This window comes from Oryctolagus cuniculus, chromosome 20 (assembly GCF_051225735.1).
Source record: "Oryctolagus cuniculus isolate XC-2025 breed Fujian yellow rabbit chromosome 20, ASM5122573v1, whole genome shotgun sequence".
In the NCBI taxonomy this organism is placed as follows: Eukaryota; Metazoa; Chordata; class Mammalia; order Lagomorpha; family Leporidae; genus Oryctolagus; species Oryctolagus cuniculus.
This window is the reverse complement of record NC_142886.1, coordinates 54,264,677-54,336,765: the sequence shown is the minus strand read 5'-3', so window position 1 is coordinate 54,336,765 and position 72,089 is coordinate 54,264,677. Positions and strand designations below refer to the sequence as shown.

Genomic DNA, 72,089 nt, shown 5'->3' with positions numbered 1-72,089 from the left:
TGAATGCTAGTGGTGGAGATGCAAGCTACGCTGTGTTACTCGCGGAAGCCGCCGCGTGCAGAGAGAGCACGGGGCGTGAATAGATAGGGAACGCTGGCGTAGGCCGTGGTTCAGACGCGAAAGGGTTAAGCGTGGAGCCCGCGGAGCGCGCGAAACCGAGCCGCGCAAAGCCGGGAAGCTGCGCAGATGAGAGAGGCGCGCGGGCTGAAGCGGCGAGGTGCCGGGAAGCTGCGGGGATAAGAGAAACAGAAGTTTGGAAGTGAAGTAAAAGAGAAATGGGAATGCTGGAAGATAGAAGTGAAATGGGAGAGGTAGGAATGCCCGGAGATAGAGAAATAGAGAAAAATAAGGCCTCCCCTCAACATGCCAATTAGAAGGCTTGGATTCGGTCTGCCCGATTAGTGAGGCGATGAGCACCTGGGCGGCTAGCCGCAGGTCACCGAAGACAGGCACGAATTAACATCAGTAAAGCTTCCCCACAATGCAACAATTAGGAGGCTTGGATTCGGTCTGCCTGATTTAAGGCGGTAAGCGCCAGCAAAGCTCGACCAGAGTATGAGCTGCAGGTCACCGAAGATAGGCACAAACCAACACTAATAAGTCTCCCCCACAATACGGCAATGAGAAGGCTTGGATTCAGTTTGCCTGATAGGTTTTGTAAACACCTGCAGGCAGTTCTAGCAGAGCAGAGCATGCGCTGCAGGGCACCGAACACAGGCACGCATCAGCGCCTAAAAACCTCCTCACAATGGCGAAGAGAGGACCCGGATTCGGTTTGCCTGATAGGACTTGTAAGAGCCTGTGGCAACTCTAGCAAGTAGAGCAGAGTGTGTGCCGCGGGACACCGAAGACAGGCGCGTATCAACGCCAAAAAATAAAAAGAAAGGGGGATCTGTGGGGAGCAAACCGGACTAGACTGTTACTGGAATTAAGACTTATTCTATGCATCTGCTCTCCCACAATATGGCGCTGGGAGAGAAGTAAACAGCTTCCGCACAGCTGCCTCCAGTTCAACCAATTAACTGTAGGACTTGCTCCTGATTGGAGAGCAGCGTACTCGGCGTGTGGGCAGCCGAGTTGGGATTGGCGGAGGAGGACTATAAAGGAGGAGAGAGACGGCATGCACCGGGAACATCTATGGGGAACATCTAAGGGAACCCGTGCAGCCCCCGAGAGAACCGGCCGGCGGTGTGCCGCTCCCCTGCGGAAGTGGGGAATGCGGCCAGGGGGAACTGCCCTTCCACGGAGGTGGAAGGGATAGTAGCCAACCCGGGAAGAACCAGCAGCAAACCCGGGGAGGGCCGAGCAGACGAAAGAACAGCGCAGGGTCCTGTGTCGTTCCTCCACGAAGAGGGGGAGCGACATCTTGGACTAGGGAGATGGCATTGGTACATGCCACCTTGATGGGATTGAATTGGAGTCTCCTGGTATGTTTCTAACTCTACCATTTGGGGCAAGTCAGCTTGAGCATGTCCCAAATTATACATCTCTTCCCTCTCTTATTCCCACTCTTATGTTTAACAGGGATCACATTTCAGTTAAATTTCAACACTTAAGAATAACTGTGTATTAATTACAGAATTAAACCAGTCATGTTAAGTAGAACAGACAAAAAAACTACTAAGAGGGGTAATGTATTAAGTTGTTCATTAACAGTCAGGGCTATGCTGATCAAGTCACCGTTTCTCATAGTGTCCATTTCACTTCAGGAGGTTTCCTTTTTGGTGTTCAGTCAGTTGTCACCGATCAGGGAGAACATATGGTATTTGTCCCTTTGGGACTGGCTTACTTCACTCAGCATGATGTGTTCCAGTTTCCTCCATTTTGTGGCAAATGACTGGATTTCATTGTTTCTTACTGCGGTATAGTATTCTAAAGAGTACATATCCCTTAATTTCTTTATCCAGTCTACCGTTGATGGGCATTTAGGTTGGTTCCAGGTCTTGGCTATTGTGAATTGTGCTGCAATAAACATTAGGATGCAGACCACTTTTTTTGTTTGCCAATTTAAACTCCTTTGGGTAAATTCCAAGGAGTGGGATGGGTGGGTCGAACGGTAGGGTTATATTCAGGTTTCTGAGGAATCTCCAGACTGACTTCCATAGTGGCTTGACCAGTTTGCATTCCCACCAACAGTGGATTAATGTCACTTTTTCCCCACATCCTGGCCAGCATCTGTTGTTGGTGATTTCTGTATGTGAGCCATTCTATCCGGGGTGAGGTGAAACCTCATTGTGGTTTTGATTTTTTCATGTGTCTGTTGGCCATTTGGATTTCCTCTTTTGAAAAATGTCTATTGAGGTCCTTGGCCCATCTTCTACGTGGTTTCTTTGTTTTGTTTTTGTGGAGTTTCTTGATCTCTTTAGATTCTGGTTATTAACCCTTTATCTGTTGCATAGTTTGCAAATATTTTTTTCCTTTCTGTCGGTTGTCTCTTCACTCTCCTGACTTTTGCAGTACAGAAACTTCTCAATTTGATGCAATCCCAATAGTTGATTTTGGCTTTGACTGCCTGTGCCTCCCGGGTCTTTTCCAGAAACTCTTTGCCTGTGCCAATATCTTAAAGGGTTTCTCCAATGTTCTCTAATAACTTGATGGTGTCAGGTCACAGATTTAGGTCTTTCATCCATGTTGAGTGGATTTTTGTGTACGGTGTAAGGTAGGGGTCTTGCTTCATGCTTCTGCATGTGGAAATCCAGTTTTCCCAGCACCATTTATTGAATAGACTGTCCTTGCTCCAGGAATTGGTTTTAGATCCTTGATCAAATATAAGTTGGCTGTAGAGGTTTGGGTTGGTTTCTGGTGTTTCAATTCTGTTCCATTGGTCTATTCATCTGTTTCTGTACCAGTACCATGCTGTTTTGATTACAACTGCCCTGTAGTATGTCCTGAGATCTGGCATTGTGATGCCTCCGGCTTTGTTTTTGTTGTACAAGATTGCTTTAGCTATTCGAGGTCTCTTGTGCCTCCATATGAATTTCAGCATCATTTTTTCTAGATCTGAGAAGAATGTCTTTGGTATCCTGATTGGAATTGCATTGAATCTATAAATTGCTCTTGGGAGAATGGACATTTTGATGATGTTGATTCTTCCAATCCATGAGCATGGAAGATTTTTCCATTTTTTGGTATCCTCTTCTATTTCTTTCTTTAAGAGATTTTAATTCTCATTGTAGAGATCTTTAATATCCTTGGTTAAGTTTATTCCAAGGTATTTGATTGTTTTTGTAGCTATTGTGAATGGGATTGATCTTAGCAGTTCTTTCTCAGCCGTGGCATTGCTTGTGTATACAAAGGCTGTTGATTTTTGTGCATTGATTTTATATCCTGCCACTTTGCCAAACTCCTCTATGAGTTCCAATAGTCTCTTAGTAGAGTTCTTTGGATCCTCTAAGTAACGAATCATATCATCTGAAAAGAGGGATAGTTTACTTCTTCCTTCTCAATTTGGATTCCTTTAATTTCTTTTTCTTGTCTGATGGCTCTGGCTAAAACTTCCAGAACTATGTTAAATAGCAGTGGTGAGAGTGGGCATCCGTGTCTGGTGCCAGATCTCAGTGGAAATGCTTCCAACTTTTCCCCATTCAATAGGATGCTGGCCATGGGTTTTTCATAAATTGCTTTGATTATATTGAGGAATGTTCCTTCTATACCCAATTTGCTTAGAGTTTTCATCATGAAAGGGTGTTGAATTTTATCAAATGCTTTCTCTGCATCTATTGAGATAATCATATGGTTTTTCTTCTGCAGTCTGTTAATGTGGTGAATCACATTAATTGATTTGGGAATGTTGAACCATCCCTGCATACCAGGGATAAATCCCACTTGGTCTGGGTGGATGGTTTTTCTGATGTGTTGTTCTATTCTATTGGCCAGAATTTTATTGAGGATTTTTGCGTCTATGTTCATCAGGGATATTGGTCTTTAATTTTCTTTCAGTGCTGCATCTTTCTCTGGCTTAGGGATTAAGGTGATGCTGGCTTCATAGAAAGAATTTGGGAGGATTCCCTCTTTTTCGATTGTTCTGAATAGTTTGAGAAGAAATGGGATTAGTTCTTCTTTAAATGTCTGGTAGAATTCAGCAGTGAATCCATCCGGTCCTGGGCTTTTCTTTGTTTGGAGGGCCTTTATTACTGTTTCAATTTCTGTCTCAGTTATGGATCTATTTAGGTTTTCTATGTCTTCATGGTTCAATTTTGGTAGATTGCCTGTGTCCAGGAATCTATCCATTTCTGATAGATTTTCCTGTTTGCTGGCATACAAGTCCTTGTAGTAATTTCTGATGATTCTTTTTATTTCTGTGGTGTCTGTTGTTACATTTCCTTTTTCATCTCTGATTTTATTGATTTTGTCTTTTCTCTTCTTTTTTTACTTAGATGGGCCAATGGGGTGTCAATTATGTTTATTTTTTAAAAAAACCAGCTTCTCGCTTGGCTGATTTTTTGTAATGTTATTTTGGATCCAATCCTGTTAATTTCTTCTCTGATTTTAATTATTTCTCTTCTCCTACTAGATTTGGGTTTGGTTTGCTGCAGTTTTTCTAGGTCCTTGAGATGCACTGAAAGCTCATTTATTTGGTACCTTTCCAATTTCTTGATATAGGCACCTATTGCTATAAACTTGCCTCTCAGTACTGCTTTTGCTGTATCCCATAAGTTTTGATATGTTGTGTTGTTATCCTCATTTACTTCCAGAAAGTTTCTGATTTCTCTTTTGATTTCTTGAATGACCCAGTGTTCATTTAGGAGCATGTTGTTCAGTCTCCATGTGTTTGCATACTTTCTGGGGTTTCCTGAGTTGCTTCATTCCGCTGTGGTCTGAGAAGCTGCATGGTATGATTCTAATTCTTTTAAATTTGCTGAGACTTGCTTTATGGTCTAGTATGTGATCAATCCTAGAGAAGGTTCCATGCACTGATGAGAAGAATGTGAAGTCTTTAGATGTAGGATTGAAAGTTCTGTAGATATCTGTTAGATCCATTTGGGCAATAGTGTCGATTAAATCTGCTGTTTCCTTGTTGACCTTCTGTCCGGATGATCTGTCTATTTCTGAGAGTGGAGTATTGAAGTCCCCCAGTACTATTGTATTGGGGTCTAAGTCTCCCTTTAAGTCCCTTAACATATCTTTTAAATAGACCGGTGCCCTGTAATTAGGTGCATATACATTTATAATAGTTACATCTTCCTGTTGAATTGAACCCTTAATCATTATATAGTGTCCCTCTTTGTCTCTCTTAAGAGTTTTTGTATTAAAGTTTATTTTGTCTGATATTAATATGGCTACACCTGCTTTTTTTTGTTTCTGTTGGCATGGAATATCTTTTTCCAACCTTTCACTTTCAGTCTGCATGCATCTTTGTTAGAGAGATGTGTTTCTTGTAGGCAACAAATAGTTGGGTTGTATTCCTTGAGCCAATCAGCCAATCGGTGTCTTTTAACTGAAGAGTTAAGACCATTAATGCTTAATGTGACTATTGATATGTAGTGACTTTGCCCTGCCATTTTCCCAGAGATATTTTCTAGTATATGCTTTGAGCTTCCCATGCTCTTTTACTGGTGGTTTTTCTTCCTTTACCTTCTTTCATATTGATGGCCGTGTTTCTGTGTTTCTGAGTGTAGCACATCTTTAAGTATCTTTTGCAGGGCCAGGCGAGTGGCCACAAAGTCTTTCAATTTCTGTTTGCTATGAAAGGTCTTTATTTCACCTTCATTCACACATGAGAACTTAGCAGGATATAATATTCTGGGCTGGCAATTTTTCTCTCTTAGCACCTGTGCTATGTCTCACCATTCCCTCCTAGCCTGTAGTGTTTCTGATGAGAAGTCTGCTGTGAGTCTAATTGGAGAGCCTCTGAGAGTAATCTGACGTTTCTCTCTTGCACATTTTAGGATCTTTTCTTTATGTTTCACTGTGGTGGGTTTAATTACCACATATCGTGGTGAGGATCTCTTTTGGTCACGTTTATTGGGGGTTCTATGAGCTTCCTGTACTAGGATGTCTCTGTCCTTCTCCAAACCTGGAAAGTTCTCTGCTAGTATCTCACTAAATAGGCCTTCTAATCCTTTTTCTCTCTCCATGCCTTCAGGAACTCCTAGAACTCGAATGTTTTTTTTTTTTTTAATAGTATCCTGTAGATTCCCAACAATATTTTTTAGATTTCTAATTTCCTCTTCTTTTCTTTGGTTTGACTGTATGTTTTCCTGTGCTCTGTCTTCTATGTCCGATATTCTCTCTTCTGCTTCATCCATTCTGTTTTTAAGGCTTTCTAGTGTGTTTGTCATTTGATCTATTGAGTTCTTCATTTCATTTTGATTTCTCTTCATTATCACACTTTCCTGTTCTACTAGTTTCTGCGTTTCATTTTGATTCTTCCTTAAAGTTTCATTTTCATGAGAGAGATTTTCAATCCTGTCCAATAAGGATTTCTGTAGTTCAAAGATTTGCTTTTGAAAACTTCTAAATGTTCTTATCATAAATTTTTTGAAATCCGTATCTTGCATTTCTTCTATCTCATCATCTTCATAATCTTGGCTTGGGGTGTTTTGTTTATTTGGAGGCATCATAGTGTCATCGTTGATCTTGTTCCCTCGATTTCTGTGTTTGTTGCTTGGCATAGTTAATTCTTCTTTTGTCACTCTGCGTTTTTTTTTAAATTTTATTTTATACTATGTCTGTGTTAAGTGGACTGCCTGCTGTTGGAGGAGCCTTGGAGGCTTGAGATGGGTGTGGCCTGAGAGCTCTGCTTGGTTCTTCCGGGTTACGGGTGTGCAAAGGTGACACCCTCAGTTTATGTGTGGTAAATCTCTCTCTTTTTATTTATTTATTTATTTATTTATTTTATTTATTCAGGAGGTAAGTAATACCGCACCACAAGGCTGTGCAGAATTGATGGTATTTAGCTTCCGATCTCTGGCTTCTACCCAAAGAGTCTTTGCAGCCTCTGTTTCTCCTCTGGACTCCCACTGGGTTGCCTAGGCTACTGAATTGTAGTGACTCAGTTCCTTAGCTCTCCCCTGTTGTTATGTAAATCCAGAGAGGGGGCCTGCTCTTTGTCTCTTGCAAACCTTGCAAACTCTTGCAAACTCTTGCAAACCTTGCAACCTTGCAACCTTTTCAAGGTTGGTGGAGAGAGAACCCCCCCACCTTTTTTCCTTCTCTCCTGTAGTCAGTCTGGTGAACTTTCCCACTCCCTTCTAGATTCTGACCGCCGTTTCCCCGTCAATGTCATGGGTTATTGAGCTCACCTCCCCTTCCAGCGCCGATGTGTGGACTCGGAGCCCTGGGCGTCCCAACTCTCCCTGCTGGTGTCTATGTGACATCCACTCCCCTTCCTGCACTGGCCCACAGACCCTGCGGCTCCTGTGGCTCGGCTTCTGGGCGGTGGGCGACCTTGTTCTCCCAGTAGGTCCTCCGAGTCACAGCCACTAGATCCAGAAAAGTTTCCTCTGCAAATTTTTCCTGATCCGTTTTCTGAGGCTACCGTAACTCCACTTTTATTAAACTAAATTTTCCTGGACTATCGGTGCGCGAACTCACTATTCCGCCATCCTCTCTGCTTTACTTTCAGTTTCACTCATATAAGATTTTCAGATATTTTGGTTAAAAACTAATAAAAACTCATTCACCTGGGTCACACAGAACCTACAAACTCAAGACCTTCGACTTCTGCCACAAAACTTGCATGATGCACAGGGCTGAACTGGATGAATCTGTTGTGAAGGAGTCCAAAGGGTTTCAGGCCTTAATGTGACTGGAGGAGGTGGACCCGGGGCTGGGTGACACAGAGGAAGTTGGCAGCACCGTGGGATGTGATATTTGCTCTTGGCATAGTTGTAAAGATGAGTGAGGCACAGCTGAGTCGCACTCACCACACACTTTCAACATGTGCAGCTGCCTCTGTATCTATCACAGCTCAACAGCATTGCCCATGGAAGCAAAATTGCCCGGCAAAGAAATTGTGAAGAGCAGACAGACAGACAGACACTGGCACGTGGAACACCACACTCAGATGCACTTGCGTGGAACCTGGTCCCCTGTGCATCTCTCTGCCAAAAACAGAATCCAGCAAAAGTGCTCCTTGTTCTGCTGCTGGCAGGGAGTTCTGCAGACCTCACCAGGAAGCCACCGTGAGTGCTGAGTGTGGACTGGGGCAGAGCTGAATCCTGTGGTGAGGGGGCAGATCAGGTGCTGGACTCCTGTTAGCACATGGAGTTGGGGACACATCCAGAGTCTGATGATTTCTCCTGTAATGTTGACCTGGGCCAAGAGCTCAGGGAACCCATGAAAACATGTTGTAGGTCCATTCACATAAAAGGACTCAGACAGGGTTCTTTGTGCAATGAGAGCACACAATTTATCACTTGTCCCATATATGAATAATATCGGACTGCCATGGGACACTCTCATCAGTCTGGGCCCTGTCCTGTCTGAATTGTCTACTCCAGGGCTTCTATATAGGGGCAGCACATGCAAATTGGGCCTCCCTCTGCTCATGAAAACCAGCCCAGCCCTCACCCTGCAGCTCTGGCACAGGAGCTCCAGCCCCAGGACTCCCAGGTGTCCACTCAGTGATCACACTCAACACAGACGCTCACCATGGAGACTGGGCTGCGCTGGCTTCTCCTGGTCACTGTGCTCAAAGGTAATGATGGAGAACGCGGGGCACTGAGTCTGGGAGAGGACGTGAGTGAGAGACACAGAGAGAGTGAGTGACAGCTTCCTGACCAGGATGTCTGTGTTTGCAGGTGTCCAGTGTCAGGAGCAGCTGGTGGAGTCCGCAGGGGTTCTGGTCCAGCCTGGGGGATCCCTGAAACTCTCCTTCAAAGCCTCTGGAATCGACTTCAGTAGCTACTATATGAGCTGGTTCCGCCAGGCTCCAGGGAAGGGCTGGAGTGGATCGGATGGATTAGTAGTGGTGGTAGCACATGGTACGCGAGCTGGGTGAATGGCCGATTCACCATCTCCAGAGACAACGCCCAGAACACGGTGTCTCTGCAAATGAACAGTCTAACCGCCCCGGACACGCCCACGTATTTCCCTGCAGTAGACACAGGAGGGACCCTCAGGTTGAGCCCAGGCTCAAACCTCCCTGCAGGGGAGTGTGATTCCACCAGGGGGCGCAAAAGACGTACTGAGCCCAATTCTGGTCCGCTCAGAATCAGAGGGACATGAAGCCCTGATTTACTGTCATGGAATTGGGGTTTGTTCCCCTGTAGTTTTGCGGCAAGAATCTACTTCCTGATTCTGTCCTTTCCACTGACGTCACTGACGTAGAGAAGCTTGATGTGAACAGGAAGAAGTCCTAAACGGACACATTCAGGTTCTTGAACGATGACAGTGGTCACCAGGGTCAGAGATGCAGGACTATCTGGGGACCTCGTGAGTGTTTTCCTGTCTGACTCAGGACAGGGTTCTCAGGGCACTGCCGACTTTAGCACAATTTTAGTTTTCCTTCAAACCCAGACAGACCCGAGCCAAAGTCTTGATTTGTTACCTCAGTTTTATAAGTCGTCCCACTCCTCCTGTCAGAGCAGCATGTGTGCTGACCTGAAGCAACTGTCTTATTTTAACTGTGGGTGTTCTGACCTCACGTTCCAAGATTTTATACCCAATCTCCATTTTCCTTTAATCCTGGAACAGTCTGAGGTCCCTGTGTGAACATCACAGCACTCAGGAATGTACTTGCAGCTCAGCTGTGTCTCAGGCTGAGCTTCTGCAGGCACCTGGGAAGCCTACAGGGGTACTTCCTCATCCTCTAGGTCCTGGGACACTCCTGTGGGGCTCCCTGCATGAACTCAGGAGGGAAATGCACTGGACATCAGCAGTCAAGGTCATAACTGAATGGAAAATGTTGGGTGTGCACTTCCAGCTGATCTGGTTCTGCTCCAGTGTCATGGGAACCCCTGCACCTGCTGTGGTTCAGGGAGAGCAGAAAGTGGGACACACAGTGGCTGTGCACTCTGGGGCTGGAGTCCACATCACGGGGAGCTGTGTCTGTGGCTCCAGCATGATGACCAGTGTCCTGAGGCTGGATCACAGCTGCAGGAAGAGCCAGTCCCAGAGACCATGTGTCCAGTGTCCCTGCTCTTCACTCCATGTCTGTACTGACTGGCGTCATCAATCCATTTGCAGTCTTAGATCAGTTTTAGAGAAGGAGACACCCAGGCTGCATATCACAGTGCTGGGTGGAGCCCATTTACACATTTCCCACACTTGTAACTGACAATGCACCCTGGAAGACAGTAGATGATGGATCTCTTAGGAGGCCCCATCACCAAGGTGGGAACACTGATGCAGTTCCATGCTCCTGGGTTCCAGCTGCCAAGCCTTGAGTGCACTGCCTTCATTAATCATCTCCATAAAACATTGGCAAACACAACACCAGTATGCAGAGATCTGAATCTTCATGATTGACCATTGTTCATCCTTTTATCCCACGCAGGTAGCATCACATATTATGTGTCTTCCTGGCCTGGATGGTTAGCAGAGTGTACTTTTGCTGACATATTATCCTAGGCACATTATTCTCCAGGATCATGCATGTTGTCCAAAATTACAGAATTTCTTACTCTGTACTGCTTATAAACTTCCTTTTTTTTTACAGTCATAGTGGACAGGGAGACAGAGAGACAGAGAGGAAGGTCTTCTTTTGCCGTTGGATCACCCTCCAATGGCCGCCGCGGCTGGCATGCTGTGGCCGGTGCACCACACTGAGCGAAAGGCAGGAGCCAGATGCTTCTCCTGGTCTCCCATGGGTTGCAGGGCCCAAGCACTTGGGCCAAACTCCACTGCACTCCCGGGCCAAAACAGAGAGCTGGTCTGGAAGAGCGGCAACCGGGACCGAATTCAGCACCCGTCAGGGAGTAGCACCCAGTGTGCCAGCACCACAAGGTGGAGGATTAGCCTATTGAGCCGCGGTGCCAGCTTAAACTTCCTTTTAAAATGTAACGTTGTCCATTTCTTTCATTTTCCATTCTTGCTTTCATGAGATGTCACTAGATCATATGTGTGAACTCTTTTGAATGACGGTGCTTTAAATGAACAAGGAACTGCAGAAGCGTTTGCTACAGTGACTGCAGATCCCGTGGACACCTCCCTGGGATTTCATATTCATTGTACCATGCAATGGTGCTTGAAGATCATGTAATAACTCTGTTTCTAGTTTTTGATGCTTTTCCGTAACGGTTTTACTAATTAACCTGACACAGACTTGTACCAGGGTTATCATCTCTCTCTACCTCCATAAAACATGTCAGCTCTGGTATATCTGCTAATAGCCATTCTAACAGGAGCGATGGGATGTCTCATTGTGCTTCTAACATGGACATACATGATGGTCCCAAATTGATAGCATCTTATATGTCTGTTTATATATCTTCTTTTAATAATTTATAGAAATGATATAAATTTTAAAATTTATCATTTTATTTGAGAACTTGTCTTTATGTATTTGTCCAAAACCACAGAGAGACTGAGACTGACAGTGATCTTCTAATTCCTGTGTCACTACCCCGATGGCTACAAAAGCTTCAGCTGGATGAGGCAACAGCCTGGTGCTTGGAATTCTGTCCATGTGTCGCATGGGAGTACTTGGAACCTCACCTACGGCCTCCCAGGGTGTGCTTAGCAGGAATCTGAAACTGGAACCAAACTATGACACAGCACTAAGTATCCTGACACGGGAGGCAGGAATCCCACAGGCTCACTCCAGTGCTGCTCCTGTCACCACCTTATCATCACTGCATGTACACAATTGATTTCTTCCCTTGGGATTCAGTTGTCTGTGTTCATTCAACATTAGCAAACAGGCTCCTAATCATATGTATAATTAATCTTCAATGTATTTTAAGTATCTATTTATTTTATTTTAAAGACAGTGTTATAGCAAGAGAGGAAGAGACCAACAGATGGAGGGAGAATTCCTTCCATTTGTTCACTTCCTGAATGGCTGCCAAAGGCTGGGGATGGCTGAGCCTAAAGTCAGGAGCCTGGAATTTCCTCCAGATTCCCACAGGGCTGGAAGGTGGCAAACCCTTGGGTCATGGTTGACAGTGATCACCATTGCACTTCCTACCTCTGTGAGTTCAACTTGTGGACTGCATATATAACTAATGTCACTTACTATGTGTCCACATGTACTTGCATTATTTCTTTTAGTTTGTATGCTCCAGGGAGACCCACATTTTCTAATGACAGAACAACCTCCTTCTTAATGCTGAATAGTATTCCATGTCCAAATGGGAAAGAATGCATTCACTGTTTTATGCACACTTGCTTTGTTTGAGACTGAAGTATTGTGAACAAAGCTGCAACCTGACAAAGGACTGTGGGTAAATTGTGACACAGTGACTTCTACCCAGTGCTTGACCTCAACTCAGAGTCATGATTACTAGACACAGGGAAGAGGGGGGAACAGGGGATGGCTGATACCAGGACACAAAGCACCACTCACAGGAAGGAATAATTCTGCCCACACCACAGTGGGCTGACTCAGTTCACCACAACACACGACAGGTTCCACAAATAACTAGAACTAATGCGTCCAGGCTGCCCAACTAAGAGTGATTGAAAGGAGGTGGAAATGTGCATGACAGTGAGTTGATCTGTGCCCATTTCTACTATGCACATTCCAATAGCACTCTATACCCCACTACCATGTACAGTGTTCTGTGTTCAGGAACAGTTTTAAACAGTTTAAACAGTTTTTAAACTTTAAGGCAATGGATGAATAAGGAAAAAACATAGTTAACCTTAAAAAATCCACTTGAGTATTTCATCTATTTAAAAGTGGGTAACAGGCATTAGGACAAAATTGGCTAAGTCCCCACTAGGGTCACCCGTGTTCCCATCAGAGAACTGACTGAGTCCAGCCTCACGGCTTCCCACACTTTTTCCTGATAATGCATCATGGGAAACTGTAGATGACACTACAAGCAAATGAGTCCCTACCACCGACATTGGAATTACAGACACAGTTTCTTGCTTCAGGGTTCAGAAAGACTGACTCCTAGGGGTCATAGGCATTTGGGATGTCTGGGGCTGTCAACTGAAAAGCAGAAATCTCCCATTGTCACCTTTGCTGTCCATCTCTACATTTCTGTATCTCTCACCCTTTCTCTCTCTATCACTGTCCAAATGTCTTTCATATAGATGATAAGGAACTAGTGGTTACTTAAATAAATGAGGGACATGATATTGCTAACACTGGATATGAGGGTAAACACATATTAAAATGAAACAAGGTCATTGCCTTCAACTTTTTGAAATTATGATACCATAAAAATTCATATGATCTGAATCATATCATTGCCATCACCGTACACCCTCAGGTCACCTAATTCTGCCCCAGGCCCTGTCCTGTCTGAGACGTCTGACCCCATGCCTGCTATATAGGGGCAGCACATGCAGATAGCCCTCCCTCTGCCCATGAAAACCAGCCCAGCCCTCACCCTGCAGCTCTGGCACAGGAGCTCCAGCCCCAGGACTCCCAGGTGTCCACTCAGTGATCGCACTCAACACAGACGCTCACCATGGAGACTGGGCTGCGCTGGCTTCTCCTGGTCACTGTGCTCAAAGGTAATGATGGAGAACGTGGGGCACTGAGTCTGGGAGAGGACGTGAGTGAGAGACACAGAGAGTGTGACAGCTTCCTGACCAGGACGTCTGTGTTTGCAGGTGTCCAGTGTCAGGAGCAGCTGAAGGAGTCCGGGGGTCGCCTGGTCACGCCTGGAGGAATCCTGACATTCACCTGCACAGCCTCTGGATGCGACATCAGTAGCTATGGAGTGAGCTGGGTCCGCCAGGCTCCAGGGAAGGGGCTCGAATGGATAAGATACATTAGTTATGGTGGTAGCGCATACTACGCGAGGTGGGCGAAAAGCCGATTCACCATCTCCAAAACCTCGAGCACGGTGGATCTGAAAATGACCCGTCTGACAGCCTCGGACACGGCCACCTATTTCTATGCCAGAGACACAGTGAGGGGCCCTCAGGCTGAGCCCAGACACAAACCTCCGTTCAGGGGCGCGCAACTCCACCAGGGGGCGCACGAGACGCACTGAGCCCAGATTCTGGTCCTGCACAGGCGCAGAGGGAGATGAAGCCCTGGTTTCCTGTCAGGGAACTGGGATTTCCTCTCCTGTAAAAGTTTTGAGGGAAGAATTCTACTTATATGATTCTGTCCCTCCCAACTTCAATGACGGGGAGAAAGTCTGATGTAAAAGGAAGAAGTCTTAAATGAACAATTTGGTTCATGGACAGCGACTGTTGCTTACCAGGGTCAGAGATGTGGGAATATTGAGGACACTATTGAGTCTCTTCCAACCTGACTCCTGACAGCACCCTCAGGGCACTGAAAGCTTTGGACAGTTTCAGTTTTCCCTCATAACCAGGGACAGCTGAGACAGGGCCGTTGATCTGTTAAACAGCAACTATTCCACTCAGCCCTCTCCTGCCACAACCAGCAAGTGTGCACTGAACCAACCTTTGACTTTACGTGTGGGTGATCCACACTCACTTTCTGCAGACTTTAACCCGACCTGCATTTCCCTTTTAATCCTGAAACAGTCTGTGGTCCCTGTGTGAACGTCACAGCACTCAGGGATGTACTGCAGCTCAGCTGTGTCTCAGGCTGGGCTTCTGCAGGCACCTGGGAAGCCTACAGGGACTTCCTCATCCTCTAGGTCCTGGGACCCTCCTGGGGGGCTCACTGCCAGAACTCCGAGGGGAAATGCCCTGGACATCAGCAGTGAAGGTCATTACTGAATGGAAAGTGTTGGGTGTGCACTTCCAACTGATCTGGTTCTGCTCCAGTGTTGTGGGACCTCCTGCACCTGCTGTGGTTCAGGGAGAGCAGAAAGTGGGACACACAGTGGTTGTGCACTCTGGGGCTGGAGTCCACATCACGGGGAGCTGTGTCTGTGGCTCCAGCATAATGCCCAGTGTCCTGAGGCTGGATCACAGCTGCAGGAATAGCCAGTCTTAGACCTTGTGTCCACAGTCCCTGCTCTTCACTCCATGCCATGCTGACTGGAGTTATCGCTCCACTTTAGTCTTTCATCTATTTAGAGAGGGAGACATCCATGCTGCATATCAGAGTGCTGGATGGAGTCCATTTACACGCTTTCCCATACTTGTACTGACAATGCACCCTGGAAGACAGTAGATGATGGATCTGTTAGGAGGCCCCATCACCAAGGTGGGAACACATGCATTTCCATGCTCCTGGGTTCCAGCTGCCAAGCCTTGAGTGCACTGCCTTCATTTATCATCTCCATAAAACATTGGCAAACACAACACCAGTATTCAGAGATCTGAATCTTCATGATTTCCCATTTTGGCCATTTCATTATCATAAATGTTTAATAAATAATATTTAATATAAAATATGAAGTACAACGATATGTGTTGAATAAATGAATGTATACTGAATGGAATAATGAATTCAGACTTATTGATATGTTTATCACAAAACCCACGTTTTTGCTGGTAGAATATCTTTTGTCTAATGTCTTGGAATTCTGCAGACACTGTATTCCCTTCACTGTTGTCACCATGCTGTACAGTAGATCCCTCAATGTGTGGATCCTGTGGGACTGAAACTCTGACCTTGCTCCATCGTCTCCTCTTTTCCCCCCAAGCACAGACGTTGGTCTTCACCATTGAATTTCTGGCTTGTTAGTTCATCCTTTTTATCCCATGTACGAAGCATCACATATTATTTGGCTTCTTGGCCTGGATATTTTAGCAGAGTGTACTTACCCTGACATATTATCCTTGGATATTATTCTCCAGGATCATCCATGTTATCCAAGATACCAGAATTTCTTCCTCTTTACTGCCTTATAAACTTCCTGTTAAAATATAACTCTGTCCATTTGTCCCATTATCCATCCTTCTTCAACGCTAATTTCACTGGATTATATGTGTGACCTCTTGAGAATGACGCTGCTTTAATTGAACATGGGACTGCAGAGCTGTTTGCCACAGTGACTGCACATCCTGTGGTCTCCTCCCTGGGATTTCATATTCCTTCTACCAGGAATGGTGTTGGAGGATCCTGTGATAATTCTATTTCTCAGCTTCTGATGTTTTCCGTGAAAGCTTTCCTAATTTACCTGACTCCAGCCTTTACCAGGTTATCTTCTCTCTCTTCCTGCACAACATGTGTCAGCTCTGGTATGTCTGGTGATACTCAGTCTAACAAAGGGATGGGATATCTCATTGTTTCTCCAACATGTACGTGCATGATGATCCCAGATTTAAAGCATTCTTGTACGTTTGCCTTTACATATTTTCTTTAAAAAATTACAGATATACTTTTACCTCTTTTAAAACTTGCATTTGTCCAAAAAGAAAAAGAGACAGAGACTGACAACAGTGATCTACTGAATCCTAGAGCACTTCCCAGATGCCCATAAAAGCTGGCATTTGGTAAGACCATAGCCAGGTGCATGGAATTCAGTCCAGGTCTCACACATGGGATTAACTCAGACTTCTCGTACTACCTCCCAGAGTGCACATTGGAGGAATCTGAAATTGCGACCTAAACTGGTACATAAACCTAAGCATCCGGATGTGGGAGGCAGGAATCCCACAGGTTAACTTCAATGCTGCTCCTGTCACCCACGTTGTCAGTCACTGCATTTGAAAAAATTGATTGCTTCCCCTGTGATTCAGTTCCATGAGTTCATTCAACATTTGGATCTAGGCTCCTAACCATATATATAGTTATCTTTCATTTATTTTAAAAATCTATCTATTTGATTTGAAAGGCAGTGTTATGGCAAGAGAGGAAGAGACCAACAGAGGGAGAGAGAAGCTTCCATCCACTGGTTTCCTTCCTGAATGGCTGCAAAGGCTGGGGAAGGGCAAGACTGTAGCCAGGAGCCTGGAACTTCCTCCAGTTTCCCACGAGGCTTGAAGGGGACACACACTTGAGTCATCGTTGACAGAGTTCCCTGGTCCATGAGCAGGGAGCTGGATTTGAAGTGCAGCAAGCAGGGTCTGAACCCATGCTGCTGAGTGATGCTGCATAGGGATGGCAGCTTAACCTGTGGGGCCAAATGTTGGACAACCCATGTGTGACCTGAAAATGCTTTCTCCCCATCTGTGGTTGTCTTTGGTTCTTCGATCACTCCCTTTGTTACACAGGAGCTCTGTAGTTGGGTCCATTATCTTTTGCCTATTTTTGCTTGGTTTCCTGTACATTGGAGATTATCAAAATACCATTGCCCAAACCAATGTCAGCTTGCTTTTGTCCAATGTTTTCCTCTAGAACCGTACTGTCTCAGGTCTTGCCTGTAAGGCATTCCTCAAGTTCACTCTGTTCTACATCTGGTGTGAGATGACCACATAACTGAATTATTTTCAGGTGCATTCAAGTGTCCCCAAGCCCAGGTAACAACAGGAAACCCATCCCCATCCTGTGCTTTTGTCACCGTGCATTCTAAGAACTCACATTCTCAGAACGTGTTCCTTTATTTCTAGGTTCTGTTCTGTCCCAGGGCTCTGGGTGTCTATGTTATCCCAGCGCCAGGCTTGATTTCAGCTCAGATGTGATGACCCCTCCTGCTTTGCTATTTTTCCTCAAGACCATTCAGCCATCATGAACCCTGTTTTTTCATGATAATTCTTGAAGTTGCTTCCTGGTCCTGTGAAGAATGTCAGGCTGTTTCACAGGAAATGCATTGAATCTGCAAATCACATTGTAGCTTGGCTATTTTAACAAGGTCATTCCCTCAAATCCATGACTACGTCATTTCAATTTACAGGTAATCTTCAGATTCCTTTTCACTTTTTAAATTATTATATATTATGGAAGTAGGAAGTAAGACCCCTATCTTACACCTTACATGAAAATCCACGCAAGATGGATTAAAGATTTAATCTATGACCCTACACCATCCAGTTATTAGAGAACATTTAGGAAACCCTGCAAGACACTGGCACAGGAATAGAATTTTTGGAAAAGACCTGAGACATAGGCAGTCAAAGACAAAATTAATAAATGGGATTATATCAAATTGAGAAGTCTCTGTATGGCAAAAGAAACACCCAGGTAATTGAGAGGTATCTGAGAGAATGTGCAAAATATTTGAAGCTATGCCACTGATAGGGATTAATAACCAGAATCTACAAAGAGATTAAGAAATCCCAAACAACAAAAACAACTGAGTTAAGAGATGGGCCAATAACTCAGACATTTTTCAAAAGAGGAAGTCCAAATGGCCAACAGACACCTGAAAAAATGTTCCGGATCACTAGCCATCAGGGCAAAGCCATCCAGCATGCAGTACCCCATAGGGAGGTGTATGGAGCAAAAAGGTTTCTTGAGCTCACAGCTGTAGAGGCTGGAAGTCCAGGATCAGACAGTGAGAATGTTGTGCCATCAGGCATCCTAATATTGTGAACACGGATGGGAGGGACCCCATCCCCACACAGGAAGTCAGACGAGACCAGGGCTGACTCTAGCAGCACTGTGCTCTGTGCAGAAGCTGGGGACCCAGGAGATCTACTGTGATCTCCTCCATAGCAGATTCCCCAGAAGTGAACAATCTATTTCTGTAAACATCCAGACCGTGCATCCCCTGCCAGTGCTATCACGTTGGGGCCATGCTCAGCACTGATGCTGTGAGGACAAACCACAACCACCCCCACAGGCTGCTCCCAGCATCCCGTGTGGCCCTGATAGGTGCACTGGAGACCTCAGCTTCCTCCATGAGGCCCTGACGTTGAATCCACTCATGTCATGGAGTCATCACTGGATGCACTCCCCAGAGACGATGTCATTCCACGTCTCCCAGGCACCTGTGCTAGTTTTACTCAGTGGTGGTCAGTGTGGAGGTTGCAAGGGGGCAAGGAGACCAGATCAGACCTCCTGACTCAGTGCTCTCCTGCAGGTACTGGTGCCCCAGCTGTGTGGCCCTTCCACCTGTCCTTACCTTGCTGCACAGCAGAGCCCACCCCTCCACCAGGTCCTCTCCCTCCTGCTGCTGGACCCTGTCCCCGACTGTCACTTCCCCACGTGCCATGCTTCTCCTCCCCAGTCCTCAGCTTTGGGGGTGGAGCCATCCCCTGAAGATGCAGACTTCTGTGTCTTGGGGGATCAGTGCTGGCACAGTGTCTGGGGTGGACTCTGCTCGATAACATTTTCTAAAGGATCCCACCAGGACATTGGTCATGATGGTTTCCTCCTGCAGGTGAATCACTTTCTTACTCAGTGGACACAGAGGAGCAGGGTCTGGGGTATTGAGGCTGAGGATGCTGTTCCTGCAGAGCCGTGAACAGAGCCAGCACTGCTTGGTGTGTGTTTGTGTGGTCGCTCCAACTGAGCAGCTGAAGGCTGCATGTTAGGTGGAACTTACCCTCCATACTTGATGCACGGAGCCTCCCATCATGCATGTAGGGACTTCACCACCCAGTGATCCCATTGAGAGGGGCTCTAGGGAGCGGACAAGGCCATGAGGGTTGCTGCCTGCATTGAAGGGAATACAACCCTTAGAAATATCCTTCAGACTGGCGCCGCGGCTCACTAGGCCTATCCTCCGCCTGCTGCGCCGGCACTCCGGGTTCTAGTCCCAGTTATGGCACCGGATTCTGTCCAGGTTGCTCCTCTTCCAGTCCAGCTCTCTGCTGTTGCCCGGGAAGGCAGTGGACGATGGCCCAAGTGCTTGGGTCCTGCACCCTCATGGGAGACCAGGAAGAAGCACCTGGCTTCCGGCTTCGAATTGGCACAGCGCGCCAGCCATGACCCACCAGTAGAGGTGGCCATTTGGGGGATAAACCAATGGAAGGAAGACCTTTCTCTCTGTCTCTCTCTCTCTAACTCTGCCTGTCCAAAAAAAAGACCCTTCAATAACTTAAGTTTTAAATTTGAGTTACCACACATGAATCAGAGAGGAGAACAAGAGAAAGAGAGATGTTCCGACACTGCGCTTTCCCAAATGTTGCTGTGGCCAGGTCTGCTTCCCAGCCTAGCCTGGTCTCAGGTCAACAATCAGGTGCATCCACTAGAGTGACAGGGCCCAAAAATCCTCCCATAAACTTCTGGGTCCTGGGGCTGCAGGAGCAGGAATCTGGTACTGGGACCCACAGCTACATATGAGACCCTGGCACTTCCCTTGGGGATATGCGCATCTTAAACAGTGCAACTTTCAATTTATTATTTCCATGAAATGTGATGACACAGTTAAGACTAATGTACTGCATATTTGTGCAAAATATCATTTTCTTACTCTGCTTTACTCTCAGTTTCATTCTTTTAAGATTTTCAGATATTTTAGTTAAAAACTAAGAAAAACACATTCACTTGGCCCCCACAGAACCTGAAAACTCAGGGCCACCGACTTCTGCCACAAAACCTGCATGCTGCACAGGGCTAAACTGGATGAATCTGTTGTGAAGGAGCCCAAAGGGTTTCAGGCCTTAAAGTGACGGGAGGAGGTGGGCCGGGGCTGGGTGACACAGGGGCAGTGGGCAGCACCGTGGGATGTGATATTTGCTCTTGGCATAGGTGTGATGAGGAGTGAGAGAGGCACAGCTGAGTCGCACTCACCACAGGCACACTTTCAACCTGTGCGGCTGCCTCTGTATCTATCACAGCTCAACAGCATTGCCCATGGAAGCAAAATTGCCCGGCAAAGAAATTGTGAAGAGCAGACAGACAGACAGACACTGGCACGTGGAACACCACACTCAGATGCACCTGCATGGAACCTGGTCCCCTGTGCATCTCTCTGTCAAAAATGGAATCCAGCAAAAGTGCTCCTTGTTCTGCTGCTGGCAGGGAGTTCTGCAGACCTCACCAGGAAGCCCCAGTGAGTGCTGAGTGTGGACTGGGGCAGAGCTGAGTCCTGTGGTGAGGGGCACGGATCAAGGTGCTGGGGATTCCTCTTACCACACTGGAGCTGGAGACACATCCACACTGTACTGATGATTTCTCCTGTAATGTTGAATGGACCAAGACCTACGGGAACCCATGAAAACATGTTGTAGGTCCATTCACATAAAAGGACCAAGACAGGGTTCAGTGTGCAATGAGAGCACACAATTCATCACTCATCCCATAAGTGTGCACAGACAGACTGCCCCGGGACACTCTCATCAGTCTGGGCACAGTCTTATCTGAGGCGTCTGACACCATGCCTGCTATATAGGAGCAGCACCTGCAAATAGAGCTCCCTCTGCCCATGAAAACCAGCCCAGCCCTCACCCTGCAGCTCTGGCACAGGAGCTCCAGCCCCAGGACTCCCAGGTGTCTACTCAGTGATCGCACTCAACACAGACGCTCACCATGGAGACTGGGCTGCGCTGGCTTCTCCTGGTCGCTGTGCTCAAAGGTAATGATGGAGAACGTGGGGCACTGAGTCTGGGAGAGGACGTGAGTGAGAGACACAGAGAGTGTGAGTGACAGTGTCCTGACCAGAATGTCTGTGTTTGCAGGTTCCAGTGTCAGGAACAGCTGGAGGAATCCTGGGCAGGCCAAGTCCTGCCTGGGGATCCCTGACACTTACATGCACAGTCTCTGGATTCTCCCTCAGTAGCTATGCAATGATCTGGGTCCGCCAGGCTCCAGGGGAGGGGCTGGAATACATCGGAATCATTTATACTGGTGGTAGCGCATACTACGCGAGCTGGGTGAATGGTCGATTCACCATCTTCAAGACCTTGAGCACGGTGGATCTGAAAATGACCGGTCTGACAGCCACGGACATGGCCACCTATTTCTGTGCCAGAGACACAGCAAGGGGCCTCAGGCTGAGCCCAGACACAAACCTCCATGCAGGGACGCACGGCTCCACCAGGGAGCGCACAAGACTCACTGAGCGCAGATTCTGGTCCTGCACAGGCGCAGAGGGAGATGAAGCCCTGGTTTCCTGCAGGGATGGGGTTTCCTCTCCTGTAACAGTTTTGAGGGAAGAATTCTTCTTTTATGATTCTGTCCCTGCTACTGAATTCCTGACATAGAGAAGTTTGATGTGACAAGAGAAGTCCTATATGAACCAATTCAGGTTCAGTGGTCTCCAGGATCAGAGATGTGGGTCTATCTGGGTACAACGTGAGTGTTGTCCATCTGAGTCAGGACAACGCTCTCAGGGCACTGCCAACTTTAGGACAATTTTAGTTTTCGCTTTCGACCAGGACAGCTGAGGCAGGGTTCTTGGTCTTTATAAATCAGCTATTTAAGTATCTCTTGCCTGTCAAAAGGAGCAAGTGTGCTGAACTGAACCAACCTTTGACGCTACATGTGGGTGATCCACACTCACTTTCTGCAGACTTTAACCCGACCTGCATTTGCCCTTAATCCTGGAACAGTCTGTGGTCCCTGTGTGAATGTCACAGCACTCAGGAATGTACTTGCAGCTCAGCTGTGTCTCAGGCTGGGCTTCTGCAGGCACCTGGGAAGCCTACAGGGACTTCCGCATCCTCTAGGTCGTGGGACCCTCCTGGGGGGCTCCCTGCATGAACTCAGGAGGGAAGAGCACTGGACATCAGCAGTCAAGGTCATAAATGAATGGAAAGTATTGAGTGTGCACTTCCAGCTGATCTGGTCCTGCTCCAATGTTGGGGACGCCCTGCACCAGCTGTGGTTCAGGGAGAGCAGAAAGTGGGACACACAGTGGTTGTGCACTCTGGGGCTGGAGTCCACATCAAAGGGAGCTGTGCCTGTGGATCCCGTATGATGACCAGTGTCCTGAGGCTGGATCACAGCTGCAGGAAGAGCCAGTCTTAGACCATGTGTCCAGAGTCCCTGCTCTTCACCCAGTAGCTATGCTGATGTCATCAATAACCCATTGTAGTTTTTCATCAATTTTAGAGTAGTAGAGACACCCAGGCTTCATATCAAATTGCTGCACTGAATCTATTTACAAAATTTCCCACACTTGTAATGAATAATAAACCTGGAAGACAGTAGATGATGGATCTGTCAGGAGGCCCCATCTCCAAGGTGGGAACACTGATGCAGTTCCATGCTCCTGGGTTCCAGTTGCCAAGCCTTGAGTGCACTGCCTTTATTTATCATCTCCATAAAACATTGGCAAACACAACACCATTATTCAGAGTTCTGAATCTTCATATTTGGACATTTTTCTCTTTTGATTTTCATAAATGTTTGATAAATAATATTTGATTATGGACATAAGAGATACAATGATATCTGTTGAAAAAATGAATGTGTATTAATGGAATTATGAAGTCATTCTTATTGACATGCTCATCACAATCCCACTTGTTTCCAGGTATAGTATCATTTTTCTCCTGCTTGGAATTCTGTGGACACAATATTCTCTTAACTGCTGTCACCATGCTATACAGATCATTCAAAGTGTGGATCTGTCAGACTGAAACTCTGACCTTGCTCCAGCGTCTCCTCTGTTCCTCCCTCACTCAGACTTTGGTCTTCACCATTGTATCCTGCCTCTGTGAGTTCATCCTTTTGATCCCAAGTAACTAGCATCACGTATTATTTGTCTTCTTGTAAGGATGGTGAGCAGAGTATACTTATCCTGACCTATTATCCTTGGACATTATTCTCCAGGATGATCCAAGTTGTCCAAAATACAAAATTCCCTCCACTTTACTGCCATATAAACTTCTTGTTAAAATACAACTTTGTCCATTTCCTCAATTGTTGATTTCCTTATTCAATGAAAATTTCACTGGATTATTGTGTGAACTCTTGTGAATGACCCTGCATTAACTCAACGTGGAACTGCAGAGGTGTTTGCCACAGTGACTGCGGATCAGTGGACCCCTCCCTGGGATTTCATATTCCTTCTAATAGGCAATGCTGTTTGAAGATCTTGTGATAATTCTATTTCCCAGTTTTTCATGCTTTTCCATAATGTTTTTTCCTATTTACCTGGCTCCAGCCTTGGATCAAGGTTGACATCTCTCTCTCTCCTCCTTCATGAGGCTTGTAGGTCTGATATCTCTGATAATACTAATTCTAACAGGAGGAATGGCATGTCTCACTGTGCTTCTAACATGGAAATGCATAATGTTTGCCTTTACATATGCACTTTGAAAATTTGAAGATACTATTTCATTTATTTTAAAATTTGTATATACATATTTTCCATAAACAAAAAGAGACTGAGACTGACAGTGATCTTCTAACTCCGGGGTCACTTCCCCGATGGCTACAAAAGCTTCAGCTGGGTGAGGCAACAGCCTGGTGCTTGGAATTCTGTCCAGGGCTTCACGTGGGAGTACTTGGAACATCACCCATGGCTTCCCAGAGGGGCTTAGGCAGGAATCTGACACTGGAACCAAACTAGGACACAGCACTAAACATCCTGACATGGGAGGCAGGAATCCCACAGGCTCACTCCAGTGCTGCTCCTGTCACCACCTTATCATCACTGCATTTCAACAACTGATTTCTTCCCTTGGGATTCAGTTGCTTGAGATCATTCAACATTAGGAAACAGGCTCCTAATCATATGTATAACTAATGTTTCAATGTTTAAAAAAACCTATTTTTTATTTGAAAGTCAGTGTTATAGCAAGAGAGGAAGAGACCAACAGATGGAGAGAGAATCTTCCATCCACTGGTTCACTTCCTATATGGCAGCAAAGGTGAGGTTGGGCAAGCCTAATGCCAAGAGCCTGGAACTTTCTCCAGTTTCCCACATGGCTTGAAGGGGGCACACACTTGAGTCATCGTTGACAGAGTTCCCAGGTCTGGATCCCAGCAGGGAGCTGGATTTGAAGTAGAGCAAGCAGAATCTGAACCCATGCTCCTGAGTGATGCATGCCGCAAGTCGGCCCCCTCGGCTATGATCTGAAAATACTTTCTCCCCATCGGTGATCATATCCTTGTTCTTCAATCTTTCTCTTTGTTACTCAGAATCTGTAGTTGGATCCATTATCCTTTGTCTATGTATCTTGGTTGCCTGTACTTTGGAGATTATCAAACTATCATTGCCCAAACCAATGGGAACTTGCTTTTGTCCTGTGTTTTCCTCTAGAACTTTACAGTCTCGGGTCTTTCCTTTAAGAGTTTCATCCTATTCACTCTTTTTGGGATACTGGTGTGAGATGACAGCATGATGAATTATTTTCAGGTGCACTCAAGTTTCCCCAGCACCATGAAATTCCGCACTTAGTTTCCTGAAACATTTCAGATGACCTCATTGCATGAACTCATGGGAAGCACAGGTGGACATTTGTATTCAAAGAATAATCTGTTTGGAAAGTGTGTGGTGTGGACTTACAGGTTCTGTTTCTGCTCCAGTGTGGTGGAATCCGCTGCACTGCAGTATTTCAGGATGAGCAGCGTGGGACAGTCCAGGGCCCTGACTCTGGGGCCAGAGTCGCCATCCCTGGGAACTGGCTGCCAGGGGCTGCCACACGCTGACCCATCTGGTGAGCTGAATCAGTGCTGCGTGATGAGCCAGCCCTGGACCATCTGTCCAGAGTCCCCACTCCTCCCTCCCTGGCTCCCCCTGGCTGTCCTCATCAGTACTTCATCCTTTCCAAGAGAGAAAATAACTCCTCTTCTTTCAAGTTCATTCTCCTCAAGGGGAAACCAAGTTCCTGCAGCCAGAAATACCCAGTGCAGCGATCCCCTGTGTTTTACAGGATATTTTCTGCTAAACTGCAATTGATCTGCCATGAACAGTTCTTACAGAAACTGCAGCCAGTCACTCACCTCATGCAGCAATGTGTGTTCTGAGTGACTCCCATCTAAATCCAGAGACACAAAAATTCCTACTAAATTAAAACAGTTGACATATCTCTGCCTTTTCTGAGAGAAGATTGACAAACAGAAAGTGTTTCTATTTAGCTGGGGACAGTTTTCATGCATTTGCCTAGAGAATTCATTGACACAATCCACTATCTGACACAGTGAATTCCATTGTTCTGTGAGAACACCTCATATCTACAGTACTAGAAAATGTGAAATTTAATTTGTCAGATATCTACAGTCACAAGAAATTGCCCCAACAAGAGAATTCACTCAAATTATAACTGACAGAAACATATTCCATTTGTTTGAACACCATGACAGAGTCTCCCACCAGGTGCTGAGGGGCTGTCAGTTGTATAAGACGCTGGGTCCCCAGGGTGACAAATGGCAGGACTGCACCATGGTGAGAAGAGGGAGGTCCTGTTCTGGGCAGCAGGACTGGGGTCTCTGATGACTGTGTTTTCAAGGAGTTGGCAGGTGGGCCTTGGTAGGTCCATGAAGAAACGGCTTGTGAAACCAGTTGGACACAGGGAGATTGGGGGGTAACTAAACAGCACAGAGAGAGGTTTCCATGGACTTGATCTGAGTGAAGACAGGGGCTCTTCTAAAATGACTCAGCGTCACACATGGGAGGGGAGGAATTTCAGAGGGCAGTGGTGGGGCAGTTGTGCCAGCCAGACTCGACAGATAACCTCTCACATGCCGATGAACTCACAGCCCTCGTGACTGCATTAGTACCAGGAATGATTGCAACACCACGTAATTTTCTTCTTAGAATAAAACCACAGACAGACGCAAGACAAGTCAACAGAGAATTGTCCCTTCAAAATAGATTTCATAAATGTTAAATTGACAAATAGTACCTGAATCTGTATGTGAGGTATAAGGAAAGGTGTTGATGTGGATTTATTTCATCAGGAATTCTAGAGTCAGACGAACTCACAAGTCCTTCCCTAGCAACACCACCATTCTTTGTGATCGAATGACAAATGCCTACTCCTGCAGGAACTGGAAAGAACACAATAAAGCTTCATAACTATTGTCCCCGTGCTGTGCAGTAGATCTCTCCACGTGCCTTTCTGGTCACAGAAAAATTCTCTGTGCTTGCAGGAACGTGGTCCCTTTTCTTCTCTACTCCCAGACTTGGGTATCTGCATTGTACTTCCTGCCTCTGTGATTCACTTTCGTGCATTCCATATATAATTAAGATCATCAGGGCCGGTGCTGTGGTGAAGTGGGTTAAGCCTCTGCTTTCAGTGCTGGCATCCTATGTGGACGCCAGTTGGAGTCCTGGCTGTTCCACTTCCAATCCAGCTCTCTGCTGTGGCCTTGGTAGGCAGTAGAAGATGGCTGACATCTTCAGCTCCTGTAATCCCGTGGGAAACCCAGAGGAGGCACCTGCCTCCTAGATTCAGATCAATGCGGCTCTGACCACATTACCGACTAGAGAGAGAGCCAGTGGATGGAGGACTTCTCTCTCTTTCTCACTACCTCTCCTTCTTTCTCTGAATAATTCTGAATCAAAAAAATTAAATAAAGACTTATAAAATGAGAACAATCACATGGTATGAACCCACATTAAAAAAAAAAAGAAAAACAAAAATAATTAACCTTAAATGAATCCACTTGTACTCTTTCATCAGTTTAAAAGTGGACAGCAGGAATTAGGACACAATTAGCTAAGTCCCCACTACAGACACCCCTGTTCCCATATGACTGCTGCTTCAGTTCATCCACACGGCTTCCCACCATTTGATGATAAAGCATCATGGGAAACTGTACCTGATGCTACAAGCGAATGAGCTCCTACCACTGACATAGGAAACACAGACCCAGTCTTTTGCTCTAGGATTTAGGAAGACTAACTCCTAGAAGTTGTAGGCATTTCGTATTGTGGAGCTGTCAATCCAAAGACAAAAATATCCCATTGTCAATTCACTGCCCATGTCTACATTTCTGTTTCCCTCACCAATTCTCTCTCTGACACTGTTCCAATGTCATTAGCATAGTTAATAATGAAGCAAAGGTTATTTTAAAATGAAGGACATGGTATTGCTAACAATGGACATTAAGGGCACACACATATTGTAATGAAATGAAGTCATTGCCTTCTACTGTTAAAAAAACAGTGAGAAAATAAATATTCACATGATCTCAATTTTATCATAGCCATCAAACTACACACCAAGAACACTCATAACTTCCCTGGGCACTGTCCTGTCTGAGGCGTCTGACCCCAGGGCTGCCTATATAGCAGCAGCACATGCAAAGAGGGCCTCCCTCTGCCCATGAAAACCAGCCCAGCCCTCACCCTGCAGCTCTGGCACAGGAGCTCCAGCCCCAGCACTCCCAGGTGTCCACTCAGTGATCGCACTCAACACAGACGATCACCATGGAGACTGGGCTGCGCTGGCTTCTCCTGGTCGCTGTGCTCAAAGGTAATGATGGAGAACGCGGGGCACTGAGTCTGGGAGAGGACGTGAGTGAGAGACACAGAGAGTGTGAGTGACACTGTCCTGACCATGACGTCTGAGTTTGCACGTGACCAGTGTCAGGAGCAGCTGGTGGAGTCCCAGGGAGGCCTGGTCACGCCTGGGGAATCTCTGAAACTCTTCTGCAAAGCCTCTGGATTCACCATCAGTAGCAGCTACTGGATGTGCTGGGTCCGCCAGGCTCCAGGGAAGGGGCTGGAGTGGATCGGATGCATTTATACTGGTGATCGTAGCACATACTACGCGAGCTGGGTAAATGGCCGATTCTCCATCTCCAGAGAGAACACCCAGAACACGGTGTCTCTGCAAATGAATAGTCTGACAGCTGCAACACGACCCTGTATTACTGTGCAAGACAGCTGAGCCCAGACAGAAACCTCCCTGCAGGGGCGCGAGTCTCCACCAGGGGGCGAACAAGACTCATTGAGCGCAGATTCTGGTCATGCACAGGTGCAGAGTGAGATGAAGCCCTGTTTTCCTGTCAGGGAATTGGGGTTTCCTCTCCTGTAACAGTTTTGAGGGAAGAATTCTTTTATGATTCTGACCCTGCTAGTTGTTCCCTGACGTGGAGAAGTTTGATGTGACAGGAGAAGTCCTATATGAATGAATCCAGGCTCAGTGGTCTCCAGGATCACCAGGATCAGAGATGTGGGTCTATCTGGGTACAACGTGAGTGTTGTCCACTCTGACAGGACAACGCTCTCAGGGCAATGCCAACTTTAGGGAAATTTTACATTTCCCTTTCGATCCAGTGATAGCTGAGCCAGGGTTTGGGTTTAAAAATCGGCTATTTAACTATCTCTCTCCATTCAAAACGAGCGACTGTGCTGAACTAAACCAAACTTTCATTTTACACTGTGGGCAACAAACACTCCCTTTCCACAGACTTTATTCCTAATCTCCATTTACCATTTAATCCTAACACAGTCTATGTTCCCTGTCTGAACGTCACAGCACTCAGGACTGTACTTGCAGCTCAGCTGTGTCTCAGGCTGAGCTTCTGCAGGCACCTGGGAAGCCTCCAGGGACTTCCTCATTCTCTAGGTCCTGGGACCCTCCTGTGGGCTCCCTGCCTGAACTCAGGAGGGAAATGCACTGGACATCAGCAGTCAAGGTCATTACTGAATGGAAAGTGTTGAGTGTACACTTCTAGCTGATCTGGTTCTGTCGCGTGTTGTGGGACGCCCTGCACCAGCTGTGGTTCAGGGAGAGCAGAAAGTGGGACACACAGTGGCTGTGCACTCTGGGGCTGGAGTCCACATCACAGGGAGCTGGGTCTGTGGCTCCAGCATGATGACCAGTATCCTGAGGCTGGATCACAGCTGCAGGAAGAGCCAGTCTCAGAGACCATGTATCCATAGTCACTACTCTTCACTCCATGTCTACGCTGGCTGGAATCATCAATCCATTTTGAATCCTTCATCAGTTTTAGAGAGAGAGTCACTCAGGCTGCATATCAGAGTGCTGGACTGAACGTATTTACGTTCTTTTTTTTTTTTTTTTTTTGACTGTCATATTTAGACGGTGGGTGAGTGAGAGAGAGACAAAGATAAAAGTCTTTGTTCCATTGGTTCCACCAAAATGGCCACTACGGCCAGCATGCTGCAACAATCCAAAGCCAGAAACCAAGTGCTTCCTCCTGGTCTCTCATGCGGGTGCAGGGCCCAAACAGTTGGGCCATCCTCCACTGTCTTCTCAGGCTGCATCAGAGAGCTGGAGTGGAAGAGGAGTAACCGGGACAGAATCCACCGCCGTAACCAGGACTAGAACCCAGATTAGCCTAGTGAGCTGCGGCACTGGCCCACATTTACATTCTTAACCACACTTGTAACTGACAGTGCACCCTGGAAGACAGCAGATGATGGATCTGTTATGAGGCCCTATCACCAAGGTGGGAACACTGATGCAGTTCCATGTTCCTGGGTTCCAGCTGCCAAGCCTTGAGTGCACTGCCTTTGTTTCTCAACTCCATAAAACATTGGCAAACACAACACCAGTATTCAGAGTTTTGAATCTTCATGATTTGCCATTTTTGCCATTTCATTATCATAAATGTTTGATAAATAATAATTGAATATAGACATATGAGGTACAATGATATTGTTGTAAAACGAATGTATCAAATTGAGTGGAATTATGAAGTCACTCCTATTGACATGCTCATCACAAAATCCACATGTTCCCATGGTAGAATGTCAGTTGTCTTCTGTTTTGGAATTCTGTAGACACAATATTTGCTTAACTGCTGTCACCATGCTGTACAGTAGATCCCTCAACATGTGGATCCTCTGGGACTGAAACTCTGACCTTGCTCTAACGTCTCCTCTGTTCCATGCCCTTTTCTTCCATTATTGATTCTTTCTGCCATGAAAATTTCACTGCATTATATGTGTGAACACTCGTGAACGACGCTGCTTTAATTGCACATGGAACTGCAGTTGTATTTTCTATAGAGACTGTGAATCCCATGCACATCTCCCTGGGATTTCACATTCCTGCTACCCAAAATGCTGTTTGAAGATCCTGTGATAACTGTATGTCTCAGTTTTTGATGACTTTCCATAATGGATTTACTAATTTACCTGACTCCAGCCTTGTACAACCAGAGTGGTCATCTCTGTTCCTTCACAAGAATTGTCAGCTCTGGCTTGTCTGGTAATACTCATTCTAACATGAAGGATGGGACATCTCATTGTGCTTCTAAAATGTACATACATGATGATCTGAGATTTATGGCATTTTACATGTTTGCTTTTATATCATTTCTTAAATTTTATAGATGTAATATACATTTAAAAATTCATAGATTTTGTTTTAAAATTTGTATGTACGTTTTTATCTAAAACCACAAAGACTGAGACTGACAGTGATCATCTAACTCCTGGTCACTTCCCAGGTGGCTACAAACGCTTCAGCTGGAACAGGTGACAGACAGGTACTTAGAATTCATTCCAGGTCTCCAACATGGGAGTTCTTGGAACTTCACCTACAGCCTCCCAGAGTGGGCTTAGGCAGGAATCTGAAACTGGAACAAAACTAGGACACAGCACTCAGCATCCTGATGCGGGAGCAGCAATCCCATTGCTAACTCCAGTGCTGCTGCTGTCACCACCTTGGCAGTAACTGCATTTAAACAATTGATGTCTTCCCTTGGGATTCAGTTTTCTGTGTTTATTCAACATATGCATATAGGCTCCTAATGATATATAAAATTAATTTTCCATTTATTTTAATATCTATTTATTTAGTTTGAAAGGCAGTGTTATAGCAAGAGAGGAAGAGACCAACAGATGGAGAGAGAATCTTCCTTCCACAGGTTTCCTTCCTGAATGGCTGCAAAGGCTGGGATGGCTGAGCCTGAAGCCAGGAGCCTGGAACTTCCCCCAGTGTCCCCCAGAGCTGGAAGGGGACAAACACTTGGGTCATGGTAGACAGTGATCTCCATTGCACTCCCTACCTCTGTGAGTTCAAGCTTGTGGACTGCATATATAACTAATATCAAATACTATGTGTCCACATGTACCTGCATTATTTCTGTTAGCATATTATGCTCAAGGCTGACCCAAGATTTCCTAATGACAGAACAATCTCCTTCTTAACACTGAATAATATTTCATGTCAAATGGAACAGACTGCGTTCACCGTTTTATGCACATTTGGCTTTATTGTAGACTGAACTATTGTGAACATAGTTGCATTACCTGAACCCAGGACTGTGGGTGAATTGTGACACAGTGACTTCATACCCACTGCTTGAGCTGAACTCAGAGTCATGATTACTAGACACAGGGAAGAGAGGGAACAGTACACAGCTGCTACCAGGACACAAAGCACCACTCAAAGCAAGGAATAATTCTGCCCCCACCACAGTGGGCTGACTCACTTCACTACAACCCACGACATGTTCCACAAATAAACAGTACTGAGGACACCCAGTCTCCCAACACAAAGTGATGGAACAGAGGTAGAAATGTGAATGACAGTGAGTTGATCTGTGCCCATTTCTGCAATACACAGATTCCAATAGCACACTACACCCCACTAACATGCACAGTGTTCTGAGTTAATGAACAGTTTTAAAATAAGGTAATGGATGAATAAGGAAACAAGACATAGTATCCTTAAATGAATCCACTTGCAGTCTTTCATCTGTGTAAATATGGGCGGCAGGCATTAGGACAAAATTGGCAAAGTCCCCACTAGGGACACCCGTATTCCCATCAGAGTGCTGGGCTCTTTCCTGATAGCACATCGTGGTAAACTACAGATGATGCTATAGCGATAGAGCCCCTACAACGGACAAAGGAAACACAGACGCAGTTCTGGGCTCCAGGTTTTAGAAAGGCTAACTCCTAGATATTGTAGGCATTTGGGGAGTTTGGGGCTGTCAATCCAGAGGCAGAAATCTCCCATTTTCATCTTTGCTGTCCATCACTACACTTGTGTTTCTCTCACCCCTTCTCTCTATCACTATTCCAATGTCTTTCATATAGATGATAGAGAGGTCAATAGATGATATGAAACAATTGTTATTTAAAAAATGAAGGACATGATACTGCTAACACTAGATATTAAGGGTACACACATATTAAAAGGAAACAAGGTCATTGCCTTCAACTGTTATAAAAAAGCAATAAAAAATAAAAATTCATATGATCCGAATTCTATCATAGCCTACACCCCCAGGACATGTACATCTGCCCTGGGCCCTGTCCTGTCTGAGACGTCTACTCCAGGGCTGGCTATATAGGAGCAGACATGCAAATAGGGCCTCCCTCTGCTCATGAAAACCTGCCCAGCCCTCACCCTGCAGCTCTGGCACAGGAGCTCCAGCCCCAGGACTCCCAGGTGTCCACTCAGTGATCGCACTCAACACAGACGCTCACCATGGAGACTGGGCTGCGCTGGCTTCTCCTGGTCACTGTGCTCAAAGGTAATGATGGAGAACATGGGGCACTGAGTCTGGGAGAGGACGTGAGTGAGAGACACAGAGAGTGTGAGTGACACTGTCCTGACCAGGACATCTGTGTTTGCAGGTGTCCAGTGTCAGGAATAGCTGAAGGAGTCCGGGGGAGGCCTGGTCCAGCCTGGGGGAATCCCTGAAACTCTCCTGCAAAGCCTCTGGATTTGACTTCATTAGCTATTCAATGATCTGGGTCCGCCAGGCTCCAGGGAAGGGGCTGGAGTGGATCGGAATCATTTATGCTGGTAGAGGTAGCGCAGACTACGCGAGCTGGGTGAATGGCTGATTCACCATCTCCAGCGACAACGCCCAGAACACTGTGGATCTTCAAATGAACAGTCTGAAAGCCGCGGACACGGCCACCTATTTCTGTGCGAGAGACACAGTGAGGGGCCCTCAGGCTGAGCTCAGACACAAACCTCCCTGCAGGGACACGCGGCTCCAGTAGGGTGCACACAAAACGCACTGAATATATATTCTGGTCATGGGTAGGTGCAAAGGGACATTAAGCCCTGATTTCCTGTTAGGGAATTGGGGTTTCCTCTCCTCTAACGCATTTGAGGAAATGGTTCTATTCTTACGATTCTGTCCCTGCCACTGACTTCACTGACGGATAGAAACTTTGAATAGGGACTTAGCTGAAGATGGCGGAATAGAGAGGGAGGGAGCACAGCGAAGCTCCACTAAGGGAAGGTTCAAAGAGGGATGAAAATTTGTAGGTTTTTTTTTTTTTTGACAGGCAGAGTGGACAGTGAGAGAGATGGAGAGACAGAGAGAAAGGTCTTCCTTTTGCCGTTGGTTCACCCTCCAATGGCCGCCGCTGCAGCCGGCGCACCGCGCTGATCCGATGGCAGGAGCCAGGATCCAGGTGCTTTTCCTGGTCTCCCATGGGGTGCAGGGCCCAAGCACCTGGGCCATCCTCCACTGCACTCCCTGGCCATAGCAGAGAGCTGGCCTGGAAGAGGGGCAACCGGGACAGAATCCGGCGCCCCAACCGGGACTAGAACCCGGTGTGCCGGCGCCGCAAGGTGGAGGATTAGCCTATTGAGCCACGGCGCCGGCTAAAATTTGTAGTTTTTAAGCCCTTCCTCAAACTGGGGTGTTAGGGTGGACACGCGAGGAGGACGTGGACGCCTGAGACTCAGGACACCAACAGGAGCGTGTACGCACCAGCGCTGGAAGCCGAGGTGAGACGGGGCGCTTGCCCAGCACTGTGGCACAGCTGCCGCCGCCCCTCCCCCAACACATCCTGGGACGGACACTGAGACATGCATGACTGAGTGGGGGAGGAAATATAAAACGGAACAGAGTGAGTGGCGCCGACAGAGAGAGTGCACGATTCAGGGACACTAATTGAGAGTCTGAGTAAGCCAGTATCTCTTGGCGCCTCCCCGGAGCTCCAGCGGGCGGGAAGCAGCCATTTTGTTTGTTTACATTCGGGCTTAAAGGAGAACTATCTTTGCCTCCACACTAACCTTCGGAGGCAGAGCCCAAAGGTGGAGCTGAGGGTACTTGAGGGAGGGCAGCCCGAAGCCCTGAGACCCGACTACTCAAGTTACTGAATAGCGCCTCGTGGTGGGGAAAAAGCACAGGATCCAGAGCTGCAGTGGGCAGAGAGCAGCCATCCTGTCTGTTTACCTGCGGGCTGTGTAGAGCAGCCTGGTTACACAGGATTTTGGTAGAGACTCACAGCAGCCTATAGTAGAGGGAAATCAACCCGAAAAATCACCCAGACGGAATGCCAAAAAACAAAACCAAAAACCAAAAAAACATAGAAGATAATATAAATTTGCCAATGGAGCAGGCTAAACCAACCATAACAGAGGCAGAAGAAGAAGAAGTTGAAAACATGCCAGAAAAATAATTCAGAAAATTAATAATCAGAATACTTAGAAATAATGAGAAACAGTGTCAAGAGCTGAATGAAAAACAAGCCCAAGGATTAGAGATCTTAAAGAGAAGCCAGAATGAGATACTAGAACTGAAAAACTCAATTGACCATATAAAAAACACCGTGGAATCCCTCGGAAATCGAACAGATGAAATAGAAGACCGAATATCAGAATTCGAAGACAAAATTCCAGAAATAATACAGTCAGTTCAATCGCAGGAAGAAGAAATTAAAAAATTAAAAAACACGGTCGGAGACCTACAAGATTCAATCAAACAGTGTAATGTTCAGATAATAGGAGTCCCTGAGGGGGTGGAAAGAGAGAGAATGGATTAGACGGTGTCTTCAACGAAATAATATCAGAAAACTTTAAACAAAGGCAGCTGGATAACAACACACAAATACAACAGATAACCAGGACCCCGAACAGAGTAGACCAGAAGACAAATTCACCACGACACATTGTGGCAACACTCAGTTCAGTGACACACAAAGAACAAATCCTAAAATGTGCCAGAGAAAAGCGACAAATCACATTCAGGGGTAAGTCAATCAGACTCACCCCAGACTTCTCATCGCAAACACTACAGGCAAGGAGACAATGGCATGATATATTTCAAGTTTTAAAAGACAAACAATGCCAACCTAGAATACTATATCCTGCAAAGCTATCATTTGTGAATGAAGGGGAAATAAAGATCTTCCACGACAAACAGAAACTGAAAGAATTTGTATCCACGCGTCCAACCCTACAACACTTGCTCAAAGACGTGCTGCACACAGAAATACAAAAACAAGAACTTCACTGCAAAAAAAAGCGAATGTAGAGTAACCCACAAACAAAGTTCAAAATACATAAACAGCTCGTTTCAGGAAACATGAAGGGAAAGACAGTACTTAACAGTAATCACATTGAATGCGAATGGTCTTAATTCCACGACAAAGAGGCACAGACTAGCGGATTGGATAAAACAAGAGGATCCAACTATATGCTGCCTTCAGGAGACACACCTCATCAGCAAAGATGCATGCAGAATGAAAGTGAAAGGATGGAAAAAGATACTCTAAGCTAATGGAAATCCAAAAAGAGCTGGTGTGGCCATCCTAATATCAGACAAAATAGACTTTAACATAAAAACTATTAAAAGAGACAGAGAAGAGCACTATATAATGATTAAAGGATCTATCCAACAGGAAGACATTACTATTATAAATGTATACGCACCTAATTACAGGGCGCCTGGCTACCTGAAAGAATTACTAAAGGATTTAAAGGGAGATATAGACTCAAATACAATAGTAACAGGGGACTTCAACACCCCACTCTCACCAATGGACAGATCAACCAGACAGAAATTCAACAAGGAAACAACTGAGCTAATTGACGCCATAGACCAAATAGACCTAATAGATATCTTCAGAACCCTCCACCCCACAGACACAGAGTTCACGTATTTCTCCCCAGTACATGGAACATTCTCTAGGATTGACCATATACTAGGCCATAAAGGGAGCCTCAACAAGTTCAAAAAAATTGAAACTATACCATGCAGCTTCTCAGACCATAGTGCAGTGAAACTTGAAATCAACAACCCAAGAATCTCTACACCATATGCAAATATATGGAGAATGGACAACATGATCCTAAATGAACAGTGGGTCATCGAAGAAATTAAAAGAGAAATCAAAAGATTTCTAGAAACAAATGAAAATGATAACACAACCTATCAAAACCTGTGGGACACAGCAAAAGCAGTGCTAAGAGGAAAGTTTATAGCAATTAGTGCCTACATCAAGAAGCTGGAAAGGAACCAAACAAATGAACTCTCCATGCACCTCAAGAAACTAGAAAAACAGCAGCAAATCAAGCCCAAATCCAAAAGGAGGAAAGAAATACTAAAGATCAGAGAAGAAATAAACAGAATTGAAACCAAAAAAACAATACAAAAGATCAACAAAACCAGGAGCTGGTTCTTTGAAAAAATAAACAAAATTGACACACCATTGGCCCAACTAACCAAAAACAGGAGAGAGAAGACCCAAATCTGTAAAATCAAAGATAGTAATGGAAATGTAACAACTGACACAATAGAAATAAAAAGAATCATCAGAAACTACTACAAAGAGATGTATGCTAACAAATTGGGGAACCTGGAAGAAATGGATAGATTCCTGGACAAATGCCACCTTCCTAAACTGAGCCGTGAAGATATAGAAAATCTAAACAGACCCATAACCATGGAAGAAATTGAATCAGTAATAAACGCACTACCGAAAAAGAAGAGCCCAGGACTGGATGGCTTCACTGCAGAATTTTACCAGGCATTTAGAGAACAACTAACCCCAGTTCTTCTCAAATTATTCCAAACGATTGAAAGAGAGGGAATCCTCCCAAATTCCTTCTACGAAGCCAATATCACCTTAATTCCTAAGCCTGGAAAAGACACAGCAGAGAAAGAAAACTACAGACCTATCTCCCTGATGAACATAGATGCAAAAATACTCAATAAAATTCTGGCAAACCGAATCCAACTACACATCAGAAAGATCATTCACCCGGACCAAGTGGGATTTATCCCTGGTATGCAGGGATGGTTCAATATTTGAAAGTCAATCAACGTAATCCAGCACATTAACAAATTGAGAAACAAAAATCATATGGTTATCTCAATAGATGCAGAGAAAGCATTTGACAAAATACAACACCCCTTCATGATGAAAACCCTAAGCAAATTGGGGTTAGAAGGAACATTCCTCAACACAATTAAGGCAATCTATGATAAACCAAAGGCCAGCATCATATTGAATGGGGAAAAGTTGGAGGCATTTCCATTGAGATCTGGCACCAGACAGGCATGCCCACTCTCACCATTGCTATTCAATATAGTCCTAGAAGTCTTAGCCAGAGCCATCAGGCAAGAAAAAGAAATTAAAGGGATACAAATGGGAAAGGAGGAAGTCAAACTATCCCTGTTTGCAGATGACATGATACTATATATAGAGGACCCAATAAACTCCTATAAGAGGCTACTGAAACTCATAGAAGAGTTTGGTAAAGTAGCAGGATACAAAGTCAACGCTCAGAAATCAACAGCCTTTGTATACACAGACAATGCCAGGGCCGAGGAAGAACTACTAAGATCAATCCCATTCACAATAGCCACAAAAACAATAAAGTACCTTGGAATAAATTTAACCAAGGAGGTCAAAGACCTCTATGATGAAAATTACAAAACACTAAAGAAAGAAATAGAAGACGACACAAAAAAATGGAAAAACCTGCCATGCTCATGGATTGGAAGAATCAATATCATCAAAATGTCCATTCTCCCAAAAGCAATTTACAAGTTCAATGCAATACCAATCAAAATACCAAAGTCATTCTTCAAAGACCTAGAAAAAACGATGCTGAAATTCATATGGAGAAACAGGAGACCCAGAATAGCTAAAGCAATCCTTTACAATAAAAACAAGGCCAGAGGCATCACAATTCCAGACTTCAAAGCATACTACAGGGCAGGGCAGTTATAATCAAAACAGCCTGGTACTGGTACAAAAACAGATGGATAGACCAATGGAACAGAATAGAAACACCGGAGATCAATCCAAACATCTATAACCAACTCATATTTGACAAAGGACCTAAAACCAACCCCTGGAACAAGGACAGCCTCTTCAACAAATGGTGCTGGGAAAACTGGATGTCCACATGCCACAGTATGAAGCAAGACCCCTACCTTACACCTTATACAAAAATCCACTCAACATGGATCAAAGAACTAGAGTTGCACCACGACACCATGAAACTAATTGAGAGCATAGGGGAAACCCTTCAAGATATCGGAATAGGCGAAGAATTCCTGGAGAAGACCCCCACAGGCACGGGTAATCAAAGATAAAATAAACAAATGGGATTACCTAAAATTGAAGAGTTTATTAACAGCAAAGGAAACAGTCAGGAAAGCGAAGAGGCAACCAACAGAATGGGAGACGTTATTCGCAAACTACACAACAGATAAAGGATTAACAACTAGAATCTACACAATGATCAAAAAACACCACAGAATCCAAACAAACAACCCAATAAAAAAATGGGCCAAGGACCTTAACAGGCATTTTTCAAAGGAGGAAATCCAAATGGCCAACAGGCACATGAAAAAATGCTCAGGATCCCTAGCCATCAGGGAAATGCAGATCAAAACCACAATGAGATACCACCTCACTCCAGTTAGATTGGCTTACATACAGAAATCAACCAACAACAGATGCTGGTGAGGATGTGGAGAAAAGGGGGCACTAATCCACTGTTGGTGGGAATGCAAGCTGGTAAAGCCACTATGGAAGACAGTCTGGAGAGTCCTCAGAAACCTGAACATAGCACTACCACAGGACCCAGCCATCCCACTCCTTGGAATATACCCAAATGGAATTAAAGGGGTGAAAAAAGCCATTTGCACCTCAACATTTGTTGCAGCTCAATTCACAATAGCTAAGACATGGAGTCAACCTAAATGTCCATCAGCGGATGACTGGATAGAGAAACTATGGGATATGTACTCTATGGAATACTATACAGCAGTAAAAAACAACGAAATCAGGGCATTCACAACAAAATGGAGGAAGCTGGAAAACATCATGCTGAGTGAAATAAGCCAGTCCAAAAGGGATAAATATCACATGTTCTCCCTGATTGATGGCAACTAAACGAGCACCTAAAATGATACCCATTGAAGTGAAATGGACACTATGAGACACAATGACATGAGCAGCCCTTGTCTAGACTGTTGAGGAAAAACTTACTATTTTGTTCCTTTAGTATCTTTGTTGTTGTTGCTCGGTATGCTCTACACAAGACCACTGGTTGAACTCTGCAATCAATGCACAACCATTCTTAAGCGTTTAAAAATTAATAGGAAATTGATCTTTGTGGAACATGGAAGTGGGAATAAGAGAGGGAGGAGATATATAGGACGGCACATACGCAATCAGAGCTACCTCCAATGGTGGAACTGGAAATGTGCCATGGGATTTCAACTCAATCTTACCAAGGAGGCAGGTACCAATGCCAGCACACTTGGTAAAGAGACAAATATAAATACACAACTGATCCAAAAGATAGGGTAAGTGTTGAAGAGATTACACAAATAAGACCAGTGTAAGCAAATAATGAAAGATAGAATCAAAAGGGTTGAGAATGATCCTGCGGGGGAAGCAGGTCACACAGCAGACTCATAGAATGGCAAATGCCCAAAACAGCACTCCTGCCTCAGAATCAACCCTTGGGACATTCGGATCTGACTAAAAGGTCCATGAGAGTCTTGCAGGCATGGAAAGCCATGACACGGTGGCAAAAAACAATCTAAATGAAGGATCCTGGTGAACAACACTCCAGCAGAAGGATCAGGCCATCAAGGAGAGAGGCGCCTTTCTCTGAAGGGAGGAAGGAACCTCCACTGTGATATGACCTTGACTAAACAAATTCAGAGTTGGTGAACTCAAGGGGCTTCCATAGCCTAGACAGCTCATAGCAAGAGTCTCGGGTGATTGCTGACATCATAAATAAGAGTGCCAATTGTTAAATCAACAACGGGAGTCACTGGGTTCATGCTCCCCTCGCAGGATCTCTGTCCTTAATATGTTTATCTATGAAACTCAAAAACAACACTACTAGTCGAACAATACCCTATACCTGGTTCAGTTGTGTGAGTGCAACCTGTTGAAATCCCTGCTTAGTATATACTAAATTGATCTTCGGTATATGAAGGTAACCGAAAATGAAAAGTGATGAAGGGGGGAGAGGGGAGAGGAAAAGGGTGAGGGAGGGCCACGGGAGGAAGGGAGGTAGGGGGGAAGCCACAACAATGCAAAAGATGCATTTTATATTCTACTTGAAACTATTGGTTGAGCTCTGTAATTAATACACAATTACTCTTAGGTGTTTAATTAATGCTATAACTAGTACTCAAATAGTATTTTACACTTTATGTTTCTGTGTGGGAGCAAAATGTGGTAATCTTTACTTAACATACGCTAAATTGATCTTCTGTATATAAAGATAATTGAAAATTAATTGTGATGTGAAGGGGAAGGGGAGAAGGAGTGGGAGAGGGGAGCGTTGTGGATGGGAGGGAAGACACGGGGGTGGGGGAGGAGGCTATTGTGGTCCATAAGCTGTACTTTGGAAATTTATGCTCATTAAATAAATTTTTAAAAAAAGAAAAAAAATGTGTATCACAGAAGAAAAAACAGTGTGGTCTTAATGAAATCACAATAATAGTAATTTTAAGAATATTAACTTTGACACGGAAATTACATAATTGGTAGTAACATTTCCTATTATGTGGCTGTGTATTCTCAGAAATATTTTATGTTTCTAGTTATTATGAAAATTTAATGGATTATTAAAAATTAATACATTTGTTTAAATAAACATAACTTTGGATAAAGAAAAAAAAAAAACTTTGAATAGAAGGAAGAAGTCCTACGTGACAATTTCGGGTTCATGACTGACAACTGTCCTCACCGCGATCAGATATCATGGGGATCTGTGAGGACCTCGTGAGTCTTTTCCAGTCTAACTCGTGCTGGTGTCCTCCGGGAACTGCTGACTCTAGGACAATTTTATTTTTCCCTTTATATCCTGGAGACAGCTGAGCCAGGGTCTCCGGTCTGTTAAATCTCAAATATTTCCCTCTCTTCCTGTCAAAGTAGCCTGTGTGCGGAACTGAACTGACATTTTATTTTAAACTGTGGGTGATCCACACTCACTTTCCACAGAATGTGGCCACCTTTAATCCTGGAACAGTCTGTGGTCCCTGTGTGAACGTCACAGCACTCAGGAATGTACTTGCAGCTCAGCTGTGTCTCAGGCTGAGCTTCTGCAGGCACCTGGGAAGCCTACAGGGACTTCCTCATTCTCTAGGTCCTGGGACCCTCCTGGGGGGCTCCCTGCATGAACTCAGAGGGGAAATGCACTGGACATCAGCAGTCAAGGTTATCACTGAATGGAAAGTGTTGGTTGTGCACTTCGAGCTGATCTGGTTCTGTCAAGTGTTGTGGGACTCCCTGCACTTGCTGTGGTTCAGCAGAGCAGAAAGTGGGACACACAGTGGCTGTGCACTCTGGGGCTGGAGTCCACATCACGGGGAGCTGTGTCTGTGGCTCCAGCATGATGACCAGTGTCCTGAGGCTGAATCACAGCTGCAGGAAGAGCCAGTCCCAGAGATCATGTGTCCAGAGTCCCTGCTCTTCACTCCATGTCTATGCTGACTGGGGTCATCAATGCTTTTGGAGACTTCCATCAGTATTAGAGAGGGAGACACCCAGGCTGCATATCAGAGTGATGGACACAGCCCATTTGCACGCTTTCCCAGACTAGTAACTGACAGTGCACCCTGGAAGACAGTAGATGATGGATGTGTTATGAGGCCCCATCACCAAGGTGGGAACACTGATGCAGTTCTATGCTCCTGGGTTCCAGCTGTCAAGCCTGAGTGCACTGCCTTTATTTATCATCTCCATAAAATATTGGAAAATATTGGAAAGCACTACACCAGTATTCAGAGTGTTGAATCTCCATTTTTGATCATTTAATCATTTCCTTTACATAAGTGTTTGATATATAATACCAAAACATAGACATATGAGGTACAATTATATGTGTTGAAAAATAAATGTATCAAATTGAGTTTTTATGAAGTCAGACTTATTGACATGCTCATCAGAAAACCACATGTTTCCATGGTAGAATGTCAATTGTCTCCTGTTTTGGAATTCTGTAGACACAATATTCCCTTCACTGCTGTGACCATGCTGTACAGTAGATCCTCAGTGTGTGGATCCTGTGGGACTGAAACTCTGACCTTGCTCCAGCGTCTCCTCTGCTCCTCCCTTGCTCAGACGTTGGTCTTCACCATCGTACTTCCTGCCTCTGTGACTTCATCCTTTTATCCCATGTATCCAGCATCACGTATTATTTGTCTTCTTGTCCTGCATGGTTAGCAGAGTGTACTTACCCTGACACATTATCCTTGGACATTATTCTCCAGGATCATCCGAGTTGTCCAAAATACAGAATTTCCTCATCTGTACTGCCATATAAACTTCCTGTTAAATATAATTTTGTCCATTTGTTCCATTGTGGATTATTTCTTCATGAATGTTTCACTGGATTGTATGTGTGAACTCTTGTGAATGATGCTGCATTAGTTGAACATGGAAGAGCAGAGGTGTTTGCCACATTGATTGCGGTTCCCCTGGACACCTCCCTGGGATTTCATATCCCTTCTACTCAAAAATGGTGTTTGAAGATCCTGTGATAATTCTGTTTCTCAGTTTTGATGATTTTCCATAATAGATTTACTTATTTACCTGACTCCATTCTTGCACCAGAGTTATCTCCAGCTTCCTCCACATGGATTGTCAGCTCTGGATTGTAGGATAATACTCATTCTAACAGGAAGGATGGGATGTCTCATTTTGCATCTATTATGGACATGCATGATGGGCCCAATATATCATTTTATATGTTGTCTTCATATCTTTTTTAAAAAGTTAAAGATACTATTTCACTTATTTTGATATTTGTATTTACATATTTTTTCAAAAAGGCAAAGAGACTGAGACTGACAGTCATCTTCTAACTCCGGGGTCACTTCCCAGATGGCTACAAAAGCTTCAGCTGGGTCAGGTGACAGCCATGTGCTTGGAATTCTGTCCAGGTGTCCACATGGAAGTACTTGGAACTTCACCTACTGCCTCCCAGAGGGGCTTAGGCAGGAATCTGACACTGGAACCAAACTAGGACACAGCACTCAGCATCCTGACACGGGAGGCAGGAATCCCTCAGGCTCACTCCAGTGCTGCTCCTGTCACCACCTATCATCACTGCATTTAAGGAATTGATTGCTTCCCTTGGGATCAGTGGCTTGAGTTCATTCAACATTTGGAAATAGGCTCCTAACCATATGTATAATTAATGTTTCATTTATTTTAAGTATTTATTTTATTTGAAAGGCAGTGTTATAGCAAGAGAGAAAGCTATCAACAGATGGAGAGAGAAGTTTCCATTCACTGGTTCACTTCGTGAATGGCTGCAAAGGCTGGGATGGCTGAGCCTAAAGTCAGGAGCCTGGAACTTCCCCCAGTTTTCCCCAGAGCTGGAAGGGGACAAACACTTGGGTCATGGTAGACAGTGATCACCATTGCACTTCCTCCCTCTGTGAGTTCAAGCTTGTGGACTGCATATATAACTAATGTCACATACTATGTGTCCACATCTACCTGCATTATTTCTGTTAGCATATTATGCTCCAGGCTGACCCATGATTTCCTAATGACAGAGCAACCTCCTTCTTAACACTGAATAATATTGCATGTCAAATGTAACAGAATGCATTCACCGTTTTAGGCACATTTCACTTTATTTAGAATGAACTATTGTGAACAAAGCTGCATTACCTGAACCCAGGACTGCGGGTGAATTGTGACACAGTGACTTCTATCCAGTGCTTGAGCTGAACTCAGAGTCATGGTTACTAGACACAGGGAAGAGGGGGAACACAGGGCAGCTGATACCAGGGCACAAAGCACTCACAGGAAGGAATAATTCTGCCCACACCACAGTGGGCTGACTCAGTTCACCACAACCCACGACAGGTTCCATGAATAATGAGAACTGAGGCCTCCAGGTCCCTCCAACTCAGAGTGTAGGGAAGGAGGTGGAAATGTGAATGACAATGAGTTGATCTGTGCCCATTTCTACAACACACAGATTCCAATAGCACACAAACCCCACTAACATGCACAGTGTCCTGTGTTCATGACGGGTGTTAAATAAGGCAATGGATGAATAAGGAAACAAAACATAGTTAACCTTAAAAGAATCCACTTGCAGTCTTTTATCTGTTTAAAAGTGGGAGGCAGGCATTAGGACAAAATTGGCAAAGTGCCCACTAGGGACACCCGTGTTCCCATCAGAATGAATCATTCAGCCACACGACTCCCCACACTTTTTCTGATAATGCATTTTAGAAAACTGTAGATGACACTACAAGTGAATGAGCCCCTACCACTGACGTGGGAAACAAAGTTGCAGTTTTGGGCTCCAGGTTTTAGAAAGGCTAAGTCCTCGGTGTTGTAGGCACTTGGGATGTCTGGAGCTGTCAATCAAAGGTGGAAATCTCCCTTTGTCACCTTTTCTGTCCATCTCTACATTTCTCTTTCTCTCACCCCTTCTCTCACTGTCACTATTCCAATGTTATTCAAATAGTTAAAAATGAACCAATGGTTATTTAAAAATGAAGGACATGCTAACACTGGATTCTTAAGGGTACACACATATTAAAATGAAACAAGGTCATTGCCTTCAATTGTTTAAACAACAATGATAACGTAAAGATTTATATGATCTGAATCCTATCATAGCCATCAACCTACACCACAGGACACCACATCTGCCCTGGGCACTGTCCTGTCTGAGGCGTCTGACCCCATGCCTGCTATATAGGGGCAGCACATGCAAATAAGGCCCACTCTGCCCATGAAACCACCCCAGCCCTCACCCTGCAGCTCTGGCACAGGAGCTCCAGCCCCAGGACTCCCAGGTATCCACTCAGTGATCGCACTCAACACAGACGCTCACCATGGAGACTGGGCTGCGCTGGCTTCTACTGGTCACTGTGCTGAAAGGTAATGATGGAGAACGTGGGGCACTGAGTCTGGGAGAGGACGTGAGTGAGAGACACAGAGAGTGTGAGTGACAGTTTCCTGACCAGGACATCTGTGTTTGCAGGTGTCCAGTGTCAGGAGCAGTTGGTGGAGTCCGGGGGAGGCCTGGTGCAGCCTGGGGGATCCCTGAAACTCTGCTGCAAAGCCTCTGGAATCATCTTCAGTAGCAATGCAATGTGCTGGGTACACCAGGCTCCAGGGAAGGGGCTGGAGTCGATCGCATAAATTAATTCTGATGGCAGCACAAACTACTCGACCTGGTGAATGGCCGATTCACCATCTCCAGAAACACCAACCAGAACATGGAGTGTTCACCCTGCAGCTCTGGCACAGGAGCTCCAGCTCCAGCACTCCCAGGTCCCAAAATTGCTTTTTGAACTCAAAGTGACATTGGGAGACTCATCCTAAAGTTAGTAGACTGTTGAGGGAAGTGTGTCCTGGCACCCGATGTGAAAGAAGAATGGGTCTGAGTATGAATGAATGACCCTTACCCTGGGAAGGGAGCAAGTGAGGACGACAGAGCTGTGGGTCATCACGTCCAGCTGCACAGGAGACAAACTCTTGTGTTTCAGAACAGCGCAGCTCTCGTAGCTGTGTAGTCAATATCATGAAAGGATAGGATGTCACTTATTTGCCATCTGAAAATAAGAACATAAGCATGTGCAATAATAGTGTACTGAACACTGACTCTTCACAATGCACGTGCTCCATTTCCTAGTCATAAATGTTTGATAAATAAGAATTGAACACAGATAGGAGTATCAATGAAATGTCCTGGTGAATAGTGCACCCCTTGTGGGTTAGGAATTTTGACTCACTAACGTGTTCATACATCACCCATGTTATCATCTGCTGTGAGAGGTTGGCCCTCGTCCATTCTGCAGGGAATGTTGAAATGCACAGTGTGTTTCCTTAACTACTGTCGCTATACTGTGCATGGGTCACTAACTGAGTGTCTGCTCTCAACCTGAAACTCGGGGACCTTGCACTAACGTCTCCCCTTTTCCTTTTCATGCTCAGCCTCTGATGAACACCATTGAACTTCCCACCTGTATGGGCTCAACGTTTACTGCGCATAAGCATTCACACATGTTATTTTTCTCTGATTTCCTACATATTTTCATTTAGTTTATTATGTCCATAATCCCTCCAATTGTCCCAAATGACAGAATTGAACCTATTTATTGGCATATACAATACCATTTGAAATATGACAGTATGAATTGTTCAGTTATCCAATCATTCCTCAATGAAAATTTCACTGAATTAGATGAACTAAGTTGTGAATGAGGTCACTGTATTAGACATGTGACTGCAAATGCCTAGACATGGTGCCATCAGAATCCTTGGACACATCCCTCAGACTTCATATTCCCTGTATGAAGGAGCATCATTTGGCAATTTTTTAAAGATTTATTTTCTTATTTGAAAGAGTTACAGAGAGAGGTAGAGACAAAGAAAGAGATCTTCCATCTGCTGGTTCACCCCCCAGATGGCCACAATGGCCGGAGCTCTGCATATCCGAAGGCAGGAGCCAGAAGCATCTTCTGGGTCTCACTCTAGGTGCAGGAGCCCAAGGACTCGGGACATCCTCTACTGCTTTCCCAGGCCATAGCAGAGAACTGGACGGGAAGAGGAGCAGCCAGAACTAGACCAGCGCCCATTTGAGATGCCAGCACTTCAGGCCAGGGCTTTCACCCACTGCACCACACAGGCCCCAGCAATTTTATTCCATTAACATTTCCCAGGGTCTTTGAGATCAAGCCTTGTTTGCTTATTTACTTATTTATTTGAAATGCAGAGTTGCAGAGAAAGAAGCAGGAGAGACAGAGAGAAAGGGTGGGGAAGAGCGAGAGAGACAGAGAGAGATCTTCCAACTGTTGGTTCACTCCCCCAAATGGTCACAATGCCCAAGTGAGCCAGGCCAGAGACAGGATCTTGAAACTTGATTCAGAATTTTCATGTAGACATCACTCATCCCCTTGCTAAATTTCCTCCAGGCTATGTCATGGTTTTGTTGCTCCTGTGAATGATTGGCATGGGTCCTCTGGGAGATCTTCCCCCTGGGCTGAGGTCTGTGAGGACTCTGAGCTTCTCCATCAGCTGGGACTCAGGTGTCTGCAGTGTTCATGGGAGGCTGTGGCCTCCTGCTTATCTGTCCCCACCAGGGAAGACCATTAGGTTCAGTTCTGTCTCCCCTGGAGAGATGGGAGGGTGGATGCCCTGGGCTCCATTCCATTTTTGTAGGCCACCCGAGGGCCCTGTGTTGGTGACATCATGGTCTCTGCACTCTGAGTCTGGCCTTGAACATCCAGTGCAACCTGGCTTTGGCCTGTGCTGTTCATTCTTTTTGGGTGAAGGGCGCCAGATACCTAACTAAGCCCTCCTGCTCATCTCCTCTCCACTAACCATCCTCTACCAACACTAATTAGAAATCTGTTTATTTACCCTCCAACAACTAGGATTGTGGTTTCATATTCCCACCATATAAGATTCTTGGATGGGCCAGTCAGTTGAAATACTGTGCTTCTGTTCAGCCATGTTGTAAGGAAATAACATCAAAACACAAACAATCGAGGAAATGTGGACCTTGGAAGGATTATCTGTCCTGATATTGTCAGAACTAAAGCGTGAGATTGGTGAACGTTTGGGATGGGAGTTCATGGACAAGCACATTTTGTCCATAACTGATATTTCATTGGTGTTAATATTCAGCACACAGATGTTTTGATGTGTACTGAATTCTTAACACACACACACTAAAACCTAAAAAGCCATGAATTCCCTTTTTTATAGTGATTTCAGTGACATTCGACTTCAAATATGGAAGAAACACATCCTTAAGAGGCTTTCATGTACCAATATCTTCAAAGATTGCTCTTACATAAATCCCACCCAGTCACAATTTAACATCATATACACAAAAAACTCATATTTCAACCTTTCACAGCACATTAACAAAATCATTAGGAAAACTGGACAACCACAACCAATGACGGTACAGAGCGCACATCGCTCCTGGAGCTGTTAGGTGGAGTGGGAAGTCCTGTGTGAGGAACAGAGGTGTAGAGTGTGGAGGTGCCTCCTACCAGACTAGAGCCCCTGGACACAGCACAGCCTGTCTGTGATTCCTTCAGTAACTGTGCACGTGTTCAAGGGAGGTATCCCTCATGCCAGTATCACATTTCTGTGCTTGTGCAGACACAACACAGGGGCAGGCAGTGTTGTGCAGTGAGCTGAGCCCTTGTTGGGAGCCCACACCCTTGCTGGAGTGATGGCTCAAGAACCAGCCTCTCCACTTCAGTTGCTGCTTCCTGCTCATGCACCTGGGAGGCAGCTGACGACGGCCCAAGGTCATGGGCCCTGCCTCCCACCTGGAGGACCTGCGTGGAGGTCCAGGCTGCTGGCTTTGACCTGGGCAAGGCCTGGCTTCTGTGGATGTTTGGGGAGCAATCCAGCAGTGGGGTCTTTCCCTGTCTGTCTCTCCATCTCTCTGTGTGTGCATTCTGACTTGTAAATAAATATGCACATATTTATATTTATTCAGATTCAATGACCTTTAACATTTAGCTGTAATCACTTCATGAGTAGAGTTTAAATACATACACAAACGTCCCCTTCCTGAATAGAATTATTCATTTCACGTAGTAGGAGGCTGGAAAAGGCATAAAGGGAAGGGAGAGGGTACACTGTCACATAGATGGTTTATTCTGTGAACAGTGTCTCTATCTGTGGACTCCCAAGAAACACACCCCACACATTTCTAATGCTCTCCATCTGTGTTTGCTCCTACGTATGAGAAAAACGTGGCATTTGTGTTTCTGGCAGAATACACTCACCAGAATGATCTTCATAAAAAAATAAAGGTGGGGCCAGCGCTGTGGCACAGTATGTTACAGACCAAATCTGCAGTACCGGAATCCCATAGGGTCACTGGTTCAAGTCCCAGCTGCTCTACTTCCAGTCCAGCTCTCTGCTATGGCCTGGGAAAGTAGTAGAAGATAATCCAAGTCCTTGGGCCCCTGGAACAAAATGGGAGCCCTGGAAGAAGCTCCTGGCACCTGGCTTCCAATCGGCTAAGCTCCAGCTGTTGCAGACAATTGGAGAGTGAACCAGAGGATCGAAGATCTCTTTCTCTAATCTTTCTGTCTCACCTTCTCTTTGCGTGTAATTCTCACTTTCAATAAATAAATATTTATAAAAATAAATAAAAATACAGGTGAACAGAATGCTTAGCTGTCCATAATCCCACAGCAAATACCACGTTCCAAGGCAGCAAATGGCTACTTAAATTCCCAGGTCACCCACGTCTGCCCTGGGGCCTGTCCTGTCTGAGGCGTCTGACCCCATGCCTGCTATATAGGGGCAGCACATGCAAATTGGGCCTCCCTCTGCCCATGAAAACCAGCCCAGCCCTCACCCTGCAGCTCTGGCACAGGGGCTCCAGCCCCAGGACTCCCAGGTGTCCACTCAGTGATCGCACTCAACACAGACGCTCACCATGGAGACTGGGCTGTGCTGGCTTCTGCTGGTCGCTGTGCTCAAAGGTAATGATGGAGAATGCGGGGTACTGAGTCTGGCAGAGGACGTGAGTGAGAGACCCAGAGAGTGTGAGCAACAGCTTCCTGACCAGGACATCTGTGTTTGCAGGTGTCCAGTGTCAGGAGCAGCTGGTGGAGTACGGGGGAGGCCTGGTCCAGCCTGGGGGATCCCTGAAACTCTCCTGCAAAGCCTCTGGGTTAGACTTCAGTAGCTACAGCATGAGCTGGGTCCACCAGGCTCCAGAGAAGGTCCTGGAGTGGATCACATATATTTATCCTGGTTGTGGTAGCAGGGCCAATTCACAATTTCCAGCGAAAATGCCCAGAACATGGTGTCTCTGCAAATGAACCATCTTACAGAGGATGGCACAGCCACCTATTACTGTGTGGGAGACACAGTGAGGGGCCCTCAGGCTGAGCCCAGACACAAACCTCCTTGAGGGGCACACTGCTCCACCAGGGGGCATACAAGATGCACTGAGCCCAGATTCTGGTCATGAGCAGGTGCAGAGAAACCAAGCCCTGGTTTCCTGTCAGGGAATTGGGGTTTTCACTCTTGTAACAATTTTGAGAGAAGAATTCTACTTTTATCACTCTGTCCCTGCCACTGACTTCACTGACCTGGAGATGTCTGATATGACAGGAAGAAGTCCTATATGAACAGTTTCAGGTTCGTGAACGATGACAGTGGTCACCAGGATCAGACATGTGGGACTATCTGAGGACCTTGTGAGTGTTGTCCAGTCTGACACAGGATGCGTTCTCAAGGCCCAGCCGGCTTTAGGGCAATTTTAGTTTTCCCTTGAAACCCAGAGAGAGTCAAGCCAGAGACTTGTTTTTTTTTTAACTTCAATTATTTCAGTCATCCCTCTTCCTATCAAAATGAGCATGTAAGCAAAGAGCACCAGCAGTCTTATTTTAAGCTGTTGTTGTTCCACATTCACTTTCTAAAGACTTACGCCCAAACTCCTTTTTACCTTTAATCCTAAAACTGTTTGTGGTCCCTAAGGTGAACATCACAGCACTCAGGAATGTACTTGCCGCTCAGCTGTGTCTCAGGCTGAGCTTCTGCAGGCACCTGGGAAGCCTACAGGGACTTCCTCATTCTCTAGGTCCTGGGACCCTCCTGGGAGGCTCCCTGCCAGAACTCAGGAGGAAAACGCACTGGACATCAGCAGTCAAGGTCATCAGTGAATGGAAATTGTTGGGTGTGCACTTCCAGCTGATCTGGTTCTACTCCAGTGTCATGAGACCCCCTGCACCTACTGTGGTTCAGTAGAGCAGAAAGTGGGACACACAGTGGCTGTGCACTCTGGGGCTGGAGTCCACATCACAGGGAGCTGTGTCTGTGACTCCAGCATGATGACCAGTGTCCTGAGGCTGAATCACATCTGCAGGAAGAGCCAGTCCCAGAGGCCATGTGTCCATAGTCCCTGCTCTTCACTCCATGTCTATGCTGACTGGTGTCATCAATCCATTTGGAGTCTTTCATTAATATTACAGAGGGAGTCACCCAGGCTCATATCAGAGTGCTGGATGGTGCCCATTTACATGCTTTCCCATACTTGTACTGACAATGCACCCTGGAAGACAGTAGATGATGGATCTGTTTTGAGGCCCCATCACCAAGGTGGGAACACATGCATTTCCATGCTCCTGGGTTCCAGCTGTCAAGCTTTGAGTACACTGCCTTTATTTGTCATCTCCATAAACATTGACAAACACAACACAAGTATTCAGAGTGTTGAATCTTCATTTGTGATCATTTTTGATCATAAATGTTTGATAAATAACACCTGAACACAGACTTATGAGGTACAATGACATGTGTTGAAAAATGAATGTATCAAATTGAGAGGAGTTATGAAGTCAGATTTATTGACATGCTCATCAGAAAACCACATGTTTCCATGGTAGAATGTCAGTTGTCTCCTGTTTTGGAATTCAGTAGACACAATATTCCCTTCACTGCTGTGACCATGCTGTACAGTAGATCCTCAGTGTGTGGCTCCTGTGGGACTGAAACTCTGACCTTGCTCCAGCGTCTCATCTGCTTGTCCCTCGTTCAGACGTTGGTCTTCACCATCGTACTTCCTGCCTCTGTGACTTCATCTTTTTATTCCATGTATCCAGCATCACGTATTATTTGTCTTCTTGTCCTGCATGGTTAGCAGAGTGTACTTACCCTGACACATTATCCTTGGACATTATTCTCCAGGATCATCCGAGTTGTCCAAAATACAGAATTTCCTCATCTGTACTGCCATATAAACTTCCTGTTAAATATAATTTTGTCCATTTGTTCCATTGTTGATTCTTTCTTCATGAATATTTCACTGGATTGTATGTGTGGACTCTTGTGAATGATGCTGTATTAGTTGAACATGGAAGAGCAGAGGTGTTTGCCACATTGATTGCGGTACACTTGGACACCTCCTTGGGATTTCATATTCATTCTACCCAGAAATGGTGTTTGAAGATCTTGTGATAATTCTGTTTCTCAGTTTTGATGATTTTCCATAATAGATTTACTTGTTTACCTGACTTCAATCTTGTACCAGAGTTATCGTCTCTAGCTTCCTCCACATGGATTGTCAGCTCTGGATTGTATAATACTCATTCTAACAGGAAGGATGGGATGTCTCATTGTGCATCTAATATGGACATGCAGGATGGTTCCAGATATTTTATATGTTGCCTTTATATCTTTTTTAAACATTTATGGATATTATTTCACTTATTTGGATATTTGCATTTACATATGTGTCGCTCCCTTGCCCGCAAAGGAACGACACTGTTCGCAACTTATGGGTCTTCAGTAGACTTTTAATGAGAAAATAACAGTGACAGAGAAAGAATGAAGGGAGGAGAGTGGACAGAAAAGCCCCCTCCTTCCTCAGCACAGAGCTTATATACAAAATCTGGCCAATTGCAAGCGGGCTCAAGTCCATGCACGGAACACTCCAATCTGCTGTCTGTTCACACATTGTGCACACGTCCTCGGGCCAATCAGATGAGGTGTCACACAGCAGGCAGGCTCACCGCACAGTCCTTGGTGCCATCTTGTTGTTTACAACATTCTCAACTCCTCTGGAAATTCCCAACCGTGGGAAAGCATTGCCCTAACCGAAACTAGCAACATTCGCCTTGTGATAAAGACACAGCAACAGCTATCAGACCGACCTTGACGTGGGGGCTCCATGGCTGCGCATCCCATGGAGCCCCACATCTCCCCCTTCTTTATTATTTAAATGGCATGGAAACGTGCCTGTCTTAGGTACCCAATGGCGTGCTACCTGCTTACCTGTCATGGAGGTAATAGGAAGCCTGTCCTACTCTCTGTCTTAGGTTGCTAGGAGTGCCCATCAGTGTTTACCCGTCTTTGACTACCGCTCCATCATGCTAAGCCATACTTCTTTATTGGGGTGAGATCGCAAGGTGGCCAGCATAGCCTGTTGGATTATCAAGTTGGTATTCTGCTGACGGAGTGCTAAGGCTCTGATCCATCTGGCGATGAAGGCAAGGCCCAGTGGTACCACGACAAACAAGCAACCAATAGCGACCCATTCTTTAACTTGAGCCCTGTCTTAGGTAGGTACTGGATGTGGAGTGTCTTACCCATTTTGAGTACCATTTTAGCCTAACATTAGGTGAGAGATGAAACATACAGCCAAATATTAATTATTTTTGATTACAAAGGAGGTTTGGTTGGAAGTTTTAAGTGATGAATGTCAGTCCATACAGACTGTAGCGAAGATAGCACAAATTGCAGAACACACGGAAAACATCCCATACAAAGTATGAAAAGCAGTAACGGTCCAGCCCGCATTAATAACCAACAAATCCATTGAAACCCTCCAAATGAATAGTGGGTTAGCAATAAATATATGTTGCATTTTACTCTTTTAAGTTTATCAATAACAGACTCTATATATGGCATTGTAATGTTAAAACAACATTCCCCTGGAACAGATTTACAGCTTATATGATCTTTTAACAGCAAATAATCGATAGCTGCTCGGTTTAAGAGTACTCCTGAACGAACTTGATCCAATTCTTCAGCTATATTGGATAGCGCAGTAGCAGTAAGATTGATTGTTTTGGTCACCAAACGTGTAAGCCTTCATAGTCCACAATTATTTCCATAAGCCAATCCAGGAACTCCCACTAGCTGCATAGCCATGGTGAAAGCAGGTCTCCAATTAAGATGACATCATCATCACAGTTCTCAGGTAATGAGCGTCGCTGTCGTGCCTTTGGAAATACAGATGTTAGCATTGGGGCCACACGGCCCAATGAGCAGTTGCAAAAATCATTAGGGGCTAACAATGTAAAAGCAAATTGGTTGCATAAAAATACCCATCCCTTAAGAGCCCATGTCCCATACCAGTACTGGATCAGGTCCATTCCATTGATTGGTGATAGGATCCTTCCATTTTACCATTGTTCTTACCCCAGCTGTTTGTGGATGCCACTGTTGATCAGATGCAAAACGACCATCTTTATCCAATGTGAAAAAAATTAAAATGAATAAAGCATGTGAGAGTCATTTGTTAGGAGAATGTGCAAGAACCCTAAACTCCCCCTTTTGTTTATATTATTAAAATATTGTTTTAAAGTGTGATGTGTACGTATAATAATGTCTTGACCCTGAGGATTATAAGGGATGTCAGTAACATGAGATAGAAAGTTACACAAAAATTTCTAAAAGAGGCAGAAATATAAGCAGGTCCATTATCCATTTTAATCTGTTTTGGAGTTCCTAGGGAAGGAAAAGCTTGTAAGCAACGGGCAATAACATGTTTTGTAGCTTTACCTGTATGTAAGGAAGCAAAAATAAATCCAGAACAAGTATCAATAGACACATGTATCTATTTTTGTTTACCAAATTTCATGAAGTGGGTGATATCCATTTGCCATAGTTGATTGGGGGAATAAATCACGAGGATTAATTCGAAAGTGAGGTAATGGTAACTGGATGGAGCAGGTAGAACAGAATTTTACAATTTGTCGAGCTTGTTCTTGAGTAATATTATGTTTTAAGCATAATGTATGAGCATTTAAATGATGTAAAACATGATCTTTTGTTGCTGTATTAATAGAATATATGCATAAAGCAGAATCTGCCAAATGGTTACCCTCTACCAAAGGTCTGGGAAGATTGAAATGTGCTCGAATATGACCTATAAAGAAAGGGCAGGTATGCTGCCGAATGACAGTGCAAATGCGAGAAAACAAAGGAGAAGCAGCTGAGGATTTAGGAAGGAATGAACACGTTTTCAATTGAGGCACCGATAGGAACACATATTTGCTATTGGTGTGTATGTTAACTGCTACATCCAAAGTAGACTGCAATGCAAGTGCAACAGTAGCTAATTTAACTAGCTGTCGAGATGAAAAAGAGGTGTTAATAACAGTATGGTGACCATCACAAATTACAGAAGCTTGACCTCCTTTTAGGATATTGAATAAAGGTTTAAGGTCTCCTGTTGTGAGGTGGAGATGTGCAGAAAGCCAATGAATATTTCCTAGAAGTTTTGAAACTTATTTAAAGTCTGTAAAGAATCCAATTGTAAGGTGACTTTTTGTGGAAGTATTTTTTATGGGTATAATTGGAAGTCTAGATACTGATAAGGATATTGAAGTTGCATTTTCTCAGGGGCTATGCTAAGACCAAAAGCAGTTAATTGCTCTCTTACTACTGTCAGACATTGTATCACCAAAAATTTCTCGGGTCCAGTTATCAAAATATCATCCATATAGTGTATAATATATAAATTGCTATATTTTTTTGCAAATTTTTTGAAGAGCAGCATTAATGAATTATTGGCACAAAGTAGGGCTATAAGCCATTTTTTGAGGTAAGATCCTTTATAGGCATCTTTGCATAGGTTCTTTAAAATTTACTGATGGAACACTGAAAGCAAATCGGGGACAATTTTTTGGATGTAAAGGTATAGTATAAAAAATAATCTTTTAAATCTATTATTGCAATATAAGAGTCCTTTGGAATTGTAGTAGGCAATGGTAAACCTGGTTGTAAAGCCCCCATAATTTCCACAGTAGCATTAACAGCCCTAAGGCCTTGAAGCAATCGCTATCTCCCAGATTTTTTTTCTGATAACAAAAATAGGACTATTCCAAGGAGAATTAGAAGGAACTATATGTCCTGCTGTTAATTGTTTTTTTTTTTTTTTTTTTTTTTTTTTTTACCAATATCTGTGCAGTATTTATATTTTCCTGCAGTAAAGGACACTGATTCACCCACACAGGATTATCTGATTTTTATTTTATTTTAATTTTTGTATGGGGCACAGGCTGACCAGTAGCCATCAAGGGAAACCCAAGCCTCTCTGGTTATGATTGACAGTTATAGTAACTGGAGATGTGATGCTTTGTTGTTGTTTGCCTAAACCCTTACCTGGCAAATGACCTTGTTGAAGTATGTTAATGGTAACAATCTTACTTGGACTATGTATTAAAGCCCCCATTTGAGTTAGAATATTACATCTCCAGAGATTAACAAGTAATGCAGCCAAAATATATGTTTTATCCTCCCATTGTAGCAATATGGAACTTTGTGTTAATCTTTGACTCTGACCAATACCTTGCAATTGAGTTATGGTAATTTTCTTTTTTTAATTTGTGGGCCAGCTTGCTGCTGAAATAACAGAGGCACCAGCTCCAGTATCTAAAAGACCACTGAATAACTTTTTATTTAATTATAAGAAAAATTTGGGTCGGTCCTCCTTTATAGGTTGTATCCGATAAGCATCAGAAGATTCAAAACCGTTATTTTCTCTTTTATTTAAAAAAGACTTACCAATTGAAGAGAAGGGGAACAGAATCAAGTGAGCAATGCATTGTCCTGGAGTTAAAGTTTCTTTATTGTCTTGAGTCATAATTTTTATCTTACCAGTAAAGTCAGTGTTTATAACTCCAGGAAAAACCTGTAACCCTTTTATAGTTATACTACTTCTGCCCAGCAGGAGACCAAAAAACCCAGTTGGCAAAGGACCAAAAATCCCAGTAGGGAGGCCTTGTGGGCCCATCTCAGGGGTCAATACTGTATAGGAGGTGGCACTGAGGTCCAGTCCTGCACTACCCTCTGTGGCTCCATGGAGGAAATTGATGGATTTAGGGTGTTCTGTTGAGGAACAAATGTCATGGCCCCCAAAATTTGTTGGGATGGGGCCTGGGGCCAGCCCCGCTTTTAGGTTTTTGAACTTTATTTATTTAATGAATTTTTTTATTAGTTTTGGAGTGACATTTATTGGCCCAATGCCTTCCTCTTTTGCACTGGGGGCAAATCCCAGGAGGAGGGGCTTTTTTGGTGTTTGACTTTTGGACAATATTTGTACATGTCCCTGTTGCCCACATTGATAGTACCCTTATTTATCAGGTATAGCCCTCCTTGTTGATTTTTGCAATGACCTACCAAGTAGAGTGGCAGGTCCTGAATGTTCTGTTTTTTAAATTAATTTATTTTGTTAATTTTTTATTAAAGGGACTGTTACAGAACACCTCAGCCACAATAGCCAATCAATCCATGTCTGCGTTGTACTTATGTTTTGTAGAATTTACAGTACTATGGGCATTACTAGGCAATTTTCACACAGCACCAGAAAAGGATCCGTACTGAGAATTAAACATCATTAGTAATCATCACGGGCACGTTTAACGTTCAGCTTGACTGCGTGTTCCCCCAGGATGAAACAGCAGCAGCAGAGGCTTGCTCCGGCTCCCCCTTAAAGCCCCCAAGGACAAGGGTGGCTCATTGCCAAGATGTTGGGCAAGCAGTGCGTCCCGTCCCGGATCTTGGCCAGAGAGCCGAGACACGAAGCATGCCCACCTGTTTATCAGAAAACATTCCTTTATCCTCCTCCCCGGGAGCTGGCCAGGCTCCCAAGGAGCAGGAGAAGGTCATCTGGCAGACAAGTTACTTGTTTATCAGAGCCAAACAAAGACACAAGCCTCTCCATCCCAAAAATTTGTCCTTACATTTGGCCCTAGAGTTGTACCAAGGTATAGGCATAATTAATACATCATAAGAATATAATACAAATTTTTATACAAATCTACATTTTGCAATCAAACACAATAATATTCAGTATGTTTTAAGGATAAATTGAAACATATCTGAGGGAACTAGCCGCTTATTATCTGTAATTATTACATTTCTGCAGGTGTGTGGAATCTTAACTACTTGCGGCATATTTTGACTTACATTTTTTTTTGTAAAGCAAACCAAGCATAATCTGCTCAAGCATTCCTATCAATAATAGGGGTAGAGTTAGTACATAAAACAAAAACAGAATGGGTAGTCCGGACACTTTGTTACCACAATTTTTCATTTTACATAGTAATATGAACTTTATAACAGAGAACATTTACTTCAAATGAAATATTTAAATGCAAGGTGAGGGCTGTCCAGTGTACACTGATCTATATTTTTTACTCCCAGTGTTTCTTATCCACAACACCCTCTTCAGCAAACCAAGGACTAATTGTTTTAACAGCACTGATAAACTGCTCTACGGTTTGTTTCTTTAACCCTATTTTTTACATCTGCAACAAAGTTTTCACAGCCTTTGTCACGGCTTGCTTTGTGTTTTTTTTTTTTTTTTAATGCACATTTAAATCTTTTTTGAGCAAATCCCAATGTTGCTCATTTACGACTTCTTTTGCGAACCAAGTACTGACTATTCCTATAGCATTAATGAACCATTCTATGGCTCGCCTTGTTTAACCCTATTCCCTGTATCTGTAATGGAGTCTTTATAACTTTTTTATTTTTTTCTTCTAGGGGCCGATTTAGGGAGAGTCAATGGACGATACCGCGGTGGCAGTTCCTCCTCTAAGGACAAATTTGCTAGCCTAGTCAAACTGGGATATAAATGAGATGGCTCCCTTGAGCACAGGGGCGCACTCGATGGGAGATGGTCCTTCACTGAATTTTCCTTTGTCTTATCCAGTGGCTCATCCCTACAGGGACCTTTGTCCGTCTGTTTCCTGTCCCACTGACTACCACAGTCACTAGACTGACTATCATGCCGAGACTCCTCCTGAACCTTTTCTAGGAGCTCACATCCTTCATCAAGTAAAAGCCCTATGCTCTCAGTGGGGTCCTGAAGTGTCTGTTCAATGAGTTGCCATAATCTAAGTATTTCTACCGGCTCTCTGGCTGCTCTCAACTGTCTCCCTACTCTCCACCACTGTTGCTCATCTAATTGGCCACCTTCCACAAACCATGGTGACCTCTTGGCAATGGCCCTATTGAATGCGCATACTGTAGCTGCCTTAAGGGGCATCTCCACAGCTTTTAACAAGTGGATCAACAGCATGCGCAACCTAGTGGTGGATGGAGTGTTGTCCATTTGGAGGTAAAAAGGAAGTTTCTGCCTATTTCCTGGCATTTCTGAACACTTTGTACTCCCGCCTTTTAAGGGATTCCTTCACCCTTTTTTCTGGCACTTAATTTCCCCATCTTTCTTCGACGGAATTACGGTTTCTATTCTTTCCACAGCTGGATTTCTGTGCACAAGCACGCTTACCTTTTGTTCCTTACCTATTCCTGCGTGTAGAAAGTGGTCCGAATCCGAGTCACGGAACCACTTGTCGCTCCCTTGCCCGCAAAGGAACGACACTGTTCGCAGCTTATCGGTCTTCAGCAGACTTTTAATGAGAAAATAACAGCGACAGAGAAAGAATGAAGGGAAGAGAGTGGACAGAAAAGCCCCCTCCTTCCTCAGCACAGAGCTTATATACAAAATCTGGCCAATTGCAAGCGGGCTCAAGTCCATGCACGGAACACTCCAATCTGCTGTCTGTTCACACATTGTGCACACGACCTAAGGCCAATCAGATGAGGTGTCACACAGCAGGCAGGCTCACTGCACAGTCCTCGGCGCCATCTTGTTGTTTACAACATTTTCAACTCCTCTGGAAATTCCCAACCGTGGGAAAGCATTGCCCTAACCAAAACTAGCAACATTCTCCTTGTGATAAAGACACAGCAACAGCTATCAGACCGACCTTGACGTGGGGGCTCCATGGCTGTGCATCCCATGGAGCCCCACACATATATTTCCAAAAAGGCAAAGAGACTGAGACTGATAGTGATCTTCTAACTCCTGGTCACTTCCCAGATGGCTACAAAAGATTCATCTGGGTCAGGTGACAGCCAGGTGCTTGGAATTCTGTCCAGGTGTCCAAAAGGGAGTATTTGGAACTTCACCTACTGCCTCCCAGAGGGGCTTAGGCAGGAATATGACACTGGAACCAAATTAGGACACAGCACTAAGCATCCTGATATGGGAGCAGGAATCCCACAGGCTAACTCCAGTGCTGCTCCTGTCACCACCTTATCATCACTGCATGTACACAATTAATTTCTTCCCTTGGGATTCAGTTGCTTGAGATCATTCAACATTAGGAAATAGGCTCCTAATCATATTTATAATTAATCTTCAATTTATTTTAAGTATTTTATTTTAGAGACAGTGTTATATCAAGAGAAGAAGAGACCAACAGATGGAGAGTGTGGCTTCCGTGCACTGGTTCACTTCGTGAATGGCTGCAAAGGCTGGGAAGGCTGAGCTGGAAACCAGGAGCTTGGAATTTCTTCCAGTTTCCCAAAGGGCTGGAAGGGGACAAACACTTGGGTCATGGTAGACAGTGATCACAATTGGACTTCTCCCTCTGTGAGAATAAGCTTGTGGACTGCACATATAACTAATGTCACATACTATGTGTCCACATCTACCTGGATTATTTCTGTTAGCACATTATGCTCCAGGCTGACCCACGTTACCTAATGACAGAACAACCTCCTTCTTAATACTGAAAAATATTCCATGTCCAAATGGGAAAGAATCCATTCACTGTTCTATGCAAACTTGCTTTATTGTAGACTAAACTACTGTGAACACAGCTGCAACCTCAACGCAGGACTGAGGGTGAATTGTGACACAGTGACTTCATACCCAGTGTTTGACCTGAACTCAGACTCATGGTTACAGAACAGGGAAGAGGAGGACACAGGGCGACTGCTACCAGGGCCAAAAGCACCACTCACAGTAAGGAATAATTCTGTAGACACAACTGTGGGCTGACTCAGTTCACTACAACCCATGACAGGTTCCACCAATAACTAGAACTGATGTCTCCAGGCCTCCTAACACAGAGTGATGGAAAGGAGGTAGAAATGTGCCTGACACTGAGTTGATCTGTGCCCTTTTCTACAACACACAGATTCCAATAGCACACTACACCCCACTACCACGTACAGTGTTCTGTGTTCAGGAACAGTTTTTTTTTTTTTTTTTGACAGGCAGAGTGGACAGTGAGAGAGATGGAGAGACAGAGAGAAAGGTCTTCCTTTGCCATTGGTTCACCCTCCAATGGCCGCCGCGGCCAGTGCACTGCGGCCGGCCCACCATGGTGATCCGATGGCAGGAACCAGGTGCTTCTCCTGTTCTAGTCATTCTTGGAACCTGTTGTGTGTTGTGGTGAACTGAGTCAGCCCACTGTGGTGTGGGCAGAATTATTCCTGCCTTTGGTGGTGCTTTCTGCCCTGGTATCAGCTGCCCTGTGTTCACTCTTCCCTGTTCTTTTTTTATTTTTTGACAGGCAGAGTGAACAGTGAGAGAGAGACAGAGAGAAAGGTCTTCCTTTGCCGTTGGTTCACCCTCCAATGGCTGTCGCAGCCGGCGCGCAGCGGCCGGCGTACCACGCTGATCCGATGGCAGGAGCCAGGTGCTTCTCCTGGTCTCCCATGGGGTGCAGGGCCCAAGCACTTGGGCCATCCTCCACTGCACTCCCTGGCCACAGCAGAGAGCTGGCCTGGAAGAGGGGCAACCAGGACAGAATACGGCGCCCCAACCGTGACTAGAACCCGGTGTGCCGGCGCCGCAAGGTGGAGGATTAGCCTAGTGAGCCACAGCGCCGGCCACTCTTCCCTGTTCTGTAACCTTGACTCTGAGTTTAGCTCAAGCACTGGGTAGAAGTCACTGTGTCATAATTCACCCGCAGTGCTGCGTTTGGGTAATGCAGCTTTGTTCACAATAGTTCAGTCTACAAAGAACAAGTGTGCATAAAACAGTGAATGGATTCTTTCACATTTAGACAAAGAATATTATTCAGTATTAAGAAGGAGGTTGTTCTGTCATTAGGAAATGTGGGTCAGCCTGGAGCATACATACTAAAAGAAATGATCCAGGTAGATGTGGACACACAGTATGTGACATTAGTTATACATGCAGTGCACAAGCTTGAACTCACAGAGGTAGGCAGTGCAATGGTGAAAACTGTCTACCATGATCCAAGTCAGGGTCCTGAATTTAGGCTGAGCCATCCCCAGCCTTTGCAGCCATTCAGGAAGTTAACCAGTGGATGGAATTCTCCCTCCATTTGTTGATCTCTTCCTCTCTTGCTATAACACTGTTTTTAAAATAAAATAAATAGATACTTACAATACATTGAACATTAATTGTATATATGATTAGGAGCCTGTTTCCTAATGTTGAATGATCTCAAGCAACTGAATCCCAAGGGAAGAAATCAATTGTGTACATGCAGTGATGATAAGGTGGAGACAGGAGCAGCACTGGAATTAGCCTGTGGGATTCTTGCTCCCGTATCAGGATGCTTAGTGCTGTGTCCTAGTTTGGTTCCAGTGTCATATTCCTGCCTGAGCACACTCTGGGAGGCTGTAGGTGAAGTTCCAAGTACTCCCACGTGGGAGCCCTGGACAGAATTCCAAGCACCTGGCTGTCACCTGACCCAGCTAAATCTTTTGTAGCCACTGGGGAAGTGACGCAGGAATTAGAAGATCACTGACAGTCTCAGTCTCTCTGTGGTTTTGGACAAATACATAAAGACAAGTTCTCAAATAAAATGATAAATTTTAAAATTTATATAATATCTATAAATTATTAAAAGAAGATATATAGGCAAACATGTAAAATGCTATAAATCTGGGACCATCATGTATGTCCATGTTAGAAGCACAATGAGACATCGCATCGCTCCAGATAGAATGGCTATTATCAGACATACCAGAGCTGACATGTTTTATGGAGGTAGAGAGAGATGATAACCCTGGTACAAGTCTGTGTCAGGTTAATTAGTAAAACCGTATGGAAAAGCATCAAAAACTAGAAATATAATTATTACATGATCTTCAAGCACCATTGCGTGGTACAATGAATATGAAATCCCAGGGAGGTGTCCACGGGATCTGCAGTCACTGTGCCAAACACCTCTGCAGTTCCTTGTTCATTTAAAAGAGTTCATTCAAAAGAGTTCACACATATGATCCAGTGACATTTCATGAAAGAAAGAATGGAAAATGAAGAAATGGACAAAGTTACATTTTAAAAGGAGTTTAAAAGCAGTACAGAGTAAGAAATTCTGTAATTTTGGACAACTTGGATGACCCTGGAGAATAATGTGCCTAGGATAATATGTCAGTAAAAGTACACTCTACTAACCATCCAGGCCAGGAAGACACATAATATGTGATGCTGCCTACATGGGATAAAAGGATGAACAATGGCCAGTCATGAAGATTCAGATCTCTGAATACTGGTGTTGTGTTTGCCAATGTTTTATGGAGATGATTAAAAGAGGCAGTGCACTCAGGCTTGGCAGCTGGAACCCAGGAGCTTGGAACTGCATCAGTGTTCCCTCCTTGGTGATGGGGCCTCATAACAGATCCATCATCTACTGTCTTCCAGGGTGCATTGTCAGTACAAGTATGGGAAAGCGTGAAAATGGGCTCCATCCAGCAATGTGATATGCAGCCTGAGTGACTCCCACTGTAATGTTAATGAAAGACTCCAAATGGATTGACATTTGGAGCATAGACATGGAGTAAAGAGCAGGGACTCTGGACACATGATCTCTGGGACTGGCTCTTCCTGCAGCTGTGATTCAGCCTCAGGACACTGGTAATCATGCTGGAGCCACAGACACAGCTCCCCGTGATGTGGACTCCAGCCCCAGAGTGCACAGCCAGTGTGCTCCACTTTCTGCTCTCCCAGAACCACACAGGTGCAGGTGGTCTCACGACACTGGAGCAAACTAGACCAAATGGAAGTGCACACCCAACAATTTCCATTCAGTGATGACCTTGACTGATTATGTCCAGTGCATTTCCATCCTGAGTCCAGGCAGGGAGCCCCACAGGAGGGTCCCAGGACCTAGAGAATGAGGAAGTCCCTGGAGGCTTCCCAGGTGCCTGCAGAAGCTCAGCCTGAGACACAACTGAGCTGCAAGTACATTCCTGAGTGCTGTGACGTTCACACAGGGACCACAGACTGTTTCAGGATTAAAGGAAAATGGAGATCGGGTATAAAGTCTGTTAGAAATGATGCAGAACACTCACAGTTTAAAATAAGACGGTTGGTTCAGTTCAGCACAGTCGCTCGTTTTGAAAGGAGAGAGATACTTAAATAGCAGATTTTTAAACTCAAACCCTGGCTCAGCTATTGCTGGATTGAAAGGGAAAAGTAAAATTGCCCTAAAGTCGGCAGTGTCCTAAGATCTGTCCTGACTCAGGCTGGACAACACTCACGAGGTCCCCAGATTGTCCCACATCTCTGATACTGGAGACCACTGAACCTAAATTCGTTCATGTAGGACTTCTCCTGTCACATCAGAGAGTCAGTACAGGGTCAGAATCATCAAAGAAGAATTCTTCCCTCAAAACTGTTGCAGGAGAGGAAACCCCAATTCCCTGACAGGAAACCAGGGCTTGGGCTCCTTCTGCACCTGTGCATGACCAGAATCTGCACTCAGTGTGTCTTGTGCGCCCCCTGCAGGGAGGTTTGTGTCTGGGCTCAGCCTGAGGGCCCCTCATGTGTCTCTCACACAGAAATAGGTGGCCGTGTCCGCGGCAGTCAGACTAGTCATTTTCAGAGACACCGTGTTGTCCTTGGTGTTTCTGGAGATGGTGAATCGGCCATTCACCCAGCTCCCGTACCATGTGCTACCACTACCAGTCTTAATGTATGCGATCCACTCCAACCCCTTCCCTGGAGCCTGGCGGAACCAGCACATTGCATAGTTGTCACTGAAGATGAATCCGGAGGCTTTGCAGGAGAGTTTCAGGGATCCCCCAGGCTTGAACAGGCCTCCCCCGGACTCCTCCAGCGACTGACACTGGACACCTGCAAACACAGACGACATGGTCAGGAAGCTGTCACTCACACTCTCTGTGTCTCTCACTCACGTCCTCTCCCAGACTTAGTGCCCCGCGTTCCCCATCATTACCTTTGAGCACAGCGACAAGGAGAAGCCAGCGCAGCCCAGTCCCCATGGTGAGCGTCTGTGTTGAGTGCGAGCACTGAGTGGACACCTGGGAGTCCTGGGGCTGGAGCTCCTCTGCCAGAGCTGCAGGGTGAGGGCTGGGCTAGTTTTCATGGGTAGAGGGAGGCCCTATTTGCATGTGCTGCCCCTATATAGCTGGCATGGGGTCCGACGCCTCAGACAGGACAGTGTCCAGGGCAGACATAGTGTCCTGGGTGTGTAGTTGATGGCTATGATATGATTCAGATCATATGAATTTTTATGTTATCAAAATTTTAAAAAGTTGAAGGCAATGACCTTGTTTCATCTTAATTCAGTGTGTATCCTTAATATCCAGTGTTAGTAATATCATGTCCCTCATTTATTTAAATAGCCACTAGTTCCTTATCATCTATATAAAGACATTGGGACAGTGATAGAGAGAGAAGGGGTGAGAAAGACAGAAATGTAGTGATGGACAGAAAAGGTGACAATGGGAGAATTCTGCCTTTGGGTCGAGAATCCCAAACATCCCAAAGTCTGCAACATCTAGGACTTAACCCTTCTAATACCTGAAGCAGAAAAAAGTTTCTGTGTTTCCCAGGTCCCTTGTAGGGGCTCATTTGCTCTTAGCATCATCCACAGTTTCCCATGATGCGTTACCAGGAAAAAGTGTGGGAAGCCGTGAGGCTGGGCTCAAGCAGCACTCTGATGGGAACACGGGTGGGGACTTTGCCAATTTTGTCGTAGTGCCTGCTGCCCACTTTTAAACAGATGAAGGACTGCAAGTGGATTCGTTTAAGGTTAACTATATTTTGTTTCTTATTCAACCATTGTATTAGTTTAAAACTGTTCCTGGGCTGGCGCCGCGGCTTACTAGGCTAATCCTCCACCTTGCGGTGCCGGCACACCTGGTTCTAGTTGATCCAGGCGCCGGATTCTGTCCTGGTTGCCCCTCTTCCAGGCCAGCTCTCTGCTGTGGCCAGGGAGTGCAGTGGAGGATGGCCCAAGTGCTTGGGCCCTGCACCCCATGGGAGACCAGGAGAAGCACCTGGCTCCTGCCATCGGATCAGCATGGTGCGCCGGCCGCTGCGCGCCGGCTGCGACGGCCATTGGAGGGTGAACCAACAGCAAAGGAAGACCTTTCTCTCTGTCTCTCTCTCACTGTTCACTCTGCCTGTCAAAAAATAAAAAAAAGAACAGGGAAGAGTGAACACAGGGCAGCTGATACCAGGGCAGAAAGCACCACCAAAGGCAGGAATAATTCTGCCCACACCACAGTGGGCTGACTCAGTTCACCACAACACACAACAGGTTCCAAGAATGACTAGAACTGAGGTCTCCAGGCCTCCCAACAGAGTGATGGGAAGGAGGTGGAAATGTGAATGACAGTGAGTTCATCTGTGCCCATTTCTACCATGCACATTCCAGTAGCACACAAACCCCACTACCATGTACAGTGTTCTGTGTTCAGGAACAGTTTTAAACAGTTTAAACAGTTTTTAAACTTTAAGGCAATGGATGAATAAGGAAAAAAACATAGTTAACCTTAAAAAATCCACTTGAGTATTTCATCTATTTAAAAGTGGGTGACAGGCATTAGGACAAAATTGGCTAAGTCCCCACTAGGGTCACCCGTGTTCCCATCAGAGAACTGACTGGCTCCAGGGAAGGGGCTGGAATACATCGGATACATTAGTAGTGGTGGTAGCACATACTACGCGAGCTGGGTGAATGACCGATTCACCATCTCCAGAGACACCAACGAGAACACGGTCTCTCTGAAAATGACAAGTCTGACTGCCGCAGAAAGGGCCACCTATTTCTGTGCCAGAGACACAGTGAGGGGCCCTAGGGCTGAGCCCAGACACAAACCTTCCTGCAGGGGCGCCCGGAACCACTAGGGGGCGCACAAGATGCGCCGAGCGCAGACTCTGGTCATGCACAGGCACAGAGGGAGATGAATCCCTGGTTCCTGTCAGGGAATTGGGGTTTCCTCTCCTGTAAGAGTTTTGAGGGAAGAATTCTACTTTTTGATTCTGTCCCTCCCAACTTCACTGACGGATTGAAAGTTTGATATAAAAGGAAGAAGTCCTAATTGAACAATTTGGTTCATGGACAGCGACTGTGCTCACCAGGGTCAGAGATGTGGGAATATTGAGGACACTATTGAATCTTTTCCAACCTGACACAGGACAGCACCCTCAGGGCACTGAAAGCTTTGGACAGTTTCAGTTTTCCCTGTATAACCAGGGACAGCTGAGAAAGGGCCGTTGATCTGTTAAACAGCAACTATTCCACTCAGCCCTCTCCTGCCACAACCAGCAAGTGTGCACTGAACCAACCTTTGACTTTACATGTGGGTGATCCACGCTCACTTTCTGCAGACTTTAACCCGACCTGCATTTCCCTTTAATCCTGAAACAGTCTGTGGTTCCTGTGTGAATGTCACAGCACTCAGGAATGTACTTGCCACTCAGCTGTGTCTCAGGCTGAGCTTCTGCAGGCACCTGGGAAGCCTACAGGGACTTCCTCATTCTCTAGGTCCTGGGACCCTCCTGGGGGCTCCCTGCATGAACTAAGGAGGGAAATACACTGGACATCAGCAGTCAAGGTCATAACTGAATGGAAAGTGTTGGGTGTGCACTTCCAGCTGATCTGGTTCTGCTCCAGTGTCGTGAGACCCCCTGCAAATGCTGTGGTTCAGGAGAGCAGAAAGTGGGACACACAGTGGCTGTGCACTCTGGGGCTGGAGTCCACATCACGGGGAGCTGTGTCTGTGGCTCCAGCATGATGACCAGTGTCCTGAGGCTGAATCACAGCTGCAGGAAGAGCCAGTCCCAGAGACCATTTGTCCAGAGTCCCTGCTCTTCACTCCATGTCTATGCTGACTGGGGTCATCAATCCATTTGTATTCTCTCATCAGTATTAGAGAGGGAGACACCAAGGCTGCATATCACATTGCTGGACGGAGCCCTTTTTCACGCTTTCCCATACTTTTACTGACAATGCACCCTGGAAGACAGGAGATGATGGATCTCTATGAGGCCCCGACACCAAGGTGGGAACACTGATGCAGTTCCATGCTCCTGGGTTCCAGCCGCCAAGCTTGAGTCCACTGCCTTCATTTATCATCTCCATAAAACATTGGCAAACACAACACCAGTATTCAGAGATCTGAATCTTCATGATTTGCCTCAGTTCACCACAACCAACCACGGGTTCCACGAATAACTAGAACTGAGGCCTCCACGCCTCCCAACACAGAGTGATGGAAAGGAGGTGGAAATGTGCCTGACATTCAGTTGATCTGTGCCCATTTCTACAACACACAGATTCCAATAGCACACTACACCCCACTACCATGTACAGTGTTCTGTGTTCAGGAACAGTTTTAAACTAAGGAAATGAATGAATAAGGGAACAAAACATAGTTAACCTTAAAAAATCCACTTGCAGTCTTTCATCTGTTTAAAAGTGTGCAGCAGGCATTAGGACAAAATTGACTAAGTCCCCACTTGGGACACCCCTGTTCCCATCAGATTGTTGCTTGAGCCCATCCTCACAGTTTCCAATACTTTTTCCTGATAATACATCATGGGAAACTGTAGATGACACTACAAGTGAATGAGACCCTCCCACTGATGTGGGACACACAGTTTTCTGCTCCAGGTTTTAGAAAGTCTAACTCCTAGATGTCTCAACATTTATGTTTCTCTCACTCCTTCTCTCTCTGTCACTGTTTCAATGTCATTAGAATAGTTAATAATGAACCAATGGTTATTTTAAAAACGAAGGACATGATACTGCTAACATGGGATATAAAGAGTACAAACATATTAAAATGAAATGAGGTATTGCTTTCAAATGATTAAAAATAATAAAGTAAAATTTGCCTTGATCTGAATCCTATCATAGCCAGAGATCTGCATCTTCATGATTAGCTGTCATTGCCATTTCATATTCATTAATGTTTGATAAATAATATTTAATATAAACATATGAGTTACAATGATATGTGTTGAATAAATGAATGTATACTGAGTGGAATAATGAAGTCAGACTTACTGACATGTTTATCACAAAACCCACGTTTTTCATGGTAGAATGTCATTTGTCCAACGCCTTGGAATTCTGCAGACACTATATTCTCTTTACTGCTGTCACCATGCTGCACAGTAGATCCCTCAACATGTGGATCCTGTAGGACTGAAACTCTGACCTTGCTCCCGTGTCTCCTCTGTTCCTCCCAAGCACAGACGTTGGTCTTCACCATCGAACTTTTGCCTTGTGAGTTCATCCTTTTATCCCACGTAACTAGCATCACATATTATTTGCCTTCTTGGCCTTGGTATTTTAGCAGAGTATACTTATCCTGACATTATCCTTGGATATTATTCTCCAGGATCATCCATGTTATCCAAGATACCAGAATTTCTTCCTCTATACTATAGCCATATAAACTTCCTGTTAAAATATAACTCTGTCCATTTGTCCCATTATCCATTCCTTCTTAAATGGAAATTTTCCTGGATTATATGTGTGACCTCTTGAGAATGATGCTGCTTTAATTGAACATGGGACTACAGAGGTGTTTGCCATAGTGACTGCAGAATGTTGTGCCATCAGGCATGATAATATTGTGAATATCATGGCAGTCTTCAGCCTAATATTGTGAACTTGGATGGGAGAGACCCCATCCTCACACAGGACTTCAGATGAGACCAGGGCTGACTCTAGCAGCACTGTGCTCTGTGCTGAAGCTGGGGACCCAGGATCTACTGTGATCTCCTCCATAGCAGATTCCCCAGGAATGAACAAATCCCACTAGGCCTCACTCCCAGAGCTCCATATTTTCTCCCATGGTCTTCCTGGGAGCACACCTAAAACACAACGCCTTTGGGACACACTGAGCTGTGGTGGAATGAGAAGGCCATGCCTAGATGGCTGCTGGGAAGCAAGCATCAGTTACTCAGGCATGGCTTCAATGCCACCTGGCAACGGAGCCTGCCTGGCAACAGGCTGTGATTGGATGGCTTCAGATACTGCCTGGCAACAGGCTGTGATTGGTTAGGCATAAACTGCCCCTTGACCAGATTGGCTGCCTCGGCTATATAAGCGGCTGTACCTACTGAAACAAATGAGTCTGCGGGCTGCTCGCCTCTGACCTGCTTTCACCAAACTCCCGGGGTCTGTGTGGTGACCCCACGCCTCTTGCCCCCACCAGAATGAATCCATAGCAACACTGAGCCACACACAATCAGAGAGGTTTGCTTCTATACCCATTGTAGGCATGATGACGCAGAACCTGTCGATCAGGATGAACAAACCAATTGTGTATCACAGTTATTTTGAGACTGCAGAAGACTCAGAACAGTTCTAAACACAGCTCATACAGATAGTTCCTTCTTATTCCTTTTGGATACAGGCTATTGATCATACATTTGATATGAGAATAGTCACTTCCAATCTGTGTGTAGGCTGCTCACTTCTCAGTCAGTCTGTTTGTAATGCAGAAGCTCTGTAGTGTATGCAGCATCATTTGAGAATATTTTTTTGGTCTCTTGAATTTTGAAGATCTGAAAGGGAAATCATGGCCAGAACAACATCAGGGAGATTTTGCCCAATGTTTCCTTCAGTAGTTTTACAAGGACTTTGCATTTGACATCAGAGTCTGGTTATTCCATGCTTTTTATGTAAACATCCAGACCGTGTACCCCTTGTCAGTGCTGTTATGTTGGGGCCATGCTCAGCACTGATGGTGTGAGGACAAATCACATCCAACCCCAGCAGGCTGCTCCCAGCATTCTGTGTGGTCCTGTTTAGAGCACTGGAGACCTCAGCATCCTCCATGAGGCCCTGACGTTGAATCCACTCATGGTGTGGAGTCGTCACTGGATGCACTCCCCAGAGATGATGCCATTCCACGTCTCCCAGGCACCTGTGCATTTGATATGTTTGCCTTTATAGTTCTTTTTAAATTTTATAGATATGATATAAATTTCAAAATTTATCATTTTATTAATACTTGTCTGCATGTATTTGTCCAAAACCACAAAGAGACTGAGACTGAGAGTGATATTCTAACTCCTGGATCACTTCCCAGACGGTTACAAAAGCTTCAGCTGGGTCAGTTGACAGCCAGGTGCTTGGAATTCTGTCCAGGTCTCCACATGGCAGTGCTTGGAACTTCACCTACGGCCTCCCAGAGGGGCTTAGGCAGGCATCTGAAACTGGAACCAAACCAGGACGCAACACTAAGCATCCTGACATGGGAGGCAGCAATCCCTCAGGCTCACTCCAGTGCTGCTCCTGTCACCACCTTATCAGTCACTGCATGTACACAATTGATTTCTTCCCTTGGGATTCAGTGGCTTGAGTTCATTCAACATTTGGAAATAGGCTCCTAACCATATATATAATTAATCTTTCATTTATTTTAAGTATTTATTTTATTTGAAAGGCAGTGTTTTAGCAAGAGAGGAAG

At 45.1% G+C, this 72,089-nt stretch overlaps 1 pseudogene and 1 gene segment (V, D, J or C); one reads left to right on the top strand and one right to left on the bottom strand.

Moving 5' to 3' along the window:
• Positions 1-13,529: 13,529 nt before the first annotated feature.
• Positions 13,530-59,212, top strand: LOC149120233 (immunoglobulin heavy variable 3-66-like). The segment is given in 5 exon segments: positions 13,530-13,575; positions 13,675-13,741; positions 21,507-21,836; positions 25,241-25,371; positions 59,118-59,212. Coding segments are annotated over 5 exon segments (669 nt in total).
• Positions 59,213-65,170: 5,958 nt separating this feature from the next.
• On the bottom strand, positions 65,171-65,701 carry LOC100345470 (immunoglobulin heavy variable 3-23 pseudogene; annotated as a pseudogene).
• Between the last annotated feature and the right edge of the window lie 6,388 nt (positions 65,702-72,089).